General features: G+C 40.9%; 3 protein-coding genes and 1 pseudogene across 3 annotated transcripts in view; 3 read left to right on the top strand and 1 right to left on the bottom strand.

Moving 5' to 3' along the window:
* The window catches only part of LOC105053820 (lysine-specific demethylase JMJ706), a 13,417-nt gene extending 1,454 nt beyond the window's left edge, over positions 1-11,963 (bottom strand). The window contains exons 1-10 of the mRNA XM_019853762.3: positions 11,584-11,963; positions 9,987-10,365; positions 8,522-8,678; positions 8,224-8,443; positions 7,518-7,571; positions 7,350-7,429; positions 6,986-7,263; positions 6,434-6,838; positions 6,070-6,329; positions 5,615-5,854 (exon numbers count right to left, since the gene is read on the bottom strand). Coding sequence (XP_019709321.2) covers positions 5,615-5,854; positions 6,070-6,329; positions 6,434-6,838; positions 6,986-7,263; positions 7,350-7,429; positions 7,518-7,571; positions 8,224-8,443; positions 8,522-8,678; positions 9,987-10,365; positions 11,584-11,586 — 2,076 coding nt within the window. The 5' untranslated portion in view covers positions 11,587-11,963. The remainder of the gene's footprint in view (positions 1-5,614; positions 5,855-6,069; positions 6,330-6,433; positions 6,839-6,985; positions 7,264-7,349; positions 7,430-7,517; positions 7,572-8,223; positions 8,444-8,521; positions 8,679-9,986; positions 10,366-11,583) is intronic.
* A 15,762-nt stretch (positions 11,964-27,725) lies between these two features.
* Positions 27,726-31,075, top strand: LOC105053821 (probable xyloglucan endotransglucosylase/hydrolase protein 30). Its single transcript, XM_010935124.4, has 4 exons — positions 27,726-27,991; positions 28,090-28,190; positions 29,251-29,459; positions 30,243-31,075. The coding sequence occupies exons 1-4, from the start codon at positions 27,802-27,804 to the stop codon at positions 30,760-30,762; spliced, it is 1,020 nt and encodes a 339-aa protein (XP_010933426.1). The 5' UTR covers positions 27,726-27,801; the 3' UTR covers positions 30,763-31,075.
* Positions 31,076-33,753: 2,678 nt separating this feature from the next.
* On the top strand, positions 33,754-36,459 carry LOC105053822 (uncharacterized; annotated as a pseudogene).
* Positions 36,460-57,477: 21,018 nt separating this feature from the next.
* LOC140852471 (oligopeptide transporter 4-like) lies at positions 57,478-65,567 on the top strand. The gene is made up of 6 exons (XM_073245636.1): positions 57,478-58,199; positions 58,337-58,434; positions 62,769-63,332; positions 64,083-64,335; positions 64,535-64,717; positions 64,824-65,567. The coding sequence occupies exons 1-6, from the start codon at positions 57,618-57,620 to the stop codon at positions 65,436-65,438; spliced, it is 2,295 nt and encodes a 764-aa protein (XP_073101737.1). The 5' UTR covers positions 57,478-57,617; the 3' UTR covers positions 65,439-65,567.
* Positions 65,568-72,089: the final 6,522 nt, after the last annotated feature.

Genomic DNA, 72,089 nt, shown 5'->3' with positions numbered 1-72,089 from the left:
ATTTTCGAGGCATTTTAGACATTATCAACTACTGCTTGGAGATTTGCTTTACGGTCAACCCCGTATTTGATTGACAAGGCTTCAATGGTGATAATTAGTTATGCTCAACAATTTCAATTTAGAACCCCCACAATTAAATTTGACCAACTAGATTTGACTCAATAAACATAAGCCAATCCCCCTGCTTTCCATCAGAAAAAGGCCAACAATCCCTTTAGCTGGTTGTAGCTTATGCTTGAAACCTTTTTGAACAGCCAACAGCCCTACATATCTTGATAACAACTTGGCTTCACAGTCACAAGTGACAATTTATATCCTAATGATAAGAGGAACAATAGGCTCAGGTCTTGACCCAAAATAAGCACGAGACTGGAGCTTATTGTGTTTACTGTATTGCAGAGCACCGAACACTTGCATCTCTTTACAAACTTCTGGCCATTGTTGTTTGACCATGCTAACCAATACACACGGTTGTCAAGGCAGCTAGGCAATCCATAGTTGGCAGACATCCTAACAGCCTAGGCAGATCACCTTGTAACTCCATCTATAAGAAGGGTAGGAAAATACATAAAAGGCCAACAATAACACAATCAACTTATTTTCCTTTCACACCATACATACACAAAAAAAAAAAAAAAGAAAAAAAAAAAGACACCGTTATAGCATTATATAAGCCTGGAAAGTAAAAATTTGACATTAAAAATTTGAAATAACTAATCGAATTCTTTCATGCTAACAAAACTGAAATAACTCGTTTGAAATGTCAAAACTTGAATTACAACTTCTTTTTCAACAAATTTAATGGGAAAAACAGGATGGACATGGTTTCACACAAATGGAATTCCTTTTCAAAAGATGTCGTGACAGTTTGAAATTTTATGAAGACATAAGCTTGTGAATACTTGATATCTCGGAAATAAAATCAATTCTTTCATAATCATAAGATCGACTAAATCTTTCCCTTTGATGATACCTTGTTTATTAACACATTGTCAAGCATCCTCTAGCGGCATGGTACTTTCATCCATGCATGCAAAAGAAAATCCTTGGGCTGGACAAGTGTTCTAGAAAATCCCTTCTCAAATTTCAACTAACACAGCTATTAAAGCATGCTATCACTGCTATTAAGCATCATTACAGTAGCACCTCATTTTAAGCTAATTTACAAATGCTTCTTTCACCATCAGCAATAAGCATAAGGAAAATGATCTTTACATAGAATAGGAGCAACTTACCCTATGTCCAAATACAGCTAAAGGTCACACTCAATTAATGACCCAGATATGCACATAGTTATATACATATACATCTTTGCATGCCTGCATGCAATAGATACATACACACATACATATAACTATCTTACTAATTTAGTAGTAGTTACGGAGAAACCTTTTAAATGTACCAATGTTCGAACGAATGTATGTTAACCAACAAACACCACCCACACCCACCCACCCGCCCAAAACCCCAACACACACCACACACACACCCAATCCAATCTAGTCCTAAGGCCTTGCAAAACTCTAGATTGCAACCACAACCAATCCTTGCCCTCTCTTATCTCTTACTACCCCTAGTGGAAATCCTAAACTAGCTATTGTTAGATCACAAGCAATCTTGACCTAATTCTAGACCTAACCACCTAAAAGAAAATGTGGCTCTACTGACTCACTTTGTCTCTAGGCAACAAGCTTTTAGATGCCCTACCCCAATTTAACCCTCACTTCCTATCTCCTCACTCTTGCCAACCCAAATGCAAAACCTAACCCTGCAACAACTAACAAAGCCCAAAAAAAACCCTTACCCCTATCCTTAACCATCAGCTCATCGCTCCCAATCCCATAAACCAAGCTTATCTTATTAACCTACTTAGCCTCGAAAATCTCCTTAATCCCTAGGCCCTTCATCTTCTCCCCAACTACCAAATTAAGGCTATCCATGATCCCACAAACAAGACATTTTAAATGCTGCAATCAGAACAGATTCTTTGGTGTGGGCGCTAGAGAAAAGTGCAAAATGACTTCCTTCTTTTCCCTTTTTGGACATGCATCCTTGGCATATATCTTGAAGATGCAGGATAAGAAACAAAATAGAAGAAGACTCCTACTAACGGAGTCTGTCCATCCCGTTATTTCCACACACACACACACCCACACACAGAGGCCGAACGTTCCATTTCTTCCCTCTCTTCTATCCATCTTCTTTCTCCTCCCGAATCCCTCTATTGATCTCTTTTCTTTCCACTCCAATCAAAATGGCATATAGTATGTATCAGAAAGTCATTGAGCATGTATTGGCTTCACATAAACTCTGTTTCATAGAACTCCGAATTCTGTATTTAAAAGAAACAAAAAAACTTTTGCAATCCTCAAACTGTCCTTGCAAATTCATTTGAATCAGAAACTGTGTAAGGAAAGAAACAGTGACACCAGTTTTCTTTAGGAGAAAGAAGAGGGAATCGGTTTGTAAGAAGAGGAAAGGAAAGAAAGGAAGGCTTTTTTAGGAAAGGAAAAAGAGGAAAGAAAGGAGAGGAAAGGAAAGAGACCAAGAGAGGGACTTGGAAGAGAATAGATACCGGAGAGAGGAAAGAAATAGGGACACCCATTTTTTCAGAAATAATGGGATACTGTTTTATTCAGAAATAACGGAACCAATGGACTCGGTTAGTAGCAGTCCCCTCCCATCTTGCCTCTTCGTGATACTTATGTGGCAAAAAAGAATAAGTCCCTGGAAATTTTCTTCAGTGCACAGAGGATTTCTATTCATGCAATCAACTTGAAATTAATCGCACAGAACTTAAGAAAGGCTTTTTTGAGCACGAAATTACAATTTGAACCAAGCTTAAGTTACAGAGCCAAGTTGAACATGAGCAAGAAAGAACAAAATGTAAGCGGCATTTTAGTTTCTTGCCCCTTGAATTCACACAAAACCCCATCTCTACTTGCAGAAGTGTAAGACACAAACAATAAGGCACTTAACTGATCAGAAATAGAAAAACTACAAATTCTAATTAAATTAAAATGGCATAATCATAACTCATCAAGTCCCATCTTGAGATGACCACAATATCATGTCATGGTGTTTTATAGCCAAATCCATATGATTGCAGTCTTTTGAAAAAAGAAAAGTAACAACTTAGAAGACTAAAAACCAAAAAAAGATATGAATGACTACAAAACAATTGAAACTCTTTTATTCTGAACAAATTTTGACAAAATTCAACAAAAAAAATGTGGGATACTGGTTTTTTAAGGAAAAATTAATTTTTCACCCAAGATGCTAAATACATTATACATGAATCAACTTTCCTCATTATGCCCAACATATGATTGGGAAAAAAACATCAATCACATATTTCAACAGATATCACTTTTAATAATATTAAAAAAAGGAACCATAGTACCACCGCCATTATTAACTGCTTTAATGAACATACTTTTAGTTATAAATTTAAAATAATATTCAATATTTAATAAGGCAAAACAATTACTCTGAATAGATATTGTATCCATATTGTATTAGAAAAAATATAATAAAATTTATGACTAGTTCATGTAGATTTATACTAACAGAAATGGCAAAGCTTAGCAAGCTAAGGTGAGATGCCCAAGATTATGTTATTGAAGCACTGACATCAACGACAGGATATTCCTTAAGCTAAATTCTTAAAAATAATATAAATGATGAATCAACTTGGACAATGTGATGGGTAGAAGGCAAAAGAGAATACATCCCCCAAAAACACTGGACGAGGTAGAAGATCAAATATATTGATTGTCTAAAACTTAATAAGGAGACCTCGTAGCAGGGTTTAGTTGCATTACAGGTTTATTCAGGAGCACCCCCATGGCTAGAGCTACTGGCTTTTATTGAGATTTAGAGTTTTAATTTATCAAAAGAAGAATAACAAGATGGCATGTGATGGATTTGCCAAGAACAGCAAGACTCATTAATTAAAAATCACCCGAATTTTATCCACAAGCATTCACCAAATCCATGACGAACAAAAATTAAGCATTAAGACCAGAATACTGTCAAATAATAGAACTGTGCTGCAATTTGCAGAGTTGTGGGAACAAATTCTTTAAAAACATCAGCAAAGTTGGCCGCTCACAGGCATTGTATGTCAGTTGCATTGGGTCGACCATTATGTAATAAATGAGTTTCAAACAACAAAAAAAAACAAATTTCAGGTTTCCAATTCTTCATATCACAGTCTGGCCCTTTGTTGCATCTATGTAGACACAGAATTCTTGCAGTCAAAAGTCTAGAACATGAATCTAGTGTGATAAAATCATGCTGAGACCTTTTTCAAGGATTTCAGGTCAGTCAGAAATAGGGATGGCAATTTTTGATACAACACGCGAATCCAAGATGAACACGACACAGAACAATCCGGTTCCGGATTGAGGTTATGCAGGTTCGAGTCGAAAACGGGTTGACAGGATTACGACCCGCAAAATCTATGTCATTCGTAGGTTGACTGACGAACCCAAAATAGACCCACATAGCCCGTTTAATATTTTTGTAAATTTATTAAAAAGATAAGTTATTTCTGTCAAGTCCATAACAATCTAAACCCTAACAACACCTAACCATTCTAATCTAACAAAAAAAGCTTGCTTTAATTTATACACTGATATTCTTTTGCAATTTAGCTGAACACCTAAAAAAATCAGGTTTATTTATTTTTTTAAAGGATTTTTATGTCAATTTTGTAATTCGTGTCAACCCGACACGATCCGTTTAATAATCGGGTTACGTGGGTGACCCTTTTAATAAGTAGTCTATGTACGAATTGTGAATCCCAACCCATTTAATAATCATGTCGTGTTCGTGTTTCGGTTATATGGGTCATGTGTAAACAAATTGACCCGTTTACGACCCACCAACACGAATTGCCACCCCTAGTCAGAAACTAAAATTTCTAATCGTCCACAATACTTGTTAGTTGTTGCAATATGCAAAACTTACGGAGTACTCCAGACATCCACACCTTCAATGCTTGCAATGACCCCACTTAGACAGAAAACCTTCTAGCAACTTTACGATTACCAGATGACTAATAAAACTTGGAGTTTCTACAGCTCTGTTAACAGTTCACACCTGAAGCCATTGCAGTTCTGATTAAAACGGGGAGTACAAAAAAACACTAGAATGGCCTCTACCTAAATGGTGTCAGAGATAAACCTAAAATGAGGTGTGACAAAATGTTACACCCCAGCCAATTGAAGATGGCATAGAGCTAATCTTATTAAAAAGAATAGAAGGCAAAGCAAAAGAGGCAGCATTCATGGAAGCAAGGTAATGTTAACAAGTTCTACTATTACATCTTGTAGCTGGCACAGTGTTTCTGTACGTTTTTGCCATTCGATTTTTGATGCTGAGTGCTGGCCCTTAGCAGTGCTGATATATGTTGATCGAATAAATTTATAAACAATTAACAGGGGATGGGTAAGCATTCAATTCCAATCAACTTTGTATGGTCATGCAACAAGCCATTTAAGATGCATATTGATATGATGCGCAGTGCAAGGATAAAGACATTTCCAATATAGAAACCAAGCAACCATAAGTGGATGTCAACAAGTACAGGTTCACTAATACTATATACCTGGTGTTCAGTAAACCTTATCATCTCAACCGCAGGTCTTTTATCTATGCTCAAGCTGGACCTGCGCTTAACTCTGAATATTTCTGAATCTGAATCATCACTTTCATGTAAAGTCGAAGTGTCATGAGAACAGGCTTGGTTAGCATTGGCACTTTTGTCAGATGCAACTGGTACTGCAGATTCAAATTCACTGGCTGATACCATCTGAGAAGGCTTCGCCCTATTAGAATTTGCATACCCCTGGCATATCAAACTGACTATTAACATATTTCAAATAATTATAAAGAATAATCCTAATATAATTTTCCCTTCATGATAGAAGCACTGAAGTTTATGAGAGAGAGAGAGGGGGGGGGTTAAGTCATCACCTTGCAGTGCCTTCTTTTAAATTTACCCTTTTTTTTGAAAAAAGGAAACACAGAAAAATAATAATGAAACAAAAAAAAAAAACTTACATCGTTATGCAACAGACCCACTTCATCTGCATCAGGATGTTCTTCAAACTTTATCTCACAATATGGCTTGTATCCATCATCTGCACATTGGAACAAGTTTGGTTGCAGACATGAGTCATCAACATGCTGTGCTTGCTTTTGAACCTCCTCTAATATTCCATCCTCCTCAAATTTTCTTGATACAGCCTCCAATTTGAGAATGTCTTCCCTTAAAAACACAATGCGATTATAGCCACAAGGGCACTTTCTCAGCTCTTCCTCTGAGTTGCACAGGCAAGTATAATCAAATCAGTCAAACAGATTGTAGAGAGATCCCAATTGTCAAAGAACAAACAACAAAGCATAGTTAATTTCTTGTCCATACCATGACGGAGGCAGATGGGACCCAGATGGCAGTCACATTCAACATAAGAAACATAACAATCACGTCGGCAGATGCTGCACAGCACCACTAGAGGAATACATGGCTTATAGCCCATGCAAGCTCCCATTTTCATTAGTGACCAACGAGCGCGGTGCTGGAACCGCATTAAATGCACAAAAGAAACCTTAGTGCAATGTTCGGAGGGCAAATCTTCAGCCAAAGGGTAAGGCTCTTTGGGATCAGGATTCAACAGTATCTTAGAAAGAAGCATTGCTTCCTTACAGAGAAGCTCCTCATGAGGAAGTAACGGTGTTCTGCTAAGAAGTGCATAACGCTGGCTAGCCGCAGCACCCAAGGGAAACCAATCACCAGTAGCAAAGTTGACCGCCTCTCCACAATTGAAACCTTGTGATATTCCCAAAAAATAACAATAACAAAGAAGGTTCCAAGAAAAATTGTTGAATAATATCATCAAAGTGCACAAGGTTCATTTTATGCATGAAGAAAGCATTTGACATGCCCGATTTTGATAAGGCAGCAAAAGAATCTCACCATGACTGAAGCCTGCATGATAAGCCCGAGGAAAGGTGATAACAAACTCTCCAGGTTTTTGTACAGCTTTATAAACAGGAACATTATGTTCTAACAGAATATTTGGAGGAAACATCGTAGTCTTCCCCAAGAGTACATCAAATGCTGCATCATCTCCTTCACCAGCCAAAAGCTCACGATCATAAACATGCTCACGAACAACCTTTTCAAACTCTGAAGCAGCATGCCCTGGAATTCCATACCAAGTTTTAAATGCTCCACAATGATGATAGTTGATGCTGGAAAGACAGTCAACATCTTATATTAGAATAAACAAACCACAAGCACCAGAAACCATGACTAAAATCCAAGTTCTGCTTTATACCTGTACAAGTAGTGATCTTCCACATGCCAAGCAAACGTACTAAAAAGCATCCCGATATAGAGCATGGGATCTGTTACTCCCTGCAATAGACACAAAAATTACAACACCAAGGCATGCATAGAATACTCCATCATTTTATGATAAAAGGCAGGTCATTCATCTACTCACTGGAATTGCTGTCCCCAGAAGCCTCAGTACAGAGTTGGGCAGCCGAGAAAGTCTCTGAACACAACCAGAAACATAAATTAGGTTTGGATGAAATATAGGGGTATATGAGACTTACCGAACACCTAATATTAGAAATATAAACAGCATTTCAATGACAGCTAAGTGCAGGAATGATGCATGACTGCTGCACATAAAGAAGTGGATGCTCAGCTTAAAGCAGGCAGCATGCATGATTGCTGCACTTAAAGAAGTAAATGCCACATTAAAGAGAGGAAGTGACAACATAGGGCTGTAAATTGCAAGGCTAGGTTTATATTCTAGAGATGCATACATAAATTTATGGAGGCTAAACATTATTAGAACATAAATGCATACATTCCATGGGCAATAGGATAATGAAACTTGGGCATTAAAAAAATAGGATAACTATTGAACAGTATATTGGTAGGAACAAATATGCATCCATCACTGAAAAAGTTATGAATTGTAAAGTGTAGGGAAATTTGGACAGCATGATTTCACAGATACATTTCTCAGCAAATACTATCTACACTATTTACCAGACAAACAGGAAGTTTTCCATCCATACAAACATGAAAGAGGAAAACAAACAAGGAGTACTAGTTTAGCTGTATACATTTTAAGCATTACTGAATCACATATTTACCCATAACAAGAAAGAAGGTGAAGAAAGAATTGTGATCACCTTCAAGTTCCATTTGCTTTTTCCAAGTTGATCATTTGGAGAAGATGAGAAGGCACTACCATCAATGTCACATGCATACTCAACAGAATCTGTCTTGCCAAAAGCAATTTCCTGCCAAAATTGTTCTTCCAAGTACTTAGCTGGGAGACATCCAGCACTAGAGTATCTTCGAGCAAATGCCTTGTTTGCCATCTTCTCAAAATCTCGAAAAGTATACTTTCTGAAACAGCATGACAACAGTTACACTGTGCAGAATATACAAATTTAAGAAAAATGCAAAGTTGAGAAAATAACCAACCTTCCACTCATGAAAAAGGTGACCTTGTCATCAGTAGTCCACTCAGCAAGACGTAGAGGTTGCACTCTAGTAGTAAACTTAAATCCAGCTTGCTCCTTCATCAATACGACGCCAGCAGGTACAGAAGCACTAATAGGGGAAATAATCTTACACATACCTGAAGCATGTTACATAGTTCAGCTCTCATACTCTCCAAAGACCTAATGCATATGGCATAAGACTATTCGATAGACGTACACAACTTAAATATATGTTGAAGATTCCTACTTCAATATAGACTTTCACAGGATGCACTGAAATGTGAAGGCAATACAAATGCATAAAAAAGGATCAACATGGGGCAACTCCAATATGAATGTGATAACTTCATGGTTAGCACACAAAACATGTAGACAACCGTTTATAGACTGAACTCTCAAAAAAGACAGATTCTCCAACATGGACAGCTATCGTCATGTATTCAAATGATGGAATGTAACAGCCAATTAGCACACAAGATAGAAACTGCGAGAGAAAAAAGAGATTACAAATGCATAGATGCTGTCATGATAAATAGAGATAAGCTGTATCACAAATGAGGTTTTATGACTTATCAGAAACTAAATCTTGAAGTTAGATTTTCAGTTCTTATTCTTAGATAATAACTGAATCATCAAAAGGATGTAAATGTCAACATTTTGGTATTTCATACTTATAAAAATGATTTTCACATCTATTTCACACACTGTGACGTTCTCTGTTAATTTTTTTTTTAAAAAAAAAAGGCTTTTTTTTGTCATTATTGCAACTGTCATAAATTGTTTACAGAAGTTGAGCATTGCCGGACATGCATGGACTGGGACATTCATCTAGCATGGCATGAAAAGTACACAAACACGCTTGATATGGGGGGCCTGCACGTACATTTGATCTGGGACCCACTTCAAGAAACAGGGATAAATGATTGATACAGATCTCGCTTACAAGCACATGTATATGTTGCTTATTTGAAATGCCAACCAAATTTTGAATTAAAAAAGCAAAAACAATTTTATTCATTGGTTGTAAAAGTTTCCCACATCTAACTTAACATTTTATACAACTGTCCTACAAAGTCGAGGTGAAAATTGCTCACATAAACAAGTAAACTGGTGAACTGCTGAAACATCTTTGTTGATAAGTATGAAGATAAAGCAATGAAGTAGCTAACTTGCATGGCTAATGGGCATGTAAATGGATACTAGAGAACCTTTCAAAGAATGATGGGATCTTTAAGGGACCTAAATACATCAAGTAATTGGAAATATGATGCAAAAAGTCAAACCAATGCAATGGGCCAATGAGGAGTCCGCATTTTTATCCAAATCATTATTCTATTCATGTAACAAAGATCTGCAGGAATATAGGTTGTACCACTACTAAATATCAATTGAAAATGACTGATCAATTAGATCAATAAGAGAAACAACAGAAAGTGAAACTGTACCATATTTTGAGGCCAGAGGAGCAATCTGCTGGAGATAATGCAGTGGATCCTCAAACTCCTCCTTTGTGGGGCAGAATACAGGGCAGTCTGGGATCTTCTCAATCCATTCTAAGTTAGACAAGTCAAACTTTTCCACTCTATGCTTTGAAAAAGCGTCCTTAACAGGAAAACTGCCACCAGAAAATGTATTTGAGTTTCCATGCATCCTCACACCACATGATGCAGAAGCTTTTAAAGCGTCACCTCCACTTCTAGCCATCATATTGCCAGTATGAGTTGCTTCAGGCGCTGTACCTGACTTCATCCTTTGAAGCCTTTTGCGCTTCAAAATCTCTAACCCATTTGTAACCTCTCTAGATAAACAAGCCCTTCCCTCCACCTGTACGGAGAGGAAAATATACTGAGACAAATGAACTACTCTATCAACCCATCAAACACTAGTAGAGAAGGAAAGATGCTTCTGCGTGTTAAATTTATGGACCTAAACAATGTATTTCGTGTACAGCTTGATGATCACTAAGAGCAGAGGCAACCAGAAAATTTTCAACTCGAAAGCTTGATTATCCAATAAAAAATTTAACTAAAGATGGAGATCCTGGTGCAAACTTTAAAAAAAAAAAATGCCATCATGAATATAGATTGCACTACATTTCATTAGGCACAACTTCCTGTTCGGCAGGAAATTGTAGCTGATAAATAAGTGTATGAATTTGCATGTCAACTTAGGCGGAAACCTCGCTCCCATGAGTGCAAAAAATATGAAACATCAGCCGTACGTGCATCAAAGTTGACTTCCATGATTCCCATGCAATTAAAAAAAAACATGAAGTCCTAGAGAAACTCTACATCCTCTATCAAACCCTTGGTTTTGAAGGACTTCCGAGCTAAAACTTCCCTGTGCGGTTGACTCAATTGATGAATGATCCCTGAGTTGTCATCACAAGGAAAAGGACCAAATATCAAAAACAAAGAGAAACCCCAAAATAAAAGAAAATTAGGCCTCAAAATTTTTACAACCCTCTACCGGGCCAAACAAAAACAACAAAACCCCTCCCCACCAGCTAAAAAAAATAAAAAAAAAATAACAGAGCATCAACTTTTCTTCCCCGATGCACTATTTATTTTATTTCCAGAAAGCCTATATCAGTAAACAGAATGGTGGGTTGGAAGCCTTCCGCCGTCTAATTTACTCTTAACAGCGTCATCTTGGGATCCAAATCTTAAAAAGAGGCCATAATGGAGATACTACCCGCGATTATACCAGATATAAGGGAGTTAACCTTCTTTTTCCTTTTTTTTTTTTTTAAGGCGACATTAAATGTAAAATAGAAAACAAAGTCAATTTAAGGACAAAAAATTAAAAAAAAAAAAAGGAATGAAAACGAAAACCGCCGTCTTAAAACAGAAAACAAAGAACCCTGGGAATCTAACAATAACGATAAAACTAGAAAATTTTCCCAGGTCTTCAACAAATCAAGAACCGGTAAAAGATCCCTGGATAAAGGAAATTGCATGCTGGGCAAACGAAAATATTATGATATAGAACCAAAAAGGGAGGCAGAACAATTCCAAAAAAAAAAAAAAATCCACCGCATACCATCTCATACTGATCGTGGATCCGTGACTCCTCTACCGTCCGCCGAATCAAGAAACCCGCCGCAGGAATTCCAAACCCTCCACGAAAGAACAAGATATCGCCGGTGAAAGAGATGAAAGCGCTGCTTTCCGCCCTCAAAGCGAAGGCCACATTCCCCTTCCGACACCGAATCGAGACGAGATCCAAAGCTTTCCTCCGACGTCACGGCACCGCAATCGCCGCAGGAATTCGAAGGCTCTGTCGAAAGCAAGCGAGAGAGAAGGCCGGCGCGAGGCGAGATTCCCAGCGAGGGAAAGGAGGGTTTCCGGCGAGGGTAGGAGGCTTTCCGGCGAGGGGAGGAGATAGGGGGAAGGAAAACGGAAGCGGAACTTTGAGGCACGGAGACAGCCTTGGAAAACCGAGAAAAGGGAAAAGAGCGCAAATATTTATAGTTGGCGAATAGAAATTTTTTTTAAAAAAAAGAAGGGAAGAGACTGGAGCAGGAAAGAGAGCGGTAGTTGTTGGGTAGTTCGACCGAACGGACCCCTAACGGAACCGCGTTTCTCATTCCGCTGGCGTAACGCGCACCCCAGATTACCCTTTTACTCCTATTTATTTTAAAAATTGACTCGTTTATTACTTCAGTGGATCAATCTGGACCGTTGATAGACGAGTGTATTTTGGTAGTTTAGGTGGACGGACGGGGAACGGAAAAGTTAAATGCTGACCTGGACGGCGGTCCCGAGAACTTTCGTCGCTTTCCAGTCAGCGAAGGTAGGGACGAAGGACTCGCAGGGAGATGGGCGATTAAATCGCGATAAATTGAAAAACGCGGTGGGGGCGGGTTGGATTAAGTAAACCCCGCGAAATGCCCGGCGGTTCGTACGAATAGGAAAAACCGCCCAGCCCAGGGGTTCTCAAATAAATGAGTGGAAACGTGGCGGAAGGAGGAGGAGTCCGGGGGCATATCGAGGGCGCAGAAGTCGACACGTGGCGGGACGATGGTGTGACGGCCTAGTATTATATAGGATGGTAGGGAGGAGAACGTGTGCCAGAACGAGATGAGCTGGCGGTTACGACGGTTCACGTAAGACCAGCCAGCTTTCCGTCCCTGGCGCTGGCGGCATCACGGGCATGCGGTTTCCTTACCGCCGGTTTGCCCCCGCACCCCCGGTTTCCTTATCCACTGTTTCACGGTTTGTACATACCAGTAGCCGGTTACGGTCACCATCCCCGGTGAGAAAATGGATAGTAAAATGACTAGCTAATATGTTCTTTCAACAGTCCAAACTGAAAGATCCGCCATGGAACAAAATCGTATTTACCAGATAATAACTTCACCCTGCAACCACAACTACCAACCAGTTTCACGGATCACATTTCAATTATGGTGAATAATGCATGATACGATCTAATAGTACCATCTTTTACATTGGTAAAAAATGAGTAATGCTCAAAAACATGTATTAAAAGAGGGAAGGGTAATATATTGGACTTTAATGAATAGATCTATGGTGCTTGTTTGAAACATGATTGATAAGAGTTAAGTTGGTACATCAATGGATTTCATCATGACAAGCACTAGTAAGAAGCCTTGCAGATGATGACAAGCTCTAACAAGCCTTGCAGATCATAAGAAGCTAGTTGGCCATCCAAGATAACCTGGTTGCTAGTTTGTACCTCCTGGATTGGAGTGGCAAGGAAGACTTGTTTTGTAGGCGGTTGCAACGTGAGTGAAGCGTAAGAAAGAGTGCTGGAACCACCAGTATTGTTGGTTTCCTGCTCATTTTCCCCACATGCCTGTTTTGTTGCTTTTGCTACGCGCGGGGGTGGGTCGGTTGGTCTGATGATGGTGACCATTACTTTTTTGGCTCTCGGTCAGCGGGAACGAGTTCCGAGGCGGCATCCAGGCGGGTCTCTTTCACCAGGCCCGTCATCCGGCTCGGCGCTGCGCGGCGCACCGGCTTGGCTCGGATCCTTTCCCGTGCCGGTTTTGGACCCCACGCGGCCCGTTTACGCGAGATCCGCCGTTATAGTTCGGTTAGCTAGCGACAGAAATCCTCCTACGCTCGGGAAACCATCGAGTCGTTCCTTGCCCCCGGATCACGTAGGCCATCGCTTGCACCTATCCAGTACTTATTTTAGGGCAGTACAGAGTTGATAGAATCCCGGGCACGAGAAAATGAATAGCGTTAAATAAGATAGATTGGACGGATTTGATCGAATAAAATTGTTGAAATATATATAAATTTTTTTAATTTTTAAAAAAAATTATAAAAAATTATATATATCTGAATTAGAGTCGGAGTAAATTTTATCATTACTCATATTTATCCCAAATCTACCCTACGTCGAGTAAAATTTGCTCTATTAGAATCAACTCCAATAAACAAAATAAATTATCACTCCTATAGAGCTCGGCCCTAGAAACAATCCCTTTATATGTCTTTCTAAAATGATCTTATTTCATGGGAAGATAGTGTGATCGGGCTATTGTATTTCTTTGATGAAATGGTAACAACAGCAATACTAATAAAATATTACGCACCCCTAATAACAACCTCGAAGAAACTAGGTACTGACTGAGAATATAAGCTAATTTCTAGTTGTCTTACGAGAGAGCGCGGATGTATTCAAAATTTTGCACAAGTTGCATGTTATTTCAGTGTTTCTCTGAACATAGACACCTAAAGTGGGTGTACTATAGAGTTGAGGATGGTCCAGCACCCGTGCAAGCATTAACGACTGCACCAGTGGGCAGTGGCTCAAACTCCCTCATTGGTGCGTGGCCAACATGTCAATCAGAGGGTATGGAACGAACAGCCTAAGAACTGTGATTGTGCTGTCGATTTTATCCTCATAAACAAATCTAATTTGCTTACGTATTGTAGAACTAAGTTGCAGTGGATTGGGATGAATCAAATGATATTTAAAATTGATGGATTCTGCTTATAATTGGCTTCAATGTCAATGATCTGGATCTAGACTTGATTATCCTAATTGTGGAGATTAAGGTATTATACCCGGATAATGTTGTAAATGTTTCAGAGATCAACCATCTAACCTCCTTTTTTTTTTTTGGCCCTAAAGTATTCAAGTCCGATGGTCAAATTTTTTAGCCAATGCTTTCATGAATTTTGCAAGAATGAAGAAATAAAAAAGAACATTAGGAGTTATTTATGTTGGTATTTTTAATTTCATGACATCCAGTATTTCAGCTAGCTACTTTATAATTTACTACCATAATTGCATTTTCTTTCTTGGTGGGGCAATGAATAGTCTATCCACATTGTGAAAGGATTAAATATTGGAGTCCCTTGTGATTATCGAAAAGATAAACCTACTCATGGTTTTTCATGTGATATCCAATAAAATAGTTCATTGAGTACGAGGTCTCACATAATTTCAATGATTAAAAATGATGGTAAGTGTTGACTCCTAAGCTTGCGGTTTGAAACTAGTTTGATCCATAGAAGATTAAAAAGATTCTATTGGAGAGTAGGAGAGTGATGATGACCTAATTATTTTACATAAATCAGTGATTTGTTTATGCGTTGACTTTTCTAGATTCATTTTGCTAAGTTGACCAATAATTATTCACATATATACAAGGATACCAATAGGAACATGAACCTAGATCTAACCAAGTTATTATGTAACTTGAATTCTAAAACTATGTGAGCTCTAGGTTGTTCTTTGATGAGAATTAGATGTGGATCATGCATGATCATTTCTAAATTATTAATTATATCTCTTTTCAAATAATAATGAAAGTACCATCGATCTCCAAATTTATTCAAAAAGGACGCACGAATAGAAACCTAATCACTTGAGGTACATGATCCACTCGCATTACATTCTCTTAAATCAAGAAACATGAGATGTGCTTAAAAATTGCTGTATTTAATGAAAAAATTCATAAATTATCCAATAAAAAAAAAATCATGACCCTCCATGCATCTTATCACATTGCACAAGCTAAAAATTAATTAATAACAAAATATTAGAAAAAAACCCTATTACTTGTCAGTCTCCAACATTATGTGACTCTATGTTGAAAGAAAATTTGAATCAACAATGTTATGCAAATTAGTTTCTAATTTTTTATTCTAAGATGGGGTGTCTCTTTCCTTGTCTCCCTTATCTTCAATCAATATATATATATATATATATATATATATATTCTAAGATTAAGAAGCGTCCTTCGTTGTGATGGCCCCCAAATATACTATAAACGAGTGCCTAAACATTGAAGCCACCAAACCATCGGGATGGCGACCCCATCTTTTTATGTTGTTTTCTGTTTTTTGTAAATAAATGATATGCTCACATAACACTAGAACACGGTTTCTGGACCAAGAAACTATGACTACGCGCTAATCAATAGAAAATAGATCAAATCATCAAGCCTTCCATTTAATAGTAGTCCAGGGAAGTTTATCCTAGAGGTTTAGTTGTCTAGTTTGGAGACAATGTGATAAGAGTATGCATTGATTCGCTACCAGCAATCATGATGTAACAAAGTTAGATCATGATTCGTACATTTATGATATTATCTATCTTATCTAATGCAAAGACTTTAGTGGACATTATACACAAGTCTGTGGGTAGTGCAAAGACTATTATAATACAAGGAAAACCCAAATCCATTCTCCTCGATATTATATACAATCTTTTGTTTTTCTTTCTCGGTCTTTCTTGTCCCCGTATATTATCCTAACCACATGCTTAAGGGGTAGACTGTTGGCTTAATTTCCGGGTTATTTTAAAAGGTTTATTTTTTTTGAGAAGGGTTTCCAAAAGTTTATTGATGATGATTTAGAATGGATTTGGTAAACAACTTGGACATCAACCTGCAGTGAGAGAGTTCAAAGGTGGAACCAAACTTTCCGGGAGCATTCCTAGGTTAGTAATACCCTGGGGCTTGATTGGTGGTGAAATTGGTTCTACATGATCATGACCTTGAATAAGAAATTAAGTATGAAATAGATTCCGAAGAATGCTGCAGAAAATATTTTCTTTGAAACATATGATCACCATGAGCAAATTTACTTGTTCATTTTAAGAGCATTTATCGATCCTAGCTATTTTACGGTATCTTGAATGGTATACTGTCACGCATTTTAGCTTTGTCATGTCTTAATTCTTTTTCTTTCTGAAAGCAGAAAGATCATACCTATCGAATATGAATATATTTTAAAAAATTAAAAAATAAAATATCTCACAATATGGCATTGAAGATGTTAGATATTTAAAATACCATGCCTTAATTATTTCCATGCAATGTGCCACTGCAGTGCTGGCTACTTGATCCATTAAACCGGAGATGCTTTTATAAATCAATGTTCATTTCTTTCTTTTTTTTTTTTTTTATGACCAAAGACAGTTAAATAGCTTCCTCCCTAAATAAAAATCCATGGTAATTAGTGGCTTGTGTAGCAATCCTATCTTGTTACCACGATCGAATTACTTACATATATATTTTGATATTTCAGTAGGGAGTGAATAGCTGCATAGTGCCACATTTTTCAGAAACATCTGTTGTTCTCGAGAATGAAATCTTAATAATTAAATACATTAGTTTAGGGCATCATTATTTTCCAGATTGCATATTAATTTCTTTATCTAGATTAAATATCACAAATTGTAACATTTATTGCCTTAATTTTTCTCATAACTATAAACCATTTTTTTTTTATTTTTTGAGTGAGAAATAGAGGAAATGCCATCTCATGGGTTCCAAGCAAGGGCCTCTCCCATGTGGATGACGCTTGGGTGATGGTGCCCACCTTGCCAACCCAAGTCCTTCTAACTTTCCTTTGAATTAATTAGAAATAATGAAATGGGTAGTTGGGCATATTGATAACTGGATTTGATGACAAGATCAAACATGTCTGCGCACCCCGTAGAATATTTTGTTTTCTGATTTTTTGTAATGTATTTACACTAGAGTGATTTTATACTGAAAAAAAGATATGCCTCAGTATGCACAATCTAAACGAGTCTATCAGTCATGCAATGTTTGACTTAGAGACGAACACAACAAGCACTTGAAATAAGAATCACTAATCTAAAGCCATGTATATATTTTTTATTCTAGATACTTGGCCAATGGGCTTGGTTGTATCTTGGAGAAGAATTCGATGACATCTGCATTCAAATTACGGTTGGTTCAGTGGGGATCAAAACCGAAAGAGATGATGAATAATTCATTCTATTTTGTGAGGTAAAGAATAATGAAAAGAGAACTTATTCATCCAGCAAGATTTGATGCAATTTTTCAGCATGTAAATTAAATTGCATGTCTTTGATAAAATTTATGAGAAATGTACATACCTTGGCAAAAAAAAAATGTCATGGCATCTACTTTTCAAAATTTAAGGAAGAAGCAAGGGTGCTTTCGTCTTGACATGTGAGGGGACTTTTATATCCAAACCTTGAGCAAATTTTTACACTTTTCGTATGTGACCACATACCACCTGTGTGAACAATGCCACACAGATGGCGTGCCTGCACCTGTCCCTCAACCACATGGTCCCAACGATGTTTAAATGCTTTCTTTTGGCTTCAGAGGTTGTGGTTCTTAGGGGCGCCCTATGGTTGCCAAAAAGGGTCCATAGGTGACTGTTGGTGGGTTAGATGGGAGATCACATGGCCTGGGATAAAGAGCACATGACAAGCCATACGGGTGAAGATGATGCCTGCAGCTCGCTAGGCTCCTTAAATGGATAAGCCCAAAAAATCCATCTAAATATCCGTTGGTGCCGATCTTTTGGATTGTTGACGTGGATTGCCTTTGTTAATATGCAAAATAGCACTATGCACGTCAAAAAATTTTATTAGAAAAGATCTTCTGATGCTTAATTTAGAAAAAAAAAATTTATGATGTGAAAAAAGAGAAAAAATCTATGTACATAATTAAAAGAGGAAGGTAGTTTTCTTATCATCCTCCTTTCGTGTAAGGGTTTTAGATCTATAAAAGAGAAAAAATCTATGTACATGGTTAAAAGAAGAAGGTAGTCTTCTTATCATCATCCTTTCGTATAAGGGTTTTAGATCTATACATAGCCATAGGATTCAGAATCTTCTAAGAATTGTGCAATTATGTTATAATGGAATGGAATCATATAATAACTGTTGAGTGATGTAACGTAACCATCTAGGATTGTGCTATAAGCATTTTTGAATATGATATAATTATTTAAGAACATGGAGTAACCATCCATGATCATTATTATACGCTTTAACACCGGACATAGTGGATAAGTGTATTTACATATGAAATGATAGGGCTATCATTAAAGACGAAAAAAAAAAAAACTCAAGCTAATTTGAGTCGACTACTGAGTTAAATAGTTGTCTAACTGAACTGTAAAATTTAAATGGACACATCGGATTAATGAGTCATCTCAGAAGTTGGTTATTTATATTCTACTCGTTTAGATTTTTAAATCGATTGAATTGATTTGATTATATCAAGAAGTTATAGAATATATTTCAATTGCTATATTAGCTATGAGCCGAACAAATTTGATCATGTCGTATTATCAGGCTCATCTTCCACTGCATCAATAATGGAGATATATAGAACAGGCAACCAATCTAAATGCCTAAAATGGTGGGCCGAGCTTCATTGCTTGGCATGCACCTAATGACAAGTGGGATTGCACATATAAAAATTTCATGTACTTATTTGCAAAAAAGAAGGCGAAGGTGTGTAGCCTAGTCCCAACTTTTATTCAGGATAAATCATGATGGTGATAGTTTAGTTATTGGAGGCAGAGCGGCACAGGGAGTGTGTGCATATGAACAGTATAAAGTGCACAAAAAGAGGTGGTCCCCAAAAATTAAAGCAATGGTGACACTAGGGCAATCTCTCAAGGCGCAAAAGAGGGGCAAAGCATACTGGAGATGCTGTTGGCTCTCCTAGCTAGCAACTGGTCAAGGATTACCTGTAGAGCTTGTACGTTTAGCTGAGCTATTATCTGAAGTTCCTGAAACTTCTTACATTTTTATTATTGGTTTTAGCTCATGCCATCATGCGCCCACCACTGTCCTTGGGCGGACAAGAGTATGAATTTTAGCATAACTGTTCCATGGATCTGGACGTCAAGAATAAAAAAAGTTGCACGCAATAATTGGCTGAACTATAGTGATCGTTATCAGCATTCGTTCTCTTTGGTCCTTTCTTGGTCTGTGGATTTGGCAAGCTGTGGGCAAGTTTCCGGTGATGGTACATTGAGAGGATGTTTTTATCATGAGCAATTTTTTGTGCACTACGCACGGTGATTAGATCATGCATGAGAAGAAAGGGAAGGAGAGGGTAGAGAGTGGGGCGGAATTAAAAAAAAAAAAAAAAAATGATGGCTCTATATGCGTCAATCATCGCACGCGGTGCAATAAGAAGTTCACCTCAAACCATTTTCACTGTACATCCTTTGTTAAACTACAATCCACATAGCTCGCCTCCCTTCCAAGGGACCATAAATTCCATGCCCCACATCAATGATGTAATTGTTCACGGAGGCTCCCCAGGGTTGGGGTCGTATCTTTTGCACGGAGGTTTGATCTTAAAGTAATTATTGTGCGATCTAACGGTTGACAACGAGAAAAAAAAGGCGAATCATATACAATCTGAGTACTCTTCGTCGAAAGCTCCTGGGTCGAAATATTTAGGGTCAGTTCAATGGTTTCTCAAGGCCATATTTGGACTGGTCAAATAACTGTTACAGTGGATGGTAAAGCCGTAGGAGTCAAGAAGTTGACGTTACCGACATGCCGTTGGAGGTACACGAAGTATCCGTGTCGCGCAGACGCAGCGTAGAGACAAGCTGATATGTTGGACCGAGAATCGGGGAAAAAAAAAGGCTTGGCTACTGAGCCAGAGCCGAGAAAGGAGGGTGTCGACTTCCACCTCTAGCTTTTCGCATTTAAGAGAGAGCTTGTGGTCGTAGAAGCCTCCACGTCACTCGCATGAAAGTGAAAAAGGGCCGGGAGCCCCACCCTTCCCTTTGGGTTATAGATTTGGATGCCAATCCACACCCGTTTCAGCCTCTCTTTTTTATCGTGGATCCAGGATTCTTTGCGGCCAGAGGAATTTGGGATCACACGCAAGTTTCATTGATGACTATATATATATATATATACTTTCTTTTTTTTTTTTTTCTTTCACACATTCTGGACCTTTGTCTTCTACGGGGAAGGTATCTAATTAATTAGCACGAGTTAAATACACCAAGTCACATCGATGAGGAATTTCCAATGGAATGGTCAAATTCAAGCTCGCCGGAATGAGAAACAAAGGGACACATGGCATGTTCAGTCTATCCAATGATCTAGAAGAATGGAAACTCCCTTCCGCAGCAATAGTTTGGTGAGAATGATGAGGTAGGCGTTGGATTTCCTCCTATATTTTCAAAGGAGGTATCTTATCCCATCTTCTTTGCTCTCCAAAAGGAGTACTCATTTTGTCTTTGCTTTTCTCTTGTTTTGGTGAGGTAGGTGTAAATGGAAGCGTTCTAGTCATCTCCAATCATACAAGGGTAGCATGTTATGCTGTTATTGGTGAGTATGATATGGTCTGTTGACCATCGATTCACATCATTTGCGTCGTGAATGATCACTTTCCGCATTTGTACATACTTTTCATACCTGAAAAAAAAAGACCACATCTTATTAGAGGTCCTAAGATCCTTCCATTGTCAATGTCATAATATTTTTTACTTTAAAAAAGGAGGGAGACCTGTCCATACTTTGATTATTGAAACTCAAGTTTTTTATAGAGAGGTAAAGTTGATGAAGACTTGAATCTATATTTTAAATTATCATACGAAAGGGTATAACCATCGAAACTAGCCTAGGCCCAATTCACGTTTAACATGTATGAATTTGTAGAACCGAATCTCGTCTATCTACAATTTTTTCTTTAAAATTGAAAAAATCGATTGAGAGATAATTAACCTATAATGGTGTAGATAAACAAAAGGTTAAATGTGAACGCAGGTGTGAAACCAAGATTACTTGGTCAATTTTTCTGAAACCCAACCCACTTTTAGTGATTGACGTCTAAATTTAGTTAAGATATGCTTGTGCATAAATACAAAATATCCAAGCATGAGTTTCTTTCAACACGCAACACAAATTAGCAATGATCAATTTGATTTGGGATATCCATCCTATAAATTAATTGCATCAGAAAGTACAAGGACCTAAAATAAGGGAGCCTGTTTGAATTTTGACCTAATAGATCCAAAATCAAGGACACAAGCCTAGACCTGCTACAGGATCATTTTCCCTGTGTGTTTTGACATCGTCCAGCTCAAAACTAAATGATCCGGATTGAGTTCTTCTTGGCCACAAAATTAGCTAAGCTCGGCTTGCTCATGCTCAACTCGTTTACATCTCTAGTTCTTAATGCAACCATTAGAATCTTGATGGTGGTCCTTTAACTTCCGGTCTTTCCGCGCAAAACCGCACTAAGTGCCCTTGCCCGAGGAAGGGTGCAGAAAAATTAGTCAAGTTGGGTCTTGCAGGAAATGGTCACCGTTTGAAGTGGTTTGGAGTCTAGAACTTGGGTTAAAAGTTGTTAGAATGGGTCAATAGGTCCAAGTTAGACTGGGTCATGGCGTTGTCTGGGTCCGAAGTTTGTTAACATGGTTGACCGAGCTATGTTTTGTCGGATATGATATGTGTTAGGGTGGGGATACCTGGATAGGGTCTAGAATCGCCTGATCCAATCCTGCCTGCCCAAGAGGGCAGGGCTCTATCATGGTTTGGGACCCAATTCTTTGTACATGAGTCAGAGTTCAAAGATTCCTTGTGCTTGACCTTATTTGGGTGCTAATGGCTGGAACCAGCCAAGCTTTTTCCACATTGTCCTGGGCTCACAAGACTCGGATGCTGGACCCAGTCACCGTACGCGAACTAACTTCTCCTTCTTAGAGGTTTCCTTGCCAGTGGGTACTTAAATGAGTCACAGCCTTTCAGAGATCTAGTTTTGCCTAAAGTTTTATGAACCTGTAAATGAGTTATGGCCCACCTTGTTCGCTTGCTGGACTTGGACAAAAAGTGATAGCCCAGACTAAGGCTCGCTAAGGTGGCCAGCGAGGTATACGTATTTGGGAGCTTGTTCTTGTGGAATAATGCAATGCCAAAAAACTACCAAAAGACTGGAAGACAGTCCTTTGAGCACTTGACATAGAGTTGGACATGGAGTGCTAATATGTGAGAAACATATGGTGCTTGTAATGGCTTGTTAGCCTATGAAATGGTTGATAATGAGCAGAAATGTGCGAAGAGATTGAAGGTGGCAAAATTAACGTCTGCATAGGAAATTATGATGATCGTTTAATCGTTCAAGGTTCCTGTAGATTGCATATGCTTATACATTGTACTGTGATCATGCTATTCCGAGCCTGTAGATTGGTGCACACGACATGCGTATCTTGCCGGGCTGCGGTGGGCCGGGCTATAGGGCTCTTAAATTGTGAAGTCAAAAGCAGCCCCATTCTATGTTGGGCCAAAATGTATCACTCGAGCTCCGCCCAGTCTATAAAATATAGCCCAAGCCAATTAAAATGCAAGTTGGGCAAGTGGGCCATGACCGGCCAGCCCAAAACCAACAAAAGGCCTTTTTTTTTTTTTTTCCATGCTAGCGAAAGGTACGTGCCAATGCACATGGAGAAGCTCCATTTTATGACGATATGATGCTCATGTATTAATAGTTCAGAGCAGCTTCTATTAATTTGGTATTTTGTATCACAACAACAATCATTTGCTCAATGTAAAGTTATTGAGAATGGGCCAATTGACTTTGTTTAGTCGATTGGCATGTGTTTCCATATGATAGAGATTCTTGGTTGAAACAATCAGTGATACACAAGACAATTGATGGTCCTTAATTTATGGGAATAACCCTTGTTTACTCCAATTACACCTGATGGTTTGGTAGTTGTTTGCCCCACTAAATTATATGGAACATCTTTCCACCCTTGCTCCTACCTATCCTCCATGTTCTTATTGCTTCCCTTATGAACGGCACATCCCTGCAGAGTTTCAGGTGGTTTTATATAATTTATAGCTGATTTGGCTCAAGCAAGGACTTTTGATGCATAAATTAAGATTAAGGTCCTAATTTGGAGTCTCCTATCCAATATGTTCCATTCAATCTGGCATGACAGATCAACCAGTCACGACTCATGCCGTGTGACTTAAAATATATCACGTTATAAAACAAACTTCCACTTCCAACTAGCTAAGCCGTTCATTGCTTCTGCTACTAAATGTCCATGCACATGATCTAAAATTTTAGGGGCATTAATGTATTTAAATATACATATCCTTTTTTTTCATAAATATACTCACTTTTGCTTAGAGGAGAGTTCTCTCTTTATTTAAGAGAGATTAGGTTAGCACACTAAGTAAAGGCCTGTTTAGATATTCTTATAGGATTGGACTAAAAATCTTATAGAAATTTAGCTTGTTGGCCTATCTAGCTTTTATTTTCTAAAAATCTACTCAAATCCAGTCTAGATCCTAGTCGAAGAAAAAAAGATCTATGAGGATCTGGATTGGATGGAGTTTACTTAATATAGGATTATGCTTAAATGGATGACTTAATCTATGAATTCTATAGGATTTTCAGCTTAATCAACAAGCTCTAAAAATAAGAATGCACATGAACTAACATATTTAGTACTTAAAATATATTTGATGAGATTTCATGATCACAAACATCCATTGTTTTCTTTTGATCAATTAGATGCACAACAATAGTACTGGTCCAATTCGACTCCTCGCTCCATATTCAATTACAACTTAATCAATGGACCTTGCACACGCAGTCCAAAAACTCCATCCATAGGCCAATTCACTTTCACCCTATCCGGTCCCAAAACATGGTCCATCTTCTTTTCAATATTTGCTCCCATAGGTAGTGGGTAGAGAAGAAGAAACAATAACATGAAGTACAGGAATTCCCCCCTTCCATATAACACACTTGGTACAGCTCACACCTTCATCTTATGTTATCTCCAAGCCTTTTCCACTCTCAAGTAGGTTGGCCACCAGCTTGTTCCTCCGCACCTCATTGCCTCCCTTACTTTTGCTTAGAGAAGAGTTCTCTCTTTATTTGAGAGAGATTAGGTTAGTACAGTAAGCAAAGGTCTGTTTGGATATTTCTATGGAATTAAGCTAAATATCTTATAGAAATCTTGCTTGTTGGCCTATCTAATTTTTATATTTTAAAAATCTATTCAGATCTTACTTAGATCTCAGTCTTTGGACTACAGGAAGAAAAAAAGATTTATGAGGATTTGGATTAGAGGGAGTTTACTTAATATAGAATCATGCTTAAATGAATAGCCCAATCTATAAATTCTATAGAATTTTCAGCTTAACCATGTTGGAATAATCAAACAAGCTCTAAAAGTAAGAATGCGTTGGAACTAACATATTTAGTATTAAAAATATATTTAAAGAGATCTCACGATCTCACACCTATATATCCATTGTTTTCTTCTGATCAATTAAATGCACAACAATAGTGCTAGTCCAATTTGACTCGAATCCTCAATCCGTATTCAATTACAACCCAATCAATGGACCTAACACATGCAGTCCAAAAACTCTATCCATAACCCAATCCATTGGAACCCTATCCAATCCTGGAACATGGTCTATTCTTCATTTCAATGTTCGCTCGGACCCACAGGTAGTGGGTAGAGAAGAAGAAACAACAACATGAATAGTAGGAATCCCCCTCCCCTTTAACACACTTGGTACAGCTCACATCTCTACCTTATATTCTCTCCAAGCCTTCTCCTCTCTCCGAGCAGGTTGGCTACCACCGTGTTCTCATCGTCACCTTATTGTCTCTCTTGCATGGAGACAGCTGTCAGGGTTCGAAGCCTATTAGAATTTGGGAGATGTTTGATTCGGAGAAATAGAGGTCTGAAATTGGAATCAGAATGGGTGACTCTCATTCCAAATATTTGGTTGGGAGGAGTTCCATTCCAATTTTGATTCTGGGGTAGAATGAGAATGGATCAATTTATATAGAACTCAATTCCTACTCTCTTCTATGAATTCAATTTTTCATTTTAATGCCGATTCTGATTTTAAATCCGGTAACGAATCAAACACGTCAGAAAATTTGATCATTTCGATTCCGATTCTAAATCATTTCGATTCTCATTTTCATTCTGATTTCGATTATGGATCAAACACCATCTTATCCTCATTTTTTATGTTCTATCCCGGATAGGTCTTATCCCCCTCTCGTGGTAGGTCAACTACCCTGGTGGAGCAGAGCGCCATCGGGTTCGATCTGGAGGCCGGGTCCACGCGTTCGACCTGGCGTAGCACTTGGAAAGTATCAAAGGCGCGTCAATAGGACGGCGCCGGTGGGACACGTGAGAGCAGCCCACTGGTGGGTCCAACGAAGCTGGTACACCCAATCATTTTAAAAGTAGAAACAATAATTAAAAAAGAAAATTTCTCCGCTGGTCTTCCTCCGCTATACATATAACTTGCATTGCCGGGCAATTAATTTTATACATGCAGCGCTTTCTAAACAACTCATCTCTCATTCTTTTTTAAGCTTCTCTTTAATTTTAATTCTGCAAGAAAGCCATCGATCTATTAAGTTACGTTGTAGGATTTTGTTTTCATTCAGGAGGAGAACAATGAAGAATGATACGAGACATGGCGGCTTTTGTTTGAAGGGTTGGCTGATTGGAATCTTTGGGGCGGTTGATGATATTACCCTGCTATTCATAATAATATGTGCGAAAAAAAAATATAAATTATTGACCTACCTTTATTATATAACCATGCAGAAGAGTATAGAAGTTTTATTTTATTTTTTAATATTATCACGCAGAAGGGTACGTAAATTTTGCTTATTATTTTGAATATGTCGTCCTATTCTTGAACCTTTAGGCTAAAAGGCTTCTTAGTCACGAAACTGAGAAGCGGGGTCAGTGCGACGAATAGATTTAAACAACAACAACAAAAAAAAAAATAATAATAAAAAATAACAAATAAAACCCCACCAGCCCGTGACCTCCATCTCACTCCAACTCTGACAGCAGGGCATATATTCTCCATGATCACTCTTCGCATAAATAAAAAATGAAATGAGAGCCATTGATTGGATGGTCCCGTAGGCACAAAATGTTTGTTCAATGGTTGGTATCATTTGATGTTTCGTAAAATTATTTGATAGAGATTATTAAAAAATGAATGAAAAGTTCTGGAAACCGCATCACTTACTACCACACCGCCAGCTCTTTGAAAGTTTGAACGCTACCTGTTTGGGTTGCCGAAAGGGAGGTCAAGGGTGGCGTCTCCTTGCACGTTTTGTGTTGCAACAGATAGATAGGAGCCACTTAAATACGCTAAATAATAGGAGATAATTATTAGCTAAAACAACATAACAATAACCAATAAAAATAACCAAGTCGCAACATCATTGAACAGTGGGGGAAAGCACCTTGACAAACGCCCCGTGAACGTTTCCTGACACGCAACATCTTAACAGATTGCGACGAAGATTACAGTGCAAAAATTTGGAGAAAATTACTGTTATGATTGGTGGGATATAAAGGAAAAAAAAATAATTGCCGTAATCATTTGGTGGATGGTAGACTTTAACGTCTTAATCAAGGTTTAATTATTATCCGGATGACGCGAATAAGATCATAAACTAATCGCCGTTAGTGTCGGATGCGCTAACACTCCCCCCAACATCCGTTACTAAACAATAAAATGACCATAATACCCTCTCAAGGGTTCACATGCGAAACGTAGGACGAATCGAGCAACGGAATCCTATGAGGGTAAATTTGTCAATTAAAATTTAGTCAAATCCGGACACCGGAGCAGGTTCACGTCATTTTCCAAATACGCGAGGACGAGACTTCCACCCAGATTCTCCACAAAGTTCTCCAACTTTTCATAATCAGAAGGAGTCCACCGATCCAACGGTCCAGATTGAAGGATGGGTAGCTCATAAATATCGGAAGGAATCAGTGTCTAAAAGGGGTGTGGTCGCCAGATCACGCGGTCCAGCTTCAATTGTCGTGCGGAAAAATAAAGTATTCGATCCCAAACCCTTCCATCTCTGCCTTCCCCCACTATAAAGCCAAGGAGAAGCGAGAGAAGGAGCGATAGATTCGAAAAAAATTAGAGGCAAGAAAAAAAAAAAAAAAAAAGGAGATAGAAGAGAAGATAACGGCGATGGCGATTTCGAGGTTCTTGACGGCGCTGGTCTTCTTTTTCCACGTTGCGACGGCGACGGCGACGGCATCCGTCTTCAACGTGACGACGCTCGCCTTCGACGAGGGCTACTCCCACCTCTTCGGGGAGGGCAATCTCGTCCGCTCCCCTGACGGCAGGACAGTCCGCCTCCTCCTCAACCGTTACTCCGGTAATTCTACTACTTTATCTTCTTCTTCTCCGTCAGTCTCTGTTGCCGTTTTTAGTCGCTTCTCCGTTACTTATCGGGTTTGTTATTACGGCGATCAGGTGCGGGTTTTATATCGTCCGATCTCTATAACCACGGCTTCTTCAGCGCCTCCATCAAGCTGCCGTCCGATTACACGGCAGGAGTCGTCGTCGCATTCTACGTGAGTGACGCCATCCGTTTATTCCTTGTTGCATCGTTTTATTCGTCCTTTCATATCCCTCTTGGAATTTGCCACCGTTAATTGCCCTTGTCGTTCGTCACAAGCCACCCCTTTTTTTTTTATTTTATTTTAATATAAAAAGGGTAAAGTCGGCGTTCTAGTTGAGCTTCCCATTTCGTCTGTCACCAGTTTGGTCGCCGAAACACGGCCAGGGCCATCTACTGTTGTGAACTGAGATAAGCTTCAGGATATTTTGGTCATTTGGCATCTATATTTGGATAACTGGGTGGCAGGTGGAATTCTGTGTCTTGGATCATAGATACACGCAGTTAATTTGATTTGGTGATGCATAAAAGATTCAGTAGCATGTTCATGTGTTCCAGTTTTAATGTTGATTTGCATCGAAACCAATCTTTTTGAACGGTTCAGAGAGTACTAAATGGCACATGGACCTTGCACGCTGCAAGACCAAAAGGCTGCGTTGAACTATTCTTCCTATCATTATTATAACCTACAAGGTGTCATCTGTACCTTGTCCAAACCCATGTGCCCCCAAAGTCGTATCATCCAACTTTGCAACGCAAGCAAGATATGTGTATGGTTTGAAATATCAATTAGCAATTTTAAAATAATATTTTTTTTATTAATTAATATAACAATTCAAAATTTCATCCAAAAAAATTAATAAAAATGTGTTATTTGAATTTTTTAGTCCTATATTAACTTTCAAGATCTTTCAAAGAATAATCGATATGCAACTAAATACATATCTATAAGGATCTTCACAATTAATTTACATGAGATAGTATATATATTACCTAAACAAGTGCATCGGCTCTTTAGTATCTACGTAGCTAAGAATGAAACTAGACAAGCACATGAATGTAGGCATCAATTATGGAGTTGATAGTATATTATGAAGTTGTTTGAAAACCCACATAGCTATGCTAATGTAGTACTAGCCAATTTATTGTTTGGGGTCAATGTTTAAATTATTGGTTAGATGATTGGTGATGATGTTTAATGGGATGTTTTTTTCCTTGTTTTGGAGTCGATGCAGACATCTAATGGGGATATTTTTCCCAAGACGCATGACGAGCTGGATTTCGAGTTCTTGGGCAACATTAGAGGCGAGAAATGGAGAATCCAAACCAATGTCTACGGCAATGGTAGCATCGGCCGGGGCCGAGAGGAGCGCTATATTCTCCCTTTTGACCCCACCAAGGAGGCCCACCGCTACTCCATCCTGTGGACCGCCACCCACATCATGTATGTCTCGGATCCCACCTTCTATGATACATTTCCTAAGTTTTGTTGCCATAGCTGCAAAGGGATTTTTGGATATTTGAGTGCGAGCATTCATGCATGGTTGGTGATTGAAAAGGGATTTGCAGCCAATCGCAACCCATTCCCTTCTTTTGTTTTTACCGAGTTACCCTATTCCATACATTGCATACGTGTATTTGTTGGCTTTTATTTGTCACGGCACAAAGAGTTGTACATCCTGCCGGGGATGGACGATCATCACGCAATGCATATTATGTATGATATACGATATATATTGTATTTGATAGCTGTCTATCTTTTGATGGTAGCCATCTATGTACAGTACTCTATGATTTATCCATCCATTATGGATAAGGCGGATGCTCTTTACTTTAACGTGCTAATTATTGCATATGTGACCACCATATCATTGATATATACTTTTAAGCTCATCTTCGTCAACTTTATTTTCACGGGAGGGTTCTTGTATAATTGTATTTCACAAAAAAAACTGACCAAAGCCTCGAGCTTAGAGATAATCTTAATTATTGCAGCATGTTAATTTTCCCAACCATGAACTACATGTTGCATGCCAAAGAAATGCCAATGGATGTTCATTAAACAGTAGTATCTCGGTCTTTTATGAGCACATAATTAATCTTAACCATGCAAGTTCCACGTCCATTATCCTTTATTCCCGAATCTTGATTGTTTTATAATTCAATTTATCAAAATAATTCTATAGAAATTGATCTCTGTTCCGTTTGATGGTTGATTGATGTGCAGTTTCTACGTCGACCACACTCCCATAAGAGAGGTCGTCCGGAGCGACGCCATGGGTGGCGAGTACCCATCCAAGCCCATGTCCGTCTACGCCACCATATGGGACGGCTCTACGTGGGCCACAGCCGGTGGCGCGTACAAGATCAAATACAAGTACGCCCCCTTCGTCGCCGAATTCTCCGACCTGGTCCTCCGCGGCTGCCGCGTCGATCCCATCCAGCAGCGCCCGTCCACCGACCACTGCACGGACGCCGACGCCGAGCTCATGGCTGCCGATTTCGCCATCATGACCCCCCGAAAGCGCGCAGCCATGCGCCGCTTCCGCGAGCGCTACATGATCTACTCCGTCTGCTACGATACCCTTCGGTATCCCAACACCCTACCCGATTGCACCATCGTTCCCTCGGAGCAGGAGAGGTTTTGGGAGTCCGGCAGCACCAAGTTCCCACCCCGCAGGCGCCGCTCGCGGCGCCAGGGTCGTTTGCCGAGTGCTTCCGACCCCACCAACCAGCCGGACGTCTGAAGTCATCGTTGGTTCATCTAATGCACGGCGTTAGGTGGTCGACCAATATATATATATATATATTCTTCTCCACGTCATTATTGGGCAGATATAAAAATAATAAAATAAGATGCGAGTAGGATCGGCGGCTTCCTTTTGCTTTGGTTTGCCCATTTGTATTTATTTACGATTTGTTGATTCGATTTTTGGTGGTTTTTTAAGTTGGGACGATGTAAAGGAGCAGTTGGCGCTTTAGGTTTTTGATTTATTTCAGATGGATGTGTCATCATAAATAAACACAAGGGGTTAGTTCATGTACTGTAAAGTTTATTTATATGTGCGCAGAATTTGGTGGATGGTCTTGAGGAGATGCATGAATATAGCCATTTACTTTGTTTGGGGCTGTGCTGTCTCCTAGTTTTTGTTTTGGAGCTAGAGTTGGGCAGGAGAGGAATATTATGAAATGCAATAGGGGGTACTATATGAGGTAGATATCTAGGGAAGGGATAGCTTGCACCTCTTTGTGTTCCAGCTGATCATAGGCATGTGGCGTTCTGTGACAATTGTTCGTGTATCCAATGGAAGACCACAAACGACGTTACGGTTTGCTTATTGTTTGGCTTTGTGGCACTTTGCTTTAAACTTGGACAGATCAACCATCAGAGTTAGCTTGTACCTGACCCTATCTCCATTAAAAGTTGGGGAAAATTGCATGAGGTAAGCCATTGATGTTAGAAAAGAGAGGAGATGAGGTGGGCCATGTGTGTCTCTCGAAAGTTCATCTGGTTAGATGATAGGGTGAATGTGGTGGGTTGGGTTTTGGCTAATCATTTCCATGTTTGTCAAGAGTCCTCATTTCTTTACCGGCCAGGGAAGGTGTAGAGTTAGTGGAGAGTTGAACTTGAGCTGTTGCCAGCTAAGTAAATGGGGACGGGAGTTGGGATGTCGCATGCAATCCATAATAAGTAATTCCAAAAGAGTTGGTCAGAAAAAGGTACCCAGTGCTGTGCAAACACTCGAAGCAGGAATAAGGTTTTTTTTTTTTTTTTTTGTATAGAAATAAAAAGTTAGAGTGAGATAACCCGACGCGGCTGCCTTTTTTGAATGTGATCACAGGGCTTGGAGGATGTTCGATTCGAAACCGAGTAGGAATAAAACTCCTTTGATGTATTTGGTTTGAAGCACTAAATGCTCAACATTTCATTGTTTTGGACACTAGGTTTTTAGGGTGCAGGATTGATTCAAAGGAAGATTATGGGTCTTGAAAACTGAGATGATAGTCACTCATTAACGGAAAATGATATATCTGCAATCTTGATGGGTGACTAATATTAATCCTGATACCTTTCCACTGAGATAGAGGATGAAAAGAATTTATGACATTAAATTTTTAAATTTTAAGATTCATTAAAATTTAATTTTTTTTTCAAAAAAAATAACGATGGAAAAATATCTGAGTGATGTATCGACATCATTTCAGTTAGACATGCCGAAAAGCATCACTTTATATTGGCAGAGATGATGAGAGCCCAGATGTTGGGAATGTATAATACATTGGGTGAATACTTGAACTAATGCAAATTGAAATCATGGTTTACATTAAAACTTTGGGGAAGAACCTCGAGTATTTTAAGCTTGTTTAGAATGTCAATAAACTTCAAGGGTACAAGTCTTGCAACAACGGGAAGTGGCTCTTAGCGGTGCCCATTGCTTGTAGCGTGTGGCTCTAGCACATTTGGCCCTACCCATGTCACGTCTTTGTCACCGTGCCGTTTTAATTAGAAGGGCCACAACGTCCTGTTGGTCGTCCTACTTTTGTAACATCCCGCTGGCTTCTGTCCCTTCTGGGAATCTCCTTTTCTTTTCTTTTCTTTCTTTTTTCCTTTATTTTTCTTTTCCGGGTGGAGTTGCCGCAGCTCCTTGCACTCGAGGTTGTATCCTTCGCTCGCTAAAGGACAAACATTCTTTTGTAGGCATCCATCGCGTCCACTGCACAGAAAGCAAAGCATTCAGAACTTTTATCATTCTTTTTTTTTTTTTTTTGGTAAAGAACTTTTACCATTCATTTGCCACATCCGGGCTCTCTGGTCCCTTTTTTTTTTCTCTCCAAAAAATTATTAATTTTTTTCGATAAACCAAATTTATTAAGCTAATTTAGAGAAAATACATGCATATAAATCAAACAAAAATAATACATAAAAACTCAGACATAATATTTGTCGGAATCATTGACGAAAACTAAATACTACAATATGTGTAGGATTATTACTTTCTCTATACAAATATTTCACTTTAAAAGCTTGCAAAATTCTCTCCATTTAACAACAATTTTGTTATAATGAATAAGCACCGATCTTCCAAATTAGAAAACATATAGTTATTTCCTAACTATCAATAAATCCTCCTTAAAAATAAAATAAGACATCTTCAAAATTCATACTGCATATAACATAAATTTCTATGTAGCATGAAGCTTCATCATAGAAATCATGGAATTAATCAATCTAACACCACCTATCACAGCTAATGGGAAAACATAATATGAGGACAAGAGTCATGTGGTCGATGGTTAAAACAACAATTATATCATATCTAGTTGTACAAATAAATTCTATGATGCCAGTCAAGTAGTGTGTTGATTTTGTTTTGACAAAAATTTTTCTTTTTGAGAAAAGAAAAAATGACGCTCCACATGTTTCATTAAAATTATAAGAAGCAAATTATATAAAATTTTTAAGATTAATTTTTTGCAACCAATTTCACCTTTTCTAAACAAATTTTTTGAACTCGCTACTTTTAGCATTTTGTGGTAGAGATTTAAGTCTTTCTTGAAAACGGCTAAATCACAATTAGTTTTTCCAATTCCTCAAAGCGAAAATAGAGTAATAATTTTTAGGCTGAATTAGTGGTTATGAGTTTTAAATCTTTGAAAGAGTTGAAATTACCAAAACATATAATACGTTGGGATATTGTGCTTCTTCTCCAAAAATATTAATTGTAACATTATGAAGCAAGTTTTTAGGATATATTTTTTCAGTACATATAAAAAGCATGTGCTTAAAATGCATCATATCATTTTCAATCTCACAAGCTATAATTGTAGAGATTTATAGTACAAAAAAAATTGCAAGACCGATGCATACAACCCCAGACCATCCTTCAACATCACAGACCTATGCGACCGTTGGCCATGTTCGGGGCGCTTCACGCAGCTCAAACCTATCAAGAAACGCTAGAAGGGAAGATCTCATACGTCCCCCCTCAACGGCTAGTTTTGAGAAAGAAATCCTTTACCTATTCCAATATGGGAAAGGGGATTTCCAGCCATGCACCTCTCAGCCTCCAACGGTCATTTTACCGTTGCCCATGCCCAATTCAAACCTTCTAAGAAACCTTTTTCTCCCCTCCCCCATCCATTCGTTCTTTCCTTCATTCCTTTATTCCACTCCTCTTCTCCCTCCCTCTCTCCTTCATCCCGAAGTCTGTCCTTAATTCCCTCGCAAAGCCCCAGACCACAGGTGAAGAAGACAACCCAATAGATCCCTCTTCTGTTTAGCTCCTTCGCTTTCAATCTTCTCCTTTCTCTCCAAAAAAAAAAAAAAAAAGAGTTCTGTACGTTTTGTTTTCCAGGTGCCTTTTTCCTCCCGGCTATGGAAACCCCCTCATCCATGAGAAGGGTCACAAGAACTCAGACCTCCGCTGCCACTCGTAAGTAGAAACCTCTCTCTTTTTATTGGAAAGACTGGTCTCACTGCCTCTTCTTTTTGTTACATGACTGGCGCGTGATTCTTCTTGTTGCTTTCCTCTTTTTTTTTTTTTTCAAAATGCAGAGAAGAACAAGAAAGAAGATGACGTTCCAAGCTCAAGAAATGGCGAGTGCGCGCGACTTCTCGACATCACGAACGACTCTCCCATCGTAGGCCTTGCGACGGGCAGCCCGATCGAGAAGACTCCTTCGTCTTGGGTGGTGAAGGCCAGGGTTGGAGCCAAACGGACTCCTGGGTCGGGCGAGGCGTTGCTCCGGGGGCAGGTGAAGGCACTCCTGCAGAAGGTGGAGGAAGAAGCCGAGCTTGTCAATAACCATCCTTCGAGGGGGCATCCAGCAGCATCGTTCGGGGCCCCGTTGGGCCTTCCACATTCGTCGACGCAGCAACTTCTTGCCCCTACACCTGGCAACACCCCCCCCACCCCAAACATATCAGGCTTGAACGAAGATGGTGTTCCGGTTGATGCCAACGTGCCCTGGGTTATTGGAGATGCCGCAATTCATCATCAGGTCTTAATTACTTTTTCTTTTTTATCGTCTACCCCTTCTTGACCTTTTTATTTTTGTTAGTTTGGAAATTACCATTGTAGGCAACATTTCATTGCTTTCTTCCATGGGTGCTTTTTTTTTTTTTATTTCTTACATATCTTGATCCTTGGTATACTCAAGCTTTCCTTCGGTTGTTTTTTCTTTTGCCTACGTGGGCTGTTGAAATTATGATAACATTCAATAGGAAACGGATCCTCCGTGGTACCATAAGATGCTATGCATGTTTTAAAGATGTTAAAAAAAAAAAAAAGATAAATTTTAAGAGTATTTGAACAGTTCAGATAAACATCACATAATCGATTCTTTTTTTATAGATATCTCAAAATATGCATAGCATCTTATGATACTTTTTGAGTACCGCAGAGAATATCATTCCAATTCAACATGGTGGCTGTTTTTCAAGTCCTCTTTGATCTTTCATTCTTCCAATATATCATTTGATGGTATACCTGGATTGCCTCTCTCCTATCCTCTCAAACTGATTTCACTTGTCGGTCATTAATTCATATAATTCAAATCATAGCTAGGCTTTAAAACTTCTTCCCTATGCCTTCAAATCATATTCTTCCTTTTCTTTAAAACCTCTAATTTTTTATCTGCTTTTCAAGTACTCAGCTTAGCTGCATCTCTAAAATTAATTTTTCATTTATGTCTTTCATTTCATCTTCATCAAATTCCATCTAGGATATAAAATTCCTACATCAAATTACTTAAACTGTTTATCTGTTTTTCAATTACTCAGGTTGTTGCATCTCCGAAACAAGAGGAATCTCTCGATTTGCAACAATGTCTGATCAACCGAGCATTGCTATTTGATGACTCTCCTCAGAAGTCAGAAATGTCTGATGCCTCGACAATATCTTCGTCTCTAACTTGCCAAGGGAGTCGAAGCAGTATCGAAGAGGGCGATGACGAAGATATTGTCGAAGATGAAGAGGAAATCTATGATGAGGAGGCCGAAGAAGATGTTTATGAAGAAGAAGACGAATTTTCTCACAATTTATGTGAAGGTCTGAGCAAGATATCAAGTGCAGGACTTGGTGAGATTGCCCGAGTGCACTGGGAAGCGCATACGGTTCATCTATAACAGCGACGACGAGATCGAAGTTGAAGAGGAAGTTACCAATGAGAAGGGTGTTCCGCTAGATGTGTGTTGGTATTGAGGGGACTTTCCGCGCCTGAAGGGGAGCACGTACGGTTCCTGGAAGGACCTATGACTGCTGCTTAAGGAAATTGAAATCCTTGGAGTTGTTATTTTGGTTGTCTTTCCCTGACACCACTTGACTGTCTTTTGTTTTGTTAATTTTTATTATTTATATTCCAATTTCGCTCTATTTTAGTTTTCATTCTTCATCAAACATTGGGGGGAAACGAATACAATTCTAATCCAATAAAGCAGCATTTTGGAGGTCTATATTTTAGTCTGGAAACACTGATATTTCTCTGGCCAGTACATATGCAACGATCTTTAACACTAAGAAAAGAACTTACGCTATTCTCAAAAAGAAGAAGAAAATACAACATTTTATCAAAAGAGTGGGAATACCTCAAGACAAATGAAGTGACATACAATAAGAGCTGCACAAAATAATTTGGTGAGAGGTGTATTCCTTCCTGACTTTGTCTTGCAGTTATCTGGATACACCAGTAAATCAAAGCTAAGATGGGTAATCTATGTTATCTCAGTTTGTATTCCTTCATCTTAATCACTGAATTCCAAATCAAAAGACAGTCCGTGATGAGGTGGTCTATCCAAGGCCAAGCAGTCTGGGTTTTGGATTCCCACACTTAGCTCCAATGGAGTTGGAGACGTTGATCGGGTCAGGCCCATAGTTGAAGTCAAGCAAAGGTGGAATCCAAGCCCATCAGATAGCAAAGTGGGTGGGCTGAAAGGAGCCAGATCAACACCTTCTTTGCTATGGGTTTCTTTGGCCGATCGGCTCTTATATCAGAGAAATTATTAGGTGGACCAGGTGCACCTAAAAATTTCTCCTTATGTGAGGTTTCTTCCCCATGGCGTCCCGGACAAGAGGAGGGCCAGTATTTTTATATGTTACAGCAGCACACTGATGCTAGAGTAATTCTTTGTGCACCACATGCGGTGTAGAAAATCTGACGTTGAGTGCACCACTTTATCTGATTGGATCATGTAGTCATTACTTTTTGATGTACATTTAATATCTGTAGGTTGGTGTTTTCGTTTAAAAATTTTGTATGGCAAAAATATCAGTCCAAAATTATGACATCCCTTCATAAAATTTTTTTTTATGATTTTCTGATATTTTGTATGACTTTCTGTAAGTGATTTTCTATGAACATATATAACTTCTTGCAAATATATACGATTTCCTGTAAATATATATGACTTTCTGTGACTTCCCATGAACATATATGTCTTCCTGTGAACATATATGATTTTTTATGAATATATATATATATATATATGATTTTTTGTAAATATATATGACTTTTTGTGATCATATATGATTTTTATGAATATATATGATTTTTTATGAACATATATGACTTTCTGTGAATATATATATGGTCACAGGAAATCATATATGTTGACAAGAAGTCATATATGTTCTCATATATGTTGACAGGAAGTCATATATGTTCACAAGAAGTCATATATGTTGACAGAAAATCATACATATTCACAGAAAGTCATATATATTCACAGAAGTCATATGACAGGAAATCATATATATTCACATGAAGTCACATGGCAGGAAGCCATATAAAGTATCAAGAAGTCATGAAGAGCATTTTCGTCAGATAAAATTTTTAACGAAAATACTAATTTGCAGGTATTAAATGTGCATCGGAAAGCGGTGGCTATGTGATCCAATTAAAAGAAGCGGTGTACTCCATATTGGGCCCAATGGATGTAATCGAACCCAGCTATACTTCAATTTCAAGTCAAGATGATGAAGTAGCCTTCATTGCTTTGGGCTGCTTGTAAGATAATTGGAGAGTTGAACAATGATATATTGCTGGTGTTTCTGGATTTAATTAAAGTATAAACATATTGTGTAGAATTTGAGAGGGATTTTTTTTTTTTGGTCTAACACTCACTTTGCATCCTAGCCGCAAGTGGAACTATTACACTGAACTAGACTTGGCTTATACGTTCAATTTTAGTTTACATCATGGAATTGGTCCAAGTAGACTACGTGTGGATTGATGCTTTTTTTTAAAATGAGGGAGCATATATGGCTCAATCATGATCAACATCATGATTCAAGAATAGAATCATTTTGACATGAGAGATACTCAGAGTCGCCATGTAGTTAGTTGGAACCTTATACTTGGCGTATACATTCAATTTTAGTTTACATCATGGAATGGGTCCAAGTAGACTTTGTGTGGACTAACCCTTTTCTATTAAATGAGGGAACATATATGGTTCAATCATGATCAATGCCATGATTCAAGAATAAAATCATTTCGGCATGAGAGATACTCGACTCACAATGTAGTTATAACCCTATGCTTGGCACAAATGTTTAATTTTAGTTTATATCGTGGAATTGGTCCAAGTAGACTATGTGCGGATCAATCCTTTTCTTTTAAATAAGGCAACATATACGGTTCAATCATGATCAATGTCATGATTCGAGAATAAAGTCATTTCGACATGAGAGATACTCGGCTCACAATGCAGTTATAACCCAGTATTATTGTACTTCTAATAAAATCTTTGAAAGCCCTGAAATAAGATTACTTTAAACGTATTGTTGGAGAATACCGACCGACCCCGCTAATGCCGATTTATAATCGGGCATACCCGACCGACCGACCGACCGATCGATCGTCGGATACTGTGACCAACCGATCGACGGCTCTCTACCGACTGACTGCACCAGGGGGTCCGATGGCCGACTCCCACGACGTGCCCGACCGACCGTCGGAGGGGTCCAAATCTCCATCCGATGTCACTCAGCTGGCCACCGACCTAAGGTCGGTCGACTCCTCTGATCGCCATACTACTGCCAGAGACTGTCAATCCTGACAGCAGCATGCGGCACTGCCGCCTAAGGGCATTATCCCGCCTAGGGCATTGTCAACCCTAGTGATTTGACAGCCCCACGGAGATGTGACACTTTCACGGCGACTCTGACAGTCTACAGTGAGTTGACAATTCTTCAATTGTCTGCGTCGTTAATGACGGCGCTATACTACGCTCCACTATATATATCGGGGAAGACTACAGTGCCAGAGGCCCTTCGAAACTCACAGACTTGCCCCCTCTCTCTTGTTGAGTTCTTTGCTTTTTCCTCACTGTTGCCTAGTCTCCTCTCTGACTTGACCGTCGGAGGGTCCCCGCCGGAGCCGCCTCTGGTCAGTGCGGACTTTCTTTTGCAGGCACTCGTTCCCGGCGATCAGGCGACGAGGGGATTGGCCGCAACAGATTGGCACACCAGGAAGGGGATAGACACTAATGACAAAGACAAGAGCTCAACGATCGAGAGTCACCGAATTGGCGAGGTGCTCTTTCCATCGGGAAGAGGCCTCTCCTCCACCCTTCGCGGCGGAACCCAGCTCTCCGCACCCCGCGGTGACCACGGAGGCGCAGATCGTGGCGATCGTACGGCAGATGACTGTGCTGACGGACGCGGTCAAAAGCCTCCAGCAACAGCCGGTACGGCTGCCACCATCACCGACCGGACAATCGGTGGCATGTCCGATGCCCTCCAGGAGCAGCCGCCGACGCCCGCGTCGATCTCCGTCGCCTCTGCGGGAGCGCCTGCCACAGCGCTCCCACAGAGAGGAGGAGGGACGGCCGCGGCGCGATGCCCATCGGTCCCAACAGCTTTCTCCCTCCCAGCTGAAACGAGCGAGGAAGGAGAAGCGACCGCGAACGCCGTCCGCCTCCCTCTCGAAATCTTCCGGAGACTCCACTCCTGGGGTCTCCCAGCACCGACGGACGGACGACTACGAACGCAGGTTCGAGGAAATCGACCGTCGGCTTGCACAGTTGCAGGTGGACGGACAGAAGTCTTCAAACGACGTCGACTTCCAGACCGCCCAACCTCTCTCCCGACTCATTCTCGACGAATCGATCTCCAGTCGGTTCAAGATGCCGCACGTGGAGCCCTACGACGGCTTCACCGACCCAATCGACCACCTGCAGAGCTACAAAGCTCTCATGACGATTCAGGGGGCAACCGACGCTCTCTTTTGCATCGGCTTCTCCGTCACACTCCGCAAAGCTGCCAGGGTCTGGTACTCCGATCTTCGATCGAAAAGTATCCACTCCTTCGGGCAGCTCGAGCACTCTTTCGTGGCTCACTTCAGCATCAGCCGGAAGTCGCCGCGAACATCGGACAGCCTTTTCTCCCTCAAACAGGGAGAAAATGAGACGCTCCGACACTTCGTGGCGTGATTCAATACGGCCACGCTTGAGGTCCGGGACCTCAACGAAGACATGGCCATCTCGGCCATGAAACGAGGGCTGAAGGCGTCCCGGTTCACTTACTCCCTGGACAAGACCCTCCCCCGGATGTATGCTGAATTATTGGAGCACGTGTACAAGTACATGCACGCGGACGAAGGAGCCTCCGACCGATGCTCGACCGAATTCTAGGGCCCAAAGGAGAAGCGAAGCAAGGGTCAGGACCCCGCCGGACCTAGCAGGCCCCCGACCGATGGTCGGGTCTCGCCTCCACGACGAAACCAGAAGTCGTCCCGACGGCAGACTCTAAGGCCGACACGCCCCAGGTATGACTCCTACACTCCTCTCTCTGCTCCCCGTGCGCAGATTTTGATGGAGATCGAGGGGGAAGAATACCTGCGACGGCCTCCGCCTCTGAAGGCAAAAGGCCTCGACCGACGGAAGTACTGTCGATTCCACCGGGGCCACGGCCATAATACCGAGCAATGCATCCAGCTTAAAGATGAGATCGAAGCTCTCATCCACCGAGGGTATCTCGGTAAATTTCGGAGGAACCCGCCGACTCGACCAGTGGCCGACCGACGACCCAGCCGACTGAGGAAGCGACCACTAATCAGCCGACAGCCGGGGTCATCAATATGATTTCCAAACGACTTAGCCCGGGGACGTCTGCTGGAGGGGAGCCCACGAAGAAGCTGCGCCCGGACGACATGATTACTTTTACGGAAGAAGACGTTCGGGGCATCCAAACTCCCCACGATGATGCTGTTGTTGTCTCGGCAACGATAGCGAACTACGATGTAAAAAGAATTTTTGTAGATAATGAAAGTTCAACGAACGTTCTGTTTTACTCGACCTTCTCCCGGATGCGATTATCAACCGACCGACTCAAGAGGGTCCCTGCGCCCTTGATAGGCTTCGCCGGGGACGCCATCACGATGGAAGGTGAAATTACCCTGCCCGTGACGGTCGGCACCGAACCACGACAAAGCACGGTTCATTTGACTTTTGCGGTCGTCCAAGTACCTTCGGCCTATAACACCATACTCGGAAGATCCGGACTAAATGCCCTCAAGGTGATTGTCTCAACGTACCATCTCTTGGTTCGGTTTCTGACCAAAAATGGAGTCGGGGAGATGCGTGGAGACCAACAGCTCGCTCGTCGATGCTTCCAGATCTCCGCTCAAAGCGACGAGTTGAGGGGCCCCCTAACGATCGACAAACTAGACCAACGGGAGGAGGAAGAACGGGGCTCGTCGGTCGAACAGCTCGTGTCGATCCCGATAGCGGAAAGCCCCGACCGGAAGGTATGGGTCGGGTCTCAACTATCCGACCCAGAACGGCAACGGTTGACGGAGCTGTTGATGGCCAACGCTGACATGTTTGCTTGGTCGGCAGCAGATATGTCGGGCATCCCCCCGGAGACAATAACCCACCGACTCAACATCGACCCGACGATGAGGCCGATGAGGCAGAAGAAAAGGTCTTTTGCTCCCGAAAGACAGAAGGCCATCGACGAAGAAGTGGACAAGCTGCTCGAGGCGGGCTTCATCAGAGAAGCCGCATATCCCGATTGGCTCGCCAATGTTATCATGGTCAAGAAAGCCAACGAGAAGTGGAGGATTTGTATTGACTACACCGACCTGAATCGGGCCTGTCCAAAAGATAGCTTTTCACTTCCAAAGATCGACCAGCTGGTGGATGCGAAGTCCGGATTTTGACTGCTCAGCTTCATGGACGCCTTTGTCGGGTACAATCAGATCCGAATGGCACCCGAAGACGAGGAGCACACTGCCTTCGTGACCCCCAAGGGCCTCTACTGCTATCGAGTAATGCCCTTCGGGCTGAAGAATGCCGGCGCCACCTACCAATGACTTGTCAATAAGATCTTTAAAGACCAGATCGGGCGCAACATGGAAGTATACGTGGACGACATGCTGGTGAAAAGTGCACAGATTTCGGATCATGTCCAGGATCTCGAAGAAATCTTCCGCACTCTACGACAACATCGAATGAAGCTGAATCCGACTAAGTGCGCTTTTGGGGTGACCTCGGAGAAGTTTCTTGGATTCCTCGTTTCTCAGCAAGGAATCGAGGCTAACCCTGAGAAAATAAAGGCAATCATCGGCATGCGCCATCCGAACACCAAGAAGGAGGTCCAGCAGCTGAACGAAAAAATCATCGCTCTCAGCCGGTTCATCTCTCGATCGGCTGAAAGGTGCCTCCCGTTCTTCAAAACTCTAAGGCAGGCGAAGGGCTTCTCTTGGTCGGATGAGTGCCAACGGGCCTTCGAGGATCTGAAGAGGTACTTGGCTTCCCCGCCGCTGCTTGTGAAGCCGGAGGTCGGGGAGATATTGTATCTCTATTTGGCCACCTCCCCTGAGGCGGTCAGTTCGGTGCTCGTCCGAGAAAACGAGAACCGAACCTATCAGCCTATCTACTATACCAGCAAAGTGCTCCGCGGCGCTGAAGCTCGATATTCGGAGATGAAAAAGATGATTTTCGCCCTGACCATCTCCGCACAGCGACTCCGCCCATACTTCCAGGCACATGCCATTGTGGTTCTCACCAACCAGCCCCTGAGGATGATATTGCGCCGACCTGATACATCGGGATGACTGGCGAAGTGGGCGATGAAGCTCAGCGAGTTCGACCTACAGTACCGACTGCGACCTGCCTTAAAGGCCCAGGTCCTGGCTGACTTCATCGTCGAATGCCCGACGACCGACCAAGGGTCGGAAGATGCGGACCCCGGACGAGACGCGGTGTCTGAGCCTGACCCGGCCTCCACCTGGGTACTGCACATCGACGGAGCTTCAAATGCTCAAGGGAGTAGGGCTGGGTTCCTGCTCACCAACTCGGATGGGGTAGTCACCGAGTACGCCCTCCGATTCGACTTCAAAGCCTCCAATAACCAAGCCGAGTATGAAGCGCTCCTCGCCGGCTTAAGGATGGCAAGGAAACTTGGGATCGACAGCCTCCGGACATTCTCCGATTCTCAGCTGATCGTGGGGCAGGTCAAAGGTGAATTCGAGGTGCGAGATCCAGCCATGATCAAATATCTTCAAAAAGTGAAGGATCTCGTAACGCACCTCGGGTATTTTAAAATTTTTCACATCCCTAGGTCGGAGAACGCCCGGGCCGACGCACTCTCCAGACTGGCGACCTCGGCTTTCGACTCTTTGGGCCGGACGTTCGTGGAGAACCTCGAGTAGCCAAGTGTCGACCAGGTCGAAGAGATGCTACAACTGATAGCTGAACCAAGCTGGATGGATCCGATTGTTCGGTTCCTGACCGACGGGATCAGCCCTGAAGATCCCACGGAGGCCAGGCGGCTCCGATGGTCAGCCTCCCAGTATGTGATCATGGATGGCCGACTCTACAAAAGGTCGTTCTCCCTTCCCTTGCTCAGGTGCTTGGGACCGACCGACGCAGATTATGCTCTCCGAGAAGTGCACGAAGGAATCTGCGGGAGTCACTTGGGGGGCAAATCTCTAGCCTACAAAGTCCTGCGATAGGGTTACTACTGGCCCACCATGAGGAAGGACGCAGCTGAGTTGGTCCAGAAGTGCGAACCATGCCAGAAGTACGCCAACGTACAACACCGACCGGCCAGCCAAATCACTCCTATTGTCGCTCCATGGCCTTTCGCTCAGTGGGGGATCGACATTCTCGATCCTTTCTCTCCAGCATCGGGCCAAAGAAAGTTCATAATCATCGCCATCGACTACTTCACCAAGTGGATGGAGGCCGAGCCCTTGGCGCAGATTACTGAGCGCAAGATGGAGGATTTCGTTCAAAAGTCCATCATCTTCAGGTTCGGGTTGCCACATACCATTATCACCGACAATGGACGACAATTCGACAATTAGGACTTCAGAGACTTCTGCGCGAGGTTTCACATTACGCACCGACTGACTTCAGTCGGGCACCCACAGTCCAATGGCGAAGTCGAGGTGACCAACCGGACCATACTACACGGGCTCAAAACCCGACTAAATGAAGCCAAAGGCCTCTGGGTCGACGAGTTGAACTCCGTCCTATGGGCTTACCGAACGACCCCCCGTGTCCCGACCAGAGAGTCGCCTTTCAGCTTGGCCTATGGGACAGAGGCAATGATACCGCTCGAGATCGGACTGCCATCAACTAGGGTCGAGCAGTATCAGGAGCCGAACAACTCTGATTGCCGGAGAGCCGACCTAGACCTCCTCCCCGAACTACGGAACGAGGCTCAACTTCGCATGGCTTCATACCGACAGAGAGTAGTCCGGTATTACAACGCCAAGGTCAAGCCAAAGCTTTTCAGGCCTGGGGACTTAGTCCTGAGAAAGACGGAGGTCTCGAAGCCTCTGGACCAAGGAAAGCTAGCTCCAAATTGGGAAGGGCCCTACACGGTAGCAGACACCTACGGGCTGAGGGCTTACCGACTGGAAACCCTGGAAGGAAAATCGATCCCCCGGACCTGGAACGCTGACAACCTGAAGTTGTATCAAAAATAAACTTTGTACTTGTTCATTCGGAATAAAAATCCAGTTCCACATTTCGGAGTTTTCACTCTTTAACTGACGATCAACGCTCGCCAGGAAGGCCGAGTCCCGACGTTACAACTCGAACTTAGTGTCCACGTGAAACCGACGGACCGACCGTCGACGATGTATCGGGTGCTCACAACGGCCGAACCATCCAAGGCAACGGGAGTTGACACTCCTTCTACAGTCGAACTTTCGGGCCAAACGATCGGCTAACTTATCGATCGAGCCCTGACCAAAGAAAAGCGAAATGCCTGCGCGACCGCCGTCGCGACTTACCGACCGAGCTACGGCCGGTCGAAGGATATTCGGCTTACCACCGTCTATCACACGAAGCGACCACTATCGCATCCATGACTCACCGACCGAGCCACGGTCGGCCGGGGGATATTCGGCTTACCACCGTATATCACGCGGTGCAGTACCCGACACAAGGGTATCAGGATCCGACTTATCATCGTTTCCCCGAGTGAACGTGCCGGACGACATTTGACTGACTGCGTTGAAAGAGACCCGACTGCCAAGTCTTATCCGACGGTCGGTCGGCTTTCGACTCACAGCCGGGCGAAGGACGCCCGACTCAGGCCCTCGACCATCGAAAGGCCGATCCAAAGTCGGGACTTGTTCTACCTTCGTGACGGCATGAATTTCGAACGTCCTAACTGATCTATATGGGTTAGCGACTTACGTGTTCGAATGCATTCCACAACACATGAAAAGAGAAAGACAAGCGGAGGAAAAAAGTTTAAGTCCAAGATTTTGATTTCATTGAAGATCAAAATAGGCTTTACAATGTTGGACCGAAGCCCGAATACAAGTCGGAGCGAAAGCAAAAAAGAAAAATAAAAAACCGACTAATCATCAGAGTCGGCCTCCTCCACTGGATAACGACAGGGGCCGGTCGGCGAACTCGCTGTGGCTTCGGCAGTCGGGGCCGCCTGATCTTCGGTAGCCTGCTCTGCGTCTCCTTCGGCTTCTGCCCTGGTGGAAAGGCCTTTCGATACTGGTTCGGCCGTCTCCTCCGCAGCTGGGGCCTCCGACTCTGGCAGAACTATGCTGCTAAGATCAAGCTCCGGGTACAGGCTTCGAACGGCTTCCCGAGCATCCTCGTACCCGATCCGGTACGAAAGGAAGCCGCTTTCCAGAAGCTCTTCTCGGTACTCTTCCAAGTCACGGAAGTCTTCGACGGCCTGACCTATGGCCTCCTTCGTCGACTCTGCTTCGGCCTTCGCGATGTCTGCGCCGGCCTGGGCGATGGACAGACCTTCTTCGGCCTTAGCAAGATTTTCGAGGCTTGCTCGGAGCTGCTCGCGGTCGGCCTCCAGCTCCTTGGCGAAGCTGTCTCGCTCGTGCCGAAGCCGACGGACGGTCCGGGACTTCTTCTTCACGTCGCCCCTGGCCGACTGCAGCTCCGACTCCGACGTCGCCAAGGCTCCCTTGAGTCGGGAGACCTCCTCCGTAAGTCGGGAGACCTCCCCCTCAAGTCGGCCCTCCCGTTCGGCCGACTGTTGCAGCTGGTCGACCAGGATGACTTTGTCGGCTTCAAGGGCCGCGACCTTGTCTCTCCAGGCCGCGGCATGTCGCCGAACTTCTGGTATCCAGCCTCTAGCTCGGATATATTGAATACCAGCTGCACAAAACAAAACCGACCGTTAAGGGACCAAACTTACGGGAACTACATTGAAGACAAAGGAGAGAGGACCTTACCCGGATCATCATCGGATAGAATGAAGACAGCATGTCGGAGACACGCTGGTTCTTCATCGCCTCGATGTCGGCAGAAAGAAGGAGCGCTTGGCATAGTCTCCTGGCCAAGTCGTGGTTGGCCAGGCCCGACGCACCTACGGGGAGTGGGAAGTCGGTCGATCCTTCGCCGACCGACCATCCTTCGTCACCCGACGCCATGGGGGCCTTCCCTCGGCCGGACGCCCAGGCCCTGACGTCGGAGATCGACGGCAGGCTTGAGCCCGATCGAGTCTCGACCGACGGCGTGGCAGCAGCGGGCACTGGTTGCTCGGGTTCGTGAGCCTCCTCTGCCTGCTGGGCGGTCGGCGTGCCATCTACCGACTCAGCCGCCCTTCTTTCGGGTGAAGCGGCGCCCTCGCCCGACGGTCCCTCAGACGGGACTTCGACAAGCACTGTCGGCACCGACAGTGCGATGACGGGCTCCACCCCCGACCCAGTCGGTTCGCTCGGCGGAGCTATGTGGGGCCTCTTGGGAGGCTGCGACGGTCCGGCCCCTTGCGCCGGCCTCTTTCGGACGGCGTACTGACGTACGTCGGCTGCCGTCAATCGTGATCTCGGTGGCATATCTGCAAACAATGACAGACGGTCAGTACCATAAAGAAGAAACAAAAAGAAGAAAAAGAGGAAGAAAAATGAAAAACTGACCTAAGCGAGGGACCGGGCTGAGGCCGGCGTCGTACAGGGCCTGCTCGGTGATGAGCTCCCTCTGCTTCGGCACCGAGATATCTTTTAGCCGATGGAAGTCTTCCCGATCTTTGGCTTCCATCCGACTGTTCTCATTCGGTTCGGTTCGGAGATTCCCCCAACGGACAAGGAACCCCCAAAGAGTGGAAGACGACACAAAGAAGAACTGGTTCTTCCATCCGTGAATGGACGACGGAAGACCAGTGATGAAGGAAAGCCCCTTCCGAGGATTGAAGTACCACCACCCTCGGGCTTTAGGGTGGGGTCGGAGGACGAAGAAAGCTCGGAAGAGGGAGATCCGAGGATCGATCGGCAAAAGCCGACACAGAAGCGCAAAGCTGACTATTAGCCGAACTGAGTTCGGTGCGAGTTGTGCCGGACACAGCCCGTAATAGTCTAGAATGTTTCGGACGAACTCCGGGACCGGAAAACGAAGGCCGGCTCGGAGGTCCTCCAAGTAGAAGGCCACCTGGCCCTCAGACGGGCTGTTAACCCGACCGTCGACACCAGGGGCGAACAGCCGAAACTGTCCCGGGATGCGGTATTGCTCCCGGAGCCGGTCGACGTTCGGCCCCAAAAGTGAAGAGACCTCCACCTCTGGGGTCGACTGAGTGTCGTCAGTCGGCTCTCCCGACCGACCACCTCGTGGGGATGTTCTGTCCATGGATTAAAGCAAAACAAGAAGAAGAAGTGGATTGCGAGAAGGCGGAGAAGATGGGGAAGGCCCTTAGAAGAAAATCTGAAAGGAAGGAAAATGGAGTACCTGGAATTACACGGGCAGAGTCTCGACAACGAAATGGGGGGGGGGTAAAAACTGAATAGGGGCGACCCTGTATATATAGTACCCTCCGACGGTCGAGATGAAGGCGCGACCAACAAGGAGTCCCCAGATCTTGCCACGTGGCGTCATCCGGGCCATCCGTCGGCCCGACTGTTCGACGCACCTATCTTCAGATTGAGCCATGTCATTTCCATCCGCTCCAGCGAACCCGTCCCAATGGCCGCACGTCACGTGGCGTAAAGGCCGCGACGTTTCGTATCCCCGAAGGGACGGCGGGAACGACGGTTTCCCTTTCCGATGGGACGAGACGTCTGACACCGACAGGACGTCTGACACCGGCGGGACGTCCGACACCTGCAGGACGTCTGACGCCGACGGGACGGGATATCTGACACTGACTGGACATCTGACGCCAGCGAATCGCTCGGCATTCATGAGACGCCTGACATCATATCGACCCACGGTACGGTCAGAACTTGGCACACAGTGAATCCACTCCTTTTCGTCCGGCGTTACTGCCCAAACGAAGACATCGGCCAGCGCGCCGTCCGACTCAGGAGTGGAGGGGGGCAACTGTTGAGGAATACCGACCGACCCCGCTCATGCCGACTTATAATCGGGCATACCTGACCGACCGACCGACCGACCGGTCGTCGGGTGCCGTGACCAACCGATCGACGGCTCTCTACCGACCGACTGCACCAGGGGGTCCGATGGCCGACTCCCGCGACGTGCCTGACCGACCGTCGGAGGGGTCCGAATCTCCACCCGATGCCACTCAGCTGGCCACCGACCTAAGGTCGGTCGACTCCTCCGATCGTCGTACTACTGCCAGAGACTGTCAGTCCTGACAGCAGCATGCGGCACTGCCGCCTAAGGGCATTATCCCGCCTAGGGCATTGTCAACCCTAGTGATTTGACTGCCCCAAGCGATGTGACACTTTCACGGCGACTCTGACAGTCTACAGTGAGTTGACAATTCTTCAATTGTCTGCGCCATTAATGACGGCGCCATACTACGCTCCACTATATATATCGGGGAAGACTACAGTGCCAAAGGCCCTTCGAAACTCACAGGCTTGCCCCCTCTCTCTTGTTGAGTTCTTTGCTTTCTCCTCACTGTTGCCTAGTCTCCTCTCTGACTTGACCGTCGGAGGGTCTCCACCGGAGCCGCCTCCGGTCAGTGCGGACTTTCTTTTGCAGGCACTCGTTCCCGACGATCAGGCGACGAGGGGATTGGCCGTAACACGTATATTTGAGGAGTAATTAATGTTACTACTCACGAAGCCTAATAAATTCTCAGACAATTTCAAAGGCCTCCATTCACAATGCATGGTCAAGTACATGCTTGTGTTGCAAAACATGATCTAGAACAAGGAGAAAGATAATAACATTTTTGGTTGCCAAGATAATATCATTAATGTTATCGAATAATATCAGAAAAAAGAAAAAGAAAGAAAGAACGACACAGCCAATCTTCTTGTGTGCCTCTAATCTTATACATTGGATTCTCTGGTTTTAGCCAATCTTTGAATGACAAAGCTCTCAAAAAACATGGCACTGCAATGATTAGAGGCGATAATTGCCATCCTTTTGCTCTGGGAAGCTGGTTGCAGTGCACTTCGCTTGGTGATAGAGATTGCAAGGAAAGATGATGAAAACTATCGGAACATAGCAACATGCTTCTATCCTCTCAAAATTTTGACATCTTGAGCTGGAACCTACACTTGATGGTGATGATGATGGCCATTCAAGAAAAGAAAATGCCGTCTGTGGTGCGCTTTGGAGATTTAGACTTTTCATGCTGAAATATGTAATTGATGATAATTAAGATGATAGCAATTCAAGACAAAAAGATCATTGTATTTGCCCATCTGATGCAACAATACAGAAGTCGTTTTCCACCACCCAAAGATAAGATGAGATTATGAAGGCAATTTAAATTAGGTAATGGAATCTTTCTATTTTGACAGTTGTCTAGATGTTTGCCATGCCGTGTGATGATGATTACACCATGGGACACATTAGACATCCATTGAGTTATTACAACAATAATATTGACTATTATTAGCACATCAAGTTTTTGCAAGAGGTTAAGTTTTGTCAGATAATTCTAGAAGGAAACTTCAAGTTGCAGAAATCGATGGACAAATAACTGAAAACATTAAAATAACGATATTATTCAATTCTTATTGTTTAAAATTGCTATCAATGAAATGAATTATGAACTTACTTGACTTTGATGAATAGTGAAATTTGTATAAAATTGACTTCTATGAAAAGACAATGGCCAAAAATTTCAATACAATGATAATAACTATTTGGAAAGCGGTGATTACATGAATCAATCAGATAAGATGGTGCGCTCCATGTCAGATTTCTACACCACCTGCAATGCACAAAGAAATTTTCATCTATAAAAAGTACATAGAGCCTCAAATGTGACCACGAGCTACTAGCTTTTACTCTTTTTTCCTTTATCATTCCCTACATATGCTGTTCCCCAGAACACTGTCTAACTTAAGCTTATGTAGATCAGTGTTTCACTTTCCATTGCAGGAAATCGCTCCTTGTCTTCAGATCAGATTATATTTTGATGGCAATAAATGGCTAAAGATATCCCATTTTAAAAATGATTTACCATTTTTTGACAAAGAAGATGTAGTGACATATGGAGTCATCGAAACAATAATGGTAATTCTTTTCATATAAACTTTAGTTAAATGGGATAGAGAGTCTGTCGGAGAAATATAGATAATACAATGATACAAATAACTTCTACCACCCACCTTGCCATTAAATGTTGCTTCAGATTCATCGATACCACAAACAGTCTACCGACGGTTAATTTCACATCCAATTGCTTGGAAATTAGAATCTTGTTCTTACAAAGAGTGGAAATACTCTGCTGCTTCAAATGAATGTTAAGATTACCATGTTTGTGATATCATTATGCACTTGCCCATGCCGAGTCCGTCCTAGCTCATCACAGACTATAAGTAAAAGATATCAGCATTAAGTGACGAAGAAAAATTTCTTTTAATTCGATGTGTTCAGCGGGGCAGAAGAATGCAATGAATTGTGAATGATTATGTAGCAAAACTTCATACCAAAGCTTCTAGAGATCGTGCATTAAAAAAAAGATATGATTGCTATCTTTTTCTTTTAAAATAATATCGGTATATCATTAGGAATCTGGAATCTTACTTTAGCACGCCCTCCCTGTTATTGGAAGAGCCATCATCAGGCCTTTTCCCACAAGAAAAGCTTATATTTAGAGGATCTGGGAACTTTTATAATCTGTTTTATTGAGTGCTGGCGTGAGAGGTATTCTATTGAACTTCTAAATACTTGGGGGTCAGTGGATTGAAGCATTGGAAAATCAACAGGTTAAAAAATTCCCCTTTTTACATAATATTTTTATTTGGTGGTTCCAATTGCAAGAGTTTCAACTGACTCACATATATAGGGAGGGAAATCAAGTAGTAAATTATTTGGCTACTAAGGCCAGATCGGATGATTTTAAATGGAATGGTCTCTATGAGATTGACTCACATTGTTTATATTTTCTTAATGCAGACATATATGAAGTTTTATATCAACAGAGGGGATGAAAGGGCGAAGGACACGGAGGCCATGCATACAACCCTACACAAATTGCTTCCTTAAAGAACATCAGTTTAATTGCTTTATGTTGCATTGCTTTTAGGATCAGTTTGTACAGTTTTTTGGTGCTTATATTTTATTTGTACAGAAATATCATCAAAGTCTTAAGGAGCCACATCTTCAAATAACCAGCAGCATTGTTGTGGTGGAAGTTCAATGTTCAGAGGTGATTTTATATGATATTCAATAAATATCTGAGGGCTGAAAGAAGAAGAGGGAAAAAAAGAAAAAATACTGATGCTGTGCATCTGTATCACTGCTTACTGATAATGGTCAAGAATTCTTTGGTCAACCTACTGGAGGAAGAGGATATGTGCCTCATGTGCTCATATATCACTTTCACTAGGCTTCAATGTTTTTGGATGCTGCATAAGGGAGGTTATCTGCTGTTGGAAGTGCATTTATCATATATAATTACTTCTGTAAATCTTAACACAGTATCTAAAGTCATCTGGTCAACCACGGTGGTTAGCATCACATTAAACAGCGAAAGGTTCATCAATGTCATCTTTCCAAAGGGGTATCAGAGGTCCTACTATTGTGCTTCGCTGACTGGACATTCTAATTTCTGGTTCTTTTGGTGGTTGAAAGGCATACTATATTTTCTTTGGCTCTCATGACTTATGGCTTCGATTAGAGCATTTCCTTATTTTGCCTGAAATGGTTTACTATGTCAGTCTATTGTTTCATACGTCTCAGTCATTTAGCAAATGTATCCTATTGCTGGAAAAATAAAACAAAAAAGAAAAGAGACTGGAAATGAAAAGGTAAAAAAGCAAAAACAAAAAGAAAGAAAAAAAAAGTAAAAAAAATAAAAAATAGCAGAAAAAAATCAAAAAAAGAGAAAAAATTTATTTTACTAACATTAAATATCTTCTGTTCTGCAGGGTTAATTAAGAGAAAGTCACTACATTTATAAATGCAGCCATATTTTTATTCAATTGAATCATCTTTATGCTCTATGTTCCAGCATATAAGTCAGAATCTACAATACTTGGTCACCTTCATTTGCTCGTGGAACATAGCAGTGAAGTTTTATATTGTACATACGGCTGCCAACATACAGGTATTTTGGACATGGACGCATAAATTGGCCCATAGGATGAGTCTCCATTGTTTTAGAACCTATCTTTGGTTTAAGATGACAATGGCTCTTCCCTGGAACGCATGCCTTGCTGCTGCTTCACTGAATACACATATTAATTCGTATTTCTGTTAGTGGTTGTCAGAACTTTATACTTCTTCCGAATTTCACAACACGATGATTCATTCTGGGCATCTTCTTCCATTATCTGAATTTGGTCTATGTATGTGTGTATTGTTTTCAATGTTTCAGACATGGACCACATGTATCATATCCTTGGAAAAACAAAAGAAAAAAAGGTTAGAGATTGAAAATGAAGAGTCAAAAAAGTAGAATGAAAAAGAAAGGAAAAAAGGAAAAAAGAAAATAAGAGCAAAAAAGTATCAAAAAATATATATATATTTTATTAACATGGGTTCTGTGTTGTCTTGCAAGATTAACAGGAAGTTCATTCAGTTGCTAATACAAATATTTCTTCTTTGCATTAGATCTTTTATATGGATGCAGGATTCATTAGACGGTCAGAATTTGCAATGCTTTACAAGCTATCTTTGATTTCATAATTTTAAGTATCCAATATTTTTTTACTGGGAGGATGCAGTTGGTGGCAGTAACTTTCTTTTTTTATGTTCGCCTTGAGTATTATCTCTCATTATGGAACAGTTTTTGGTTCTTGGTGTCTATATCATACTGATGCTATCAATGATATTTTCTTCGTCATCTCTATTACTAATTCACAGCTATAGAAAAATACAACACAACACAAGTAGCAGACCTTCAATTGATTTTTGCTCAGTCTTTTGGCACATAACTCAATCATTCTTTTTCACCATACATTTTTATATACCTCACAAAATATATAGATTGTCAGGATTGGATATGATAATGGATATGTATATTGTATTCGATATGCATCTCCACAATTTTTGAATTTGTATAAGTCACGGTCCGTTGTTGACTTTTTGTTTTTATTTGTAATGACTGACATGCACACATAAGTTCATGTGAATAAAATTATATTTTCTATCAAAAAACGGAAAATACCTTGGGTTCCACAGCAGTCCTTTGGGTGGAAAGGGCCACGGATGGCGACGGGACCATGCACGGGGCCCGCCGATAGATAAGGCCAAAGAAAGACGACTCAGGGGTGATGGTTGCGCCTCAAGGTCAGATTGGACGGCAAGTCAACCCAGCACCTATGAATGCTCCTTTGGAAGCCCACAAGTATTCGCAGTGTAAACATTTACATGATTATATCTTTATAAATAAATAATGGGGGAAATATCTTACTTCCTCCATCTTATCGCAAAGAAATTTATAAACCAATGCAAGGGAAAAGTTGTGTAAAATACCCCATCCATTCTTGGTCACAGTTCAACTTTGATTCCTGGGATATCCAAATCGCATCATCATGAGGATCTATCCACGTCATCGGCACCAAACGCCGGGACCGGCCTTCGTTCAAAAATATTTCCACCACCACCTTGAGCTCCGGGAGTAACGAGCCACAGTGAGCCAGCAAGCATGTGCACTATTTTTTCAGTCGTCGCATGTTGATTTCTAACGATATTTGTGGGATGCCGACCATGAAGACCGCTCTAGTCATTGGCCAGTTTTTTAGGAGATTGCCTTTATAGTCTCTTGATATGGTAAATTGTTGCATGCACGGCTATATTGATGCATGCGATCAATCATTTCATTCAACTCAATGATTGATTAATTGCAATACACCATAGCAATTGATGGTTTGTACTAACTTAACTATGGATCCAACGCATGCCATAATTTGCTTATAAGCGTAAGCATCCATACTTGGATAAGGGAGATCTTTTAGCTGCTTATATGCCCATACTTAGATGCTCCTCTTTTTTTTTTTTTTTTTTCTCGAAATCAAGAGGAATTTTCATTCATCAAGGAGTGCCACAAGCATATTTTGGACATAATCCAGGATTTTTTACTTGAGAAGAAATCTCATCCATACATGAATTAGATGAATCATTTTTGGAGGATATATCACTCAAGACAAGATTGGAATCCAGCGTTTCTAACTTGTAAGCTGAGATGTATGACCACTTAGATCAGGTTTTTCTCGACGGACGGTGTATTAAATTGGACTTCTTAGATGAGACAAAAATAAATCATATAAAAAGAGCCACACGTTCAAACACATTACAACTCCCTCATTTTCATTTGACTGACCATTGCACCATTCTCATCTAGTTCTCATTTGATTGGGAGGGCGTGTAGAATTTATGAGTTTTCCAAGCAACCATGAATTTGGTCAAAGAAAGTGTCTGACTAGTAGAAATTTGGGCTTCGCTCGGACTCTCTGGAATGCTAATAGTTTCTACACACTCTTAATATTGGATCAAGACGAGAAGATGAGGTCAGATGAAGAGCCGTTTTCTATGAATAAATGAATGAATGGGAAAGCAAATTTGGGAAATGGGAAGGTGTGAGACGGTTTGAGTGTTTATCAAACCTAAAAAAAGGATAACGCCGCCTCGTCCGGCTCTGCACATATCGCGTGGTGACGACGGCTGGCCTGAAGATTCCGCTTCGGAATCACAGACCTCGAAGATCCCTTAGCTTTCCAATTTTGACCCACCAATACGAGGCCAGCAAGCAGAGAGAGAACGCGTTCCGAACCTTTCACGCCAGCTGGGATCCATATCGCAACTCCCTTACGAAAACGACCGCTGGGCCACGCTGGATCAAACCGGCCCGACGATTATTTAGCAAGATTCTATGGACAAGATTCGAAATTCGGATTTTTTTTGGGTTCTTCCTATCGGAAATTTAATCTAACCCAATCCATGATTTTATCCTACATGCGGTCGATCCAGATGAGTACAGGTTATATAAAATCTATTCCAAATCCAATTTAAATATATATTTCTTTATAAATCTTCTCTACATAATAAAATATGAATTTATATATTAACCAATTAATTTTTATAATTTTATCTATTCTGATCCATTGAATCTATCTTGTTTGGCTCTATCCATCCTATTATGCTCCGAGTCTCGTACGGAGCGGATATACATAATAGTTTATCTCATCCATATCTGATATATTACCATCTTTATATTGCCATTAATGGATATTTTAAAAATACTATCACAATAAAGTATTATTTAGCTTGGCTCAAATAGTGAGAGAATCAACGTTTTCCATATTTGAAGACTGTTACGAGTTTGTCTGGAGAAAAGAGAATGCCATCAAGAATTGAACGCTCTATTCGAAGATTGTTATGAGTTTGTTTGGAGAAAAGAAAATATCATGAAGAATTGAACGTCGGCACTCCATTCTTTATTGTTGATTTGAATGTGAACCAGTAGTGATGTGACGTATTGAAAAAAAAAGTAACTAGCAGTTGCATGGTGCTCCAAGACTTTTCCTCACGAGGCCAAAAAGGAATTCTAATTTCTAGTTCACGTTCAGGTTGATAATAATAAAAAATATGTGGCAAGAAATTTGGAAGGTGTGTCGGTAAGTGAATAGTATACGTTATCCAGTTTTACTTGACAGATATCATTACTAAAAGAAAGCGGCTGTTATTAATACAATGGATGTAGAAGCAGGCGAGATACTTACTCCACCTTATGTTTACAGGAGCTAAAGTATACAAGTCAGATATATCTATATTAGTATTTTTTGGGGGGAACACAAATAAATTGAATGCTGAAAAATTTGTCCAATTCAAAACAAAAATGCTCTAGTTACTCAAAAAATTGCTTAGCTGAATTGTGCCACATAATTAGGTAATATGAATGGTGGATTTGTCCAAGCCATGGCTCCATATCAGTATCAAATCTTTAGGCCTAGTCTGATCCCAAGCTGCACAGACCTATAGTTGAGCAGCTTTTTTTTGAGTGTTTTTTTCTTTTCTTTTCTTTTCTTTTCTTTTTTTTTTTTGATGATTAGAGTGATTTTTTTTAGTTACCATAACATTGCTGATTGCTCTTTTAACAATCCACAAAAAGGATCAGCTTTGGAAAAAAAGAAAAGAAAAAATAATTTTTTTTTTCCACGCATCATATCTTTCCAAATACTAACGCCCTATTTATTGACGCACCGTCAGAGCGGCGATTCCAGCCATAATCCCACTAACCAACCAATCATTCCAAATTGTAAAAAAAAAAGAAATCGGTAGACCTATTTCCACCGAATCCGATGCGGTTTACTCCATAGTCCTCCCCACTCCGTGAGGACTCGGGTTGTATGTTTCGCCTGTAAGAAGGATTGACCTTCCTTCGTGCGAATCCACCGCTGAATCGCTCACCGTACATAACAAATCGAGAAGTGGATGATCCAACTGTCGATTCGCGCGAAGGAACTTAAATCCTTCTTTCGCGTGAAAGATGCAACCCAAGTCCCACCCGTGACTGGGTCCCCAAAAACACCATAATAATAATAATAATAATAATAATAATAATGCATTATATATATATATATATATATATATATATATATATATATATGAAGGTGCAGCATCGTAAAATCAAATCGCGTCACGCGAGATTCGCCGTTCCTTTCATTCCATTCATCCACGGTCCCTGCTGTTCCATTTCTAACAACCCCCGTGCCCTTCCCATTGCCCAAAGTCCTCCAGATTCCGCCACCGATTCTGCCCACATTTGATACCACCGGCATAAAAAAAAAAAAAATGAACGGCGGAGAAGAAAATGAAGTAGAGAAGAGGAATCCATTACCGGCGGCGACGGAGGGGGGGTGCGGGGCGATGAAGGCGACGGTATCGGCGATGGACGTGGAGAAGACCGGCGGCGGCGACGACGAGGAGGAGGTGTCCCCCATCGAGGAGGTGCGGCTGACGGTGCCGACGACGGACAACCCTTCGCTCCCTGTTTGGACGTTCCGGATGTGGTTCATCGGGATCCTGGCGTGCTCGTTGATGTCGTTCCTGAACCAGTTCTTCTCCTACCGGACGGAGCCGCTCATCATCACCCAGATCACGATGCAGGTGGCGTCGCTGCCGATGGGGCATTTCCTGGCGAGGGTGCTGCCGGCGGCGAAGTTCCGGCTGCCGGGGTTCGGGGATCGGCTGTTCAGCTTCAATCCGGGGCCGTTCAACATGAAGGAGCACGTGCTGATCTCGATCTTTGCGAACGCCGGGTATGCGTTCGGGAACGGGCCGGCGTACGCCGTGGGGATCGTCGACATCATCAGGGCCTTCTACAAGAGGACCATCTCCTTCATCTCCAGCTGGATTCTAATCATCACTACTCAGGTTAGCTTCAGCTCCATCGTTTTCCTTCTTTTGCTTTTCTATTTGGAGATTGGGGTTTGCGGGATTGGGGGTGATGCTACCGTGCGCTCGGGGTTTATGTTGGGGTTCTGGTGCTGACGTGAGCGGAGTGGGTGCAGGTGCTGGGTTACGGGTGGGCGGGGCTGATGAGGAAGTACGTGGTGGAGCCGGCGCACATGTGGTGGCCGAGCACGCTCGTACAGGTCTCTCTCTTCCGGTATGTTAAGCCGTTTCTCTCTCTCTTAAATTTATTATTTTTTCATTTTTGTTCTAGCTGTTGTTCTGCTTTAGAACTCGTGCCCCTTTTTTGAATTGGACTTTTTCTGTTGAGTTGGTTTAATGCAGCCGACCTAACAGACTGTTCCTTTGAGAATTCCTTGTGCACCGCGGGCGGTGCGCGACCGCGGGCACCGCGAAGCCGGAGTCTGACGTGCGAAAAAAAAAGATTTTTTTTTTCTTCGGTCCCGTGCTTGCCAAAAAAAATCTGGCAGAGCTGATATTTATGGGGACTCTAGTTATATAGCATAGAAGTCTGACATAATATTTCGCTTTTTTTAAAATCCATTGGAGGCTTAATCCCGTTTTATGTATGTAATTCTTAGAATTTTTTAATTATCATATATATATATATATATATATATATATATATACATGTACATATGTACATATATATATATACATGTACATATGTACATATATATATATCTATATGTGTGTGTGTATATATATATATGTACGTATGTGCATACGTATGTACATACATACATAGTATGTACATACATGTATGTATGTATATATACATACATGTATTTATATATATGTATGTATGTATGTATGTATGTATGTATGTCCCAATGTAGTTGTAGAGCGCCAGGAATAGAAAGTTTTGTCAGGTTTTGCATCACGGAGTTCTACCTAAGTACCGCAAGAGGAGTTCGAGTTGCATCTCGCACGCAAAAGAGTGATTGATCTTTTTATTTTTTTTATTTTTTCCCCGGTAACATCAATCATTAGATCATGGCTTGCACAGACTTCAAAGCACTCCAAATTCTATAAATCCCGTAGTGGCTATTGCAGGATCTAATGGCGTGCATCGTGGAAAAAAAGGTGAATCATTTTTGTACGAAAATCCGAACCCGTGCAAGAGTGCTTACCGTTGATAGCTTGGTTGGTTAGAATGTCTTGCAATTCCTTGTAGGAAAGACTGCGCATCCTCAAACGTGATGATATGTTATACAATTTAGGGGTCCAATTCACTTAAGCAATCTATTCTTCTTATAATTATCAAATAAAAAAACCACAGACCGGATTCCAAACAAATTTCCACCCCTATCAGCGTCCTAAGATTTCGGGAATTAAATTTGTTGGTGCATTAAACCAATCTCGAGATATGTGACATCATCATACAAGATAAAGGAGATATCGATCTTAAAGCATCAGATCTCAGCATACCAATCTATTTGTAAGCAGATTCAGATTGGTATTGTACCAAGCTGAATAAAAAGCATCCTTATACTCTGAATGACATCTCTACTGACAGAAATACTCAGATCGGATGTGTGCCGACCTAAACCCTAATATCTTTATTCGAGATGAATTTTATAACACCTCTAGTTCAACCCGATCATCTACCGAGGTGAGTTATTATTGTGACAGACTCAACCATTCTACAAACATCCATTACGATCCGACATGCAGCTCATATTCATGGCTGTACGCAAGCTCATTTATAGGTGATTTTTTAACCACCTAACAAATTTCTCTAATGGCCTAACAAATTCTAGAATAGCCTCTTCAAATTCCTCTATAAATAGAGGGTCAGAAATCCTCCATGAGTAAGTCCAATTCTCTAAAACTAGGAAAAAATTCTACTAATAGAAAATTAAATTAAGTCAGACTTTTGGCTCCTACTAAGTTTTTTTCCAGTCTCATTCAATTTCTCTAGCTCTTCTACTTTTTTCTATCTCTGTTCTCAAGGCTCGAACTGACTTAAGCATCAGAGGGTCAAAAATCGGAGGATCTCCATCCGATTTTTTGTCTGGTTTGCAGATTGGAGGAGTTTTCTGATTTTACAAATTGGAGAAGTTTTTGTCTGATCGTAAGGATTGCTCCAGTCCAATCTTGCTCAATGACCTACCAACATCAGACTTGCAACAAGTTTGACATCCAAAGAGTTTACATTCAAAGATGTCGTATCCGCTAGGAACACGCAGAATCTTCAAAATCCGGCAGCTCCTATCCTTGTGCAGAATTGGACTGCATGGATTGGCGCGTCCATTACTAGCAAAGGTCCAAAATTCGGTGGCAGGTCCACAATTTGGTGGATCCACCTCTAGCATGACATCTTATCCACCCCACCCCTCCATGTATCAACTTCTTTTTAGTGTCTCTTGTCTTATTCCCTACATCTTTTAACATCTTCTACCTAAATGTCTATTCAGAATAAGCTGCTATGAAATTGGACCATGGAAGCTTCCATGAATAGTGCATTCACATATAGTAGTGTAGTTGGTCCCCCAATTAATAACTTATCCTAGACTAATCGGCCGGTCAACCTCCTGCACGGGTTGATCACATCACACATTGAGACAATGCTAAAAATTAATATCTTTCTTCCTCCAGTCTACGGAACTACGATACCTTGAGACTTCATAAGAAAACTTTATACGCTATTTTTGTCCTCGTAGTCCACTTGGTGTTCGTACGCTAACCTGGTGCGAAGGGAAGTCAGCGACTTCCAATTCGACAATGATGGGCCAAGGGGTTGGTCCACGGTGGTAAGGTCCAGGCTGTCCCAAAATATTTCTCCATTGATATGCAACAAATTAAAAAAAAAAAAAAAGAAAAACCACTGAGATTGATGTTTATTATACTTACATCCACTACCACTGACACCCATTACGTCAATGACATTTAACTTAATGTGAAAAGATGAAATTTTTCTTAAGTGGGAAGGAGGATATGCTTGTTTTTTTATGTCCTTGGATAGGTTTTATGTCATTTATGATTATTTTGGTCATTTTTATTTATTTTTTCTGATATAATATTTAGATTCAATTTATTAAGTTATGAGTTAAAGTGTTGGATAAAATTAATCTTCATGAGGTAAAGATAGATTATTTAAACTACTACATGTAAGTGTAGTTAATTCCTAATCTTATAAGGCTTTTTGTACTTTACTATTAGAAAAAGAATGTACTTATGATGAATGGCCTCATATGCAAGTAGGAATCAAAATTTGTAAAATCACTAATATCATAGGGCTTCAGTGTTTAGATAGTTAATTTAGATATAGATTTTGACATCCTTCTATAAGGATGGGTTTGTATCTTTCATGCAAAAAAATGATCAATATTTTTTTTTGCAACATGAACCATTAGATCAAAATTCTTGGGTGGTTCATCAACGGTTTGACACCCCTTTCTCATTAAAAAAAAAAAAAAAAAAAAGGACATGAAGTATTGAGTCGTGCTTTCTATAGTTTTTAAAATATGATACCTATCTGTCTTACTTGGGTGGTTCACCAACGGTGTGACACCTCCCTTTCCCATTAAAAAAAAAAAAAAAAGACATGAACCTTTGTATAGTTTTTAAAATATGATATCTATCTGTCTTATGAGTTGTGCCACATAAGCATTGGGCTTATATCACGTGACGCAGCTGAATATTATAGCTTCTTCAAGATTCTGAGCATTAGAAAAAGTTTGATGTATCAAAACATGCAGGTTAAGGTTTAATGTTGTAATAGACACATTCAAATCCATTTAATAATTAGTAGAGCACATTAAAGTAATGATCGTGTCAGAAATATTTGAATCTATTTAAAGATTATATAATATAACTTCTAATTTTAAATTTCTCTGTCTGTTCACGTATCATATCCTCCGTATTAACTCTGTCACGTGCAAACTTCATCTCTCCCGCACCTAATGCTGCATAAAACATTTCTTTTAATTCTTCTAAAATAAAAATGGATGCACGAAGTGATAACCATCCAGTCAAGAGGTTCCTATTTGCCTCAATAAATCCTGGAAGGCTAAGGGTATTAATTTTCCAGTTTTTAAGGTTTTGATTATCTATTTTGGTAATAATATTGTTGATGTCAAATTCATGTACACAGTCGAATCAATTTGGACATAAGATCATTATAATCATTAACTGATATACTGTAAGCCACTTGATACCTGAGACACCACCAAAAACTATACATACCACAAAGTGAGAATTAGTAATTTTCGCACATATGCCATATTTGCAAATTCAATTTATAGGATCACTGTACTTCATATGAAAGTATAACATTGCAACAGATCCATAATTTACTTGTGAACGAACTTATCATTATTTAATAAGAAAGGATCTTGTAATCATGTAATCTACATGCTTAAAATAATACCTGCATTTGTCTGATATACTGTGAGCTTTATGAAACCTTATGCACTTTTGGTAGCAGAGAACTTTGTTCTTTCAACTCATTAAATGATCAAACATGTTGTATAATATTTGTAAACAACTCTGAGTAACATGAAGAATACAACTTTGGATCTGCAGGGCGTTGCATGAAAAAGAAGAACGCCGCATGACAAGAGCCAAGTTTTTTGTCATTGCACTCGCCTGCAGCTTCGCATGGTATGCTGTTCCGGGGTTCTTGTTCCCGACCATCACTAGCATTTCATGGGTCTGCTGGGTGTTCTCCAAGTCTGTCACAGCCCAGCAGCTTGGATCTGGCATGCAGGGCCTAGGCCTCGGTGCATTCACCCTGGACTGGTCAGCAGTCTCCTCTTTCCTGTTCAGCCCGCTCATCTGCCCCTTCTTTGCCATTGCCAACATATTTATTGGCTATGTCTTCATGGTCTACATTATCACCCCGATTTGTTATTGGGGTCTGAACTTGTACAATGCCAAGACATTCCCCATCTTCTCCTCGCATTTGTTTACCCCTGATGGCCAACCGTATGATATCACTGCTATTGTGAATGACAAGTTTGAAATCGACATGAAAGCGTATGAGAAGCATGGAAGGATCAATCTGAGCGTTTTCTTTGCTGTGAGTTATGGTCTTGGTTTCGCTACCATTGCTTCCACAGTCACGCATGTGGCCTTTTTCTATGGAAGGTATGTTTCCATATAGGAGATTATAATAATTTACCTGCTTTTATGCGATCTGATTAATTCTTTCATCATTCACCTTTTAATTGCTATATGGAGGCATAATCATCCTGGCATGCAAGAGTTTAAATTAACTAGCCTGAAAAATCTTTTGAAAGTTTACGAAGGCACCATATTTGTCAATGGCAATGCAACATATTAGATAAAATTATTGAAGGTCATCTGACAAAAAATCATTTATTTTCTAAGACAAGTAACTTCTTGATAGTCTTCCATAAAACATGCTGACAAAGCCAGTTTAACTACAGTTGCTTCAGCACAAATGTGATAAATTCTCATTGAACTTCTATTGTATATATAGAGTTTAGAGCATCATATACTGATATACTTATCCAAGATGCAAATATAATCACTCGTTGACCAAGGATACAGGTGGAGAAAGGCATGAGAAACAAAAGAATGAAATCATCAAATAATGATTCATGGTAACTGATATCATCATATCCTACTAAAACAAGTAATCTACTGCATATTCTGTCCATGCTTTTTGCATTTTCAAAATTCTAAAGAAACAAGCAATACAAATCATGACATTTGAGTTGGAGATGAAGCAATGCAAATATCAAGAGATATCAGATGCAAAAGATTGTTAAGCCATTCTCCATCCTCTCAACCCTGAAGCACGACTTTGTAGTGGTTTGGGTGTATTTAAATGAATATTGTTTTTCTTCACAAGTGAATCTGATACCTGTGCAGGGAGATTTATGACCGCTTTCGTGCTTCATTTCATGGAAAGCCTGACATTCACACCAAGTTAATGAGGAAATATGAGGATATACCTGGGTGGTGGTTTCACTCGATGCTAGTATTGACAATTGTGGTCTCTCTAATCCTCTGCACTGTGCTAAAGGACGAAGTTCAGCTCCCATGGTGGGGGCTTCTCTTTGCCTGCGGTATGGCCTTCATTTTTACTCTTCCGATCAGCATCATAACTGCAACTACAAACCAGGTAAAAGTTAATGCCTATCAAACTTCCTAACAATTTACATGTGATTCATGCATTGCTGAAGGAAACATTCAAATGATATTGTTCGAGCCAAATTCATTCAAAATGATATCAACTAGTGCCTTTACACACAACTTGCATCATTATTTGATCTCTACTACTCTATTGTTTACTGTTTCTTGCTTTGTTCTCCTTTCAAAAGACCCCAGGTCTCAACATTATTACAGAATATGTCATGGGTCTGATTCTACCGGGGAAGCCAATTGCTAACGTCTGCTTCAAAGTCTATGGTTATATGAGCATGGCTCAAGCTGTCTCCTTTCTCGCTGATTTCAAGCTCGGCCATTACATGAAGATTCCACCCAAATCAATGTTCCTAGTTCAGGTACATTCTTCAAATCCATTACGTAGTTGACCCTCTTTATTATTTTTGCTATCGTTGCAATCTCCAAAACATTTTATATCCACCCATCTGACTCTTCTCTCGACAGTTTATTGGAACTATCATAGCAGGAACAATCAACCTTGCTGTCGCATGGTGGTTGCTGGGGTCTATCGAGAATATATGCCAATCTGACCTCCTTCCAGAAAACAGCCCCTGGACATGCCCAGGTGATAGAGTCTTCTTTGACGCTTCAGTCATCTGGGGTCTGGTTGGACCTAGGCGTATCTTTGGGCCACTGGGCAACTATGGAGCGCTCAATTGGTTCTTCCTTGTTGGAGCTTTGGGGCCCATTATTGTGTGGATCTTTCATAGGTTATTCCCAAGCCAAACTTGGATCCCCCTGATAAATCTCCCAGTTCTGTTTGGAGCCACAGCCAATATGCCTCCAGCCACAGCGGTGAACTACACTGCTTGGGTTACAGTGGGAACTGTGTTCAACTTCTTCGTCTTCCGCTACCGAAAGAGGTGGTGGGAGAGATACAACTACATTCTCTCTGCTGCACTGGATGCCGGCGTCGCATTCATGGGGGTCTTCCTCTACTTCGCGCTGAACATGGAGAACACAAGTATCAACTGGTGGGGAACAGGCGGGGAGCACTGTGACCTTGCTACTTGTCCCACTGCAAAAGGGGTGCAAGTCGATGGCTGTCCCGTCTTCTAATCCATTTCGTCTTTCTATTTCCTTTATCCATGAATTGCCTGGTGTGAAAATATCTGGCTATAGTTCAGACCATTCATGTTTTTTACCTGCTGGAAAGCAAGCTATCAGATCTTATTGATTTGGCTCCAATGTGAAATGCAGCCTAAAGTGTGTATATCGTATATATGTTTAAGACCGGTTGCTTTTGGATCAGTTTAAAATGAATTATAGCGACAATGTTAGGCACATGCTTAATTTCCAAATTTCAGTGTTTCATAGAACGGTACCAATTGAAGGATGAACAAGGTGTGAGAAATTATAGTAATTGCAATCTAGCGTAAACATGGGGGCTTCTAACGGCACACATCTAACACACTGTTCATGTTCAATTTTCTCATACACATGATTCCCTAATATGTTTACAAGTACTTCGGTTGTCAATTCTTGGCAAGCAAAACCAGCAATTCCGATATCAAAGCAAATTTATGGAATTTGTTACTCCATTTGCAAAATATGAATTTTTACCTATCCTCTTTTATCCTGCATAAACCTTGCTTAATTTTCACATTATTAAGTGATCGGCCATTACCATTGCAATTATTGTATCTATTTTACTTCCTCTAATTTTCTTGGTTTTGATTCTAACTACCTTACCTTGTTTGCGCACAACCGTAGGGAACAAAAATCCTTGAGGCCCCTTTTATATCGTATGAGGCCTCGTGGCATGCCACATATCATAGCTTCTAAAGCACGATATTGTTTCTTTAAAACCCAACAGAGCCTGTTTGTTTCCCCCTATTCCTTCTCTATCCCTTTTTGACTTCTCTCTCTTCGATAACATACCGGACTCCCTCCAACGAGAAGAACAACACCGATTGGTCATAACTCATTATCACTTTTATTCTCTTCCTAACAATCCTGGACATCTACTATATATTAAATTTAAAAAAAAAAAAGTCTGTGTTACCTCGATTTGAGATGTGTATTGATGAAACATAAAATATGTATTAACAAAATAATAAATGCATATCAACAGACTGTCGAGTATGTATCCGCACAACGAGGGAGCCTCAATATCACTACAATAGAACAGAATATCAGCGACACAAAAAATTCATCGCTAATAATATATTTTCATCGATAATAATTATTAGCGATAAAATTATCGTCGCTAATATTTCGTCACAAATAATGACCTCGTTGATAATTTTTTACGATGGAAAAAAATTTTCGTTGCCAATAAACGGTATTATCGACAAAAAATTTTCATCGTTAAATTCTTTTCTTCAAAAATTATTTACGATAAAAAATTTTAATCGTAAAAAATGATAATTTATGATAACATATTATGTGGTTAATAAAAAATAATTAATAGCGATGAATCACATTCATCATTATTAATTTAATTAAAATTTTTTATGAAAATCAAATTTAAAAAAAATATTAGCAACGTAAATTTTTCGTCATAAATATGATAATTTTCGATATAAATTTTTATCACTAATAAATTATCAATTATTTACGACGAAAATATTTTCATCGCTGTTAATTTAATATAAAATTTTAATATTTTTAGATTTACTAAAAAATTTATTTACGATCAATTTTTTATTGCTAATATATTTTTTTACGACTAATATTTCATCAAAAATAATTTCATTGATAAAAATTTACACATATTTTTTTAAAAATAATTTATAAATATATATATTTAATTTATATTTATAATATTTTTTATAAATTAAAAATAAAAAATAAAAATAAAAATTTACATAATAAATTCATAAATAAATTTTATCATTTTATTATATTAAATTAAAATTACAAGAGGTCTAAAATAAAAATACAAAGCTACATAAAGATGCCGTCAAGTATCAATATCTGCAAAAGGGGAACGAGCTAGAGAAAGAGAGCACTCGGAAGAGTTCGGACTGGCCTGCTACTGTCTCATCAGCTGCATCATCTGTGCTATCAGCTCCATCATCTGGATCTGGAACTGCTGGTACTCATCGACGCATGCAGTCAATTCATCAGCTTGCTGCTCAGTCTGCCTCTACACCTCCACTAGCCGAGCATCGCAGGCAGCATGGATGTCAGCCCTGGACGAGCGTGAGGATGAGGGAGTACTGATCCCATATCCTAGACCCTTAACATAATAGGATCTCGTACCAAGTACCTGTTCACAGATCTCGTCATCTGTGGGTGCAGTCGAGCCCTCAGAGATAGGCTGGAATTGATGCCTATTATACGGTCCTGAAAATTAAAGTTATAGCTATTTTAATTTCATACTGAAAATCAAACTGTGGATGAAATAATAATTGAAAAAACTTACAAAAAACTCCTAGCTCCCCGTCGTCCACTCCTCTGACCGTCGTTGGTAGGTCTGCTGGTAGATATCGATCCTACCAGGAAACTCCCCACTCTACATCTCTCTGCAATTTGAGAATAATTAATTAAAAAAATTTTAAATAGTTAAAGTATTAAAATATACTAATTAAAAATTACTTACCATCTGCTCCATATGACGAGCGAACGACCTCAAAATCTTACAATGCGATACGGTCTATCTCGTCCGATTTGCAGTGTTCCGAGCATATCGTTTCTGTACAATTAGCAGTCAAATTAGTAGGTAACAAACTAAATTTAAGAATAAATAATTCAATCATTAAATTCTAAAAAATAAATTTGGATGTATAATCTGATATGCCGGATTCTTGTACTGCCGGCATATGAGAGCTCAATCATCCATAATGATGCTGTCATAGGGCCGCTGCTGTGCTGTCTCCTGATTCTGCATCCTATGATACCAATACTGATGGATGCAGTGGCGATACTCCTTAAAACGTAAACATAAATGAGTGTCCATAGCTCACCGCACGCGATCCTCCTCAAAATCAATAATATCAAATAATCCTGTCAATAATAAATATTAGAAGAATACTGTGCTAATTAAATATTCACAGTATAATTTATTTTACCTGTAACTGGATGTAAAAAACTTCTCTCTGAGTTCGTACAATGTGACGCTAATTGAAAAGTGTCATGGGGGCATAGCTGCAGCATATGATGCCCAGCTCAGTCTACCACGACTTGCACCATCCCCTAATGGGCCTGGGTTAGCCGGATAGTATCTCAATACGGAGACGTTGTCCCGGGTGCTCGCGTCTCCAATGCTTTAGAGCGAAATTCTTTGATAGACCTCACCCTCACCTCACCACTGATGGAGACTAGTCTGAAACAACAATAAATAAATCATTAGTATGATAGCTATCCAAATAAAAAAAATCAAATTTTATTATATAAAAACTATAATAATACCACTCAGATCCGTTTCACTTAGATCCGCCTCACTGGGACCTACCAGTGCAGGACCCTCTAGCGACGGAGCTGGTGCGACAGTGAAAATCGGTAAAGGTGCCTCAGTCTCCAGGGTAGACTGCGAACGCGAACGTCGTCGTCTGTCTCCTAATGCCATACCGACAATGTGTGACATATAAATAAATATAATATTGAACAATAATAATAAAAAATAAATTACATTCTAATGAATAAAATTATATCGCATACCATTATTGCAAGAGAAGATTGAACAAAAAATATAGATCTACTCATCAATATTCGTATCTTCCTCGATATGTAAGTCCTCCTCTGAATTATAATAATCGACATATGTATCATCTTCTATCTCATCATCATTTATGAACTGATTGTCGCTCTCTAACTCATCAAGATTAAATACAAAATCAGCTTTAACTTCGTTGGGCAGCAGTTCAGCCCTATTCAAAGGAGCTGTTATAAGTTCTTCATCAACAAGAAGCTCGACCAATGTTTGTTCTTTCTCTTCAAAAGCTTTCTCTTCATGTAAATCCGAATTTTTATCCATCTCTAATCGGGTTGGTATATCATATATGCCTTTAGGTGTTATTTTTTGTACGACATGCTAATTACCTCGATACTTTAAATCTTTCAAATATATTACTTATTTTGCTTGAGTTGCTAATATATACGGCTCATTCTGGTACCATGTTTGTGCAAAGTTTATATTGATAAAATATGGATCGATATGAATACTGATCTTTTTATTTCTAATATCCTACCATTCATACTGAAATAAGAATACAGAATTACTAGACCCATACTTCAGTTCTATGATATCTATCAATACATCATAATATTCAATCTCTTCTCTCCTTCATATCCTATCATAGCAATCCCACTATTTCGGGTCCATCGTTGCATCTTAAACTCCCTTGTGTGAAATCTCATTCCTCCAATGATACAGGATGCATAATGGTTAACCTTTCGATCGGGGCCATATGCTAAATCATACAACTCATCGATCGCATCCTCTTTTTTATTGAAATACTTATATTTTATCTACACCATAACATAAAAAATTATGTTGGTTCAAATAATTATTTCTATAATTATTAAAAATAACATATTACTAGTGCAACTTACAAGGTTATCAAATCATTTTGCAAATTTTTTCTTATGTCGATCACTAGCATTCGTATTATTCTCTCTGCATAGTATACTCTTGTGCTCACTGCAACAAATCATGATTTTTAATTTTACATCGATATAAAAAAATTACTTAAAATATTAAACAGTATGCTAAAATGATACTTACTTAATGAAATCTTTAATTTTTTCATAATTATTTAGAACATAGAAATGTACCTTAGATAGCTCATTCACGTCCATAAATTCATATCTCCTTCCACCAATGGATCGAACCGTCTATTTAAATATAGACAGCGTTGATTCATTATCACCCCATTCATGGTCTGCATTACAATCTATATGATTGAATCTTATTTCGATATTGTCAAGATACATCGAGCAGAACATGACACACTCCGTAGCTATGTATGCTTCTACTATAGATCTTTTAGGCCGTACTTTATTATGCACATACTTTTTTAGGATACATAAGAATCTGTAAATAAAAATAAATTTAAATTTTAAAAATATATTTACATCTTATAACTGATATGATAAAGTACGTATAATTTCTTCACTTTTCAATAGGATACATCCATTGATAATATACCGGTCCGACCAAAAGAGCTTCCTTTGGAAGATGAATAACCAGATACACCATAACATCAAAAAATAATGATGAAATTTTTTTTTTTAACTTACAAAGAATGAGCACGATATCCTTTTCAAATTTTTCAAGTAAGTTAATCTTCAATTTTCGACAACACAGTTCTCGAAAGAACACTCCCAACTCAATCAATGCAGTTTGAACATCACCATCCAAATAGTCACGCATGACCACAGGAAGAAAGTATTGCATCATCATATGGAAGTCATGACTTTTCATGCCAGAGATATTGCCGTTGTTGTTGCCAACACATCGCGATACGTTTAAAATATATGCGTCAGAAAATATAGTTTACATCATGGAATGGGTCCAAGTAGGCTTTGTGTGGACTAACCCTTTTCTATTAAATGAGGGAACATATATGGTTCAATCATGATCAATGCCATGATTCAAGAATAAAATCATTTCGACATGAGAGATACTCGACTCACAATGTAGTTATAACCCTATGCTTGGCACAAATGTTTAATTTTAGTTTATATCGTGGAATTGGTCCAAGTAGACTATGTGCGGATCAATCCTTTTCTTTTAAATAAGGCAACATATACGGCTCAATCATGATCAATGTCATGATTCGAGAATAAAGTCATTTCGACATGAGAGATACTCGGCTCACAATGCAGTTATAACCCAGTATTATTGTACTTCTAATAAAATCTTTGAAAGCCCTGAAATAAGATTACTTTAAACGTATTGTTGGGGAATACCGACCGACCCCGCTCATGCCGACTTATAATCGGGCATACCCGACCGACCGATCGATCGGTCATCGGATACCGTGACCAACCGATCGACGGCTCTCTACCGACCGACTGCACCAGGGGGTCCGATGGCCGACTCCCGCGACGTGCCCGACCGACCGTCGGAGGGGTCCGAATCTCCACCCGATGTCACTCAGCTGGCCACCGACCTTAGGTCGGTCGACTCCTCCGATCGCCGTACTACTGCCAGAGACTGTCAATCCTGACAGCAGCATGCGGCACTGCCGCCTAAGGGCATTATCCCGCCTAGGGCATTGTCAACCCTAGTGATTTCACAGCCCCACGGTGATGTGACACTTTCACGGTGACTCTGACAGTCTACAGTGAGTTGACAATTCTTCAATTGTCTGCGTCATTAATGACGGCGCCATACTATGCTCCACTATATATATCGGGGAAGACTACAGTGCTAGAGGCCCTTCGAAACTCATAGGCTTGCCCCCTCTCTCTCATTGAGTTCTTTGCTTTCTCCTCACTGTTGCCTAGTCTCCTCTCTGACTTGACCGTCGGAGGGTCTCCGTCGAAGCCGCCTCCGGTTAGTGCGGACTTTCTTTTGCAGGCGCTCATTCCCGACGATCAGGCGACGAGGAGATTGGCCGCAACAGATTGACGCGCCAGGAAGAGGGGTAGACACTAATGACAAAGACAAGAGTTCAACGATCGAGAGTCACCGAATCGGCGAGGCGCTCTTCCCGTCGGGAAGAGGCCTCTCCTCCACCCTCCGCAGCAGAACCCAGCTCTCCACACCCCGCGGTGACCACGGAGACGCAGATCGCGGCGATCGTACGGCAGATGACC

The sequence above is a fragment of the Elaeis guineensis genome, chromosome 11 (assembly GCF_000442705.2).
Source record: "Elaeis guineensis isolate ETL-2024a chromosome 11, EG11, whole genome shotgun sequence".
NCBI lineage: Eukaryota > Viridiplantae > Streptophyta > Magnoliopsida > Arecales > Arecaceae > Elaeis > Elaeis guineensis.
The sequence above is the reverse complement of the archived record's forward strand: the minus strand, read 5'-3'. Positions and strand labels throughout refer to the sequence as shown.

Coding starts and splice junctions, on each gene's coding strand:
- LOC105053821 (XM_010935124.4), top strand. CDS start 27,802: ATGGCGATTTCGAGGTTCTTGACGGCGCTGGTCTTCTTTTTCCACGTT. Junction 28,191..29,250: donor GAGTCGTCGTCGCATTCTAC/GTGAGTGACGCC, acceptor GAGTCGATGCAG/ACATCTAATGGGGATATTTT. Junction 29,460..30,242: donor TGGACCGCCACCCACATCAT/GTATGTCTCGGA, acceptor ATTGATGTGCAG/TTTCTACGTCGACCACACTC.
- LOC140852471 (XM_073245636.1), top strand. CDS start 57,618: ATGAACGGCGGAGAAGAAAATGAAGTAGAGAAGAGGAATCCATTACCG. Junction 58,200..58,336: donor TTCTAATCATCACTACTCAG/GTTAGCTTCAGC, acceptor GAGTGGGTGCAG/GTGCTGGGTTACGGGTGGGC. Junction 63,333..64,082: donor GTGGCCTTTTTCTATGGAAG/GTATGTTTCCAT, acceptor ATACCTGTGCAG/GGAGATTTATGACCGCTTTC.